Source organism: Crassostrea angulata, chromosome 6 (genome assembly GCF_025612915.1).
Source record: "Crassostrea angulata isolate pt1a10 chromosome 6, ASM2561291v2, whole genome shotgun sequence".
Taxonomy (NCBI): Eukaryota; Metazoa; Mollusca; class Bivalvia; order Ostreida; family Ostreidae; genus Magallana; species Magallana angulata.
Window position 1 is genome coordinate 3,376,928 of NC_069116.1, and position 72,089 is coordinate 3,449,016.

The 72,089-nt window shown below is 31.2% G+C and overlaps 4 protein-coding genes and 3 pseudogenes across 4 annotated transcripts; all 7 read right to left on the reverse strand.

Moving 5' to 3' along the window:
- Window positions 1-1,242: 1,242 nt before the first annotated feature.
- LOC128187715 (N-acetylglucosamine-1-phosphodiester alpha-N-acetylglucosaminidase-like) lies at window positions 1,243-4,251 on the reverse strand. Its single transcript, XM_052858202.1, has 6 exons — window positions 4,141-4,251; window positions 3,931-3,983; window positions 1,974-2,135; window positions 1,742-1,795; window positions 1,401-1,464; window positions 1,243-1,303 (listed from the first exon to the last, which is right to left on the reverse strand). The coding sequence occupies exons 1-6, from the start codon at window positions 4,239-4,241 to the stop codon at window positions 1,243-1,245; spliced, it is 495 nt and encodes a 164-aa protein (XP_052714162.1). The 5' UTR covers window positions 4,242-4,251.
- A 5,246-nt stretch (window positions 4,252-9,497) lies between these two features.
- On the reverse strand, window positions 9,498-15,148 carry LOC128190602 (uncharacterized). The gene is made up of 7 exons (XM_052862720.1): window positions 15,016-15,148; window positions 14,671-14,723; window positions 12,042-12,203; window positions 11,872-11,928; window positions 10,822-10,909; window positions 10,675-10,709; window positions 9,498-10,536 (listed from the first exon to the last, which is right to left on the reverse strand). The coding sequence occupies exons 1-7, from the start codon at window positions 15,114-15,116 to the stop codon at window positions 9,710-9,712; spliced, it is 1,323 nt and encodes a 440-aa protein (XP_052718680.1). The 5' UTR covers window positions 15,117-15,148; the 3' UTR covers window positions 9,498-9,709.
- A 2,930-nt stretch (window positions 15,149-18,078) lies between these two features.
- On the reverse strand, window positions 18,079-23,773 carry LOC128190604 (cell death abnormality protein 1-like). Its single transcript, XM_052862721.1, has 7 exons — window positions 23,673-23,773; window positions 23,355-23,407; window positions 19,996-20,157; window positions 19,838-19,894; window positions 19,059-19,146; window positions 18,909-18,943; window positions 18,079-18,770 (listed from the first exon to the last, which is right to left on the reverse strand). The coding sequence occupies exons 1-7, from the start codon at window positions 23,771-23,773 to the stop codon at window positions 18,145-18,147; spliced, it is 1,122 nt and encodes a 373-aa protein (XP_052718681.1). The 3' UTR covers window positions 18,079-18,144.
- A 4,921-nt stretch (window positions 23,774-28,694) lies between these two features.
- LOC128190606 (uncharacterized) lies at window positions 28,695-32,871 on the reverse strand (annotated as a pseudogene).
- Window positions 32,872-39,944: 7,073 nt separating this feature from the next.
- Window positions 39,945-44,751, reverse strand: LOC128190752 (multiple epidermal growth factor-like domains protein 10). The gene is made up of 5 exons (XM_052862930.1): window positions 44,651-44,751; window positions 44,058-44,110; window positions 40,883-41,042; window positions 40,541-40,599; window positions 39,945-39,988 (listed from the first exon to the last, which is right to left on the reverse strand). The coding sequence occupies exons 1-5, from the start codon at window positions 44,749-44,751 to the stop codon at window positions 39,945-39,947; spliced, it is 417 nt and encodes a 138-aa protein (XP_052718890.1).
- Window positions 44,752-53,379: 8,628 nt separating this feature from the next.
- Window positions 53,380-66,236, reverse strand: LOC128190758 (uncharacterized; annotated as a pseudogene).
- A 3,170-nt stretch (window positions 66,237-69,406) lies between these two features.
- Window positions 69,407-72,089, reverse strand: part of LOC128190603 (uncharacterized) — a 6,264-nt pseudogene continuing 3,581 nt past the window's right edge.

Here is a 72,089-nt window from a genome sequence, read left to right on the forward strand (position 1 = left end):
AAATATGCGATCTCCAAAGTTTGAGGTTATGCTTCATAGCTTTTGTACGAATTTGACATAATCGTCATTATGTAACGAACAATTACATCATCAAATACAATTATATTCGTCTACACCTTTGCTTTCATACAAATCTAAAATAGTATACAGAAATAGAACGTGTGTTCTGAGTATAAACTATATGAAATATTCATCAATCTTTAAAAATATCTTCGAAATTTTTTATCAAACTAGATGTAGACATGTTATTGATGTTTTCTTGAGCATCCAATTTTATATCGAAAAGAATGTCTACGAAAAGTCTTCATTACAAACTATGAACAATTTATAAAGTTTACACATTTTGATGCTGTAAAATATAACAACCACATCAAATATCAGCCTAATTGTTTCAACATAGCCACCTTTAAATCAAAGTTATAAAGTGATTCCAGGTTACAAGGTGAGTGTACCACAGTTAATGTAATCTGACATATCAGGACCAATTTTGGAGGAACCAGATAAAGAACGGACATAGGAGGATCCTGGCAACTGTCCGTCGTGACTGACGTCAAAGTATTCGTCAGATCCGTCTCCGTCCAAATGGCTGTCTGGTCTTAAATTGTTCCGAGTAGATGGCAAATCATTATCGTTCACATAGCTCTTCATTCTGTGTCCGGTTTTTGGATGGTGATGATAATGATGATGGTGATTTGGGTTTCAAAACGACTGTTTCAAGTGATGGTTGTGGTTGTTTTAGTTTAATGGTTTTGTCGCCTTTTCTCTGTTCTGACTTGCCATGTGAATGTTCTTTTGTATCATATGGTCTTGATGATGAATAGAGATCTATCGTTTGTTTATTAATTGATCCCATGTTCGCCCCGTTAACAGGATTTTTATCAAACTTTTTGACGTTTCTCTGACGATTTATTCTCAATGAGTGCCAGTTGAAATGGATACGTTCTTGATCGTTCTGTGAAGAGTGTTTTGATGAGAGTCCGGGACAAGGAGACGGCTCTACACCAGTAGCTATGCTATCTGTGTAATAATGAGATAAGTTTTGATAATTAACCCTGAGGTTTAAGTGGTTGTAAACATCAGATGATGTCACTACGCTCAGGTCATGTACTGATGGCGGACGCTGGGCTCCGACGTTAGATTCTGTCGCAATGCCTGTGGAGTATATTTTTAACAGAGAAAACTTTATTGAACTTATTTGGTAATGAGAAATTAGAGTGATTTATACTTCTTTAGAACTAAAATTCAAACCTGATTAACAATTATATGTTTACCTTTACATCTCAAAACTGTTGCACATCGTAACCTTAAAGCATACATCAAAGTACAATGAAATTAGAGTTATGGATATCAATTTTTTGATTCAACATTTCACAATGGCTTAAATTTTAAAGTTACGATACCTGACAGAAAGCATGGTCATGAACAGAAGGGTGATGACTGATATCGAGAAAAGAAGGACCATATCTAAAAGAAATTTAGTGTTTGTAGTAACTTCTACCGATACATTGTATGGAGTCTAATATTCAAATTTAAACTTTATATTTAAACTCTCAGATGAAAATTACAAAAACAAACTGTAAACAGTCAATCTTATAACAAAAATCAACAAGGAAAGCAAATGTTTTAAATAATAAAATGCATGATCTTATTGTTTGTTGCGTTTGATTGTGTAATTCACGTAATCATCTTCAGTAGATCTTGACAAAAAGTATTTATTAAAACCTAGACTAGTTTTGCTCACAGTAATTGGACTGATGAACTGTTGCCTTGGTCACTGTTTCAGTCACTGTCGGTTCTGTCAATGCAAAAATTACTATAAGTTGAATACTTGATGAAACATTCACTGCGTATGTTGATAGACGTTTCTACCAATGATTCATACAAAAAATAAATAAAACCCAAAAAGAAAAAAAAATCAATAACCAAACAAGACAAAACTATAATTGTTCATTGTTTGTGTTGGAAAACTTTACCTGGATCTGTACATTTAATACTTGTTGAGTTACACAGACACCCTTTCGTTGGGTCACAGAACTTGCCCGGTGGGCAGTGACATCGTCTATTACACTGGCGTCCAAAATATCCAGGTGCACAGGGTATGGAGCAGTTCACACCTGTGGTGCCTGGTTCACACTCTACATTCATAGTTATAACACTCCATTAGTTTCAAATGTAGAGTATTATAAAACATAAAAAAAACATGTAAAGGCGCTTTAAAGGGAAATGGACACGATTTGACTTAAAATTTTCAAATTTTATTTTTCCATTGTCTACGGCGGCGTGGAAGGGCCAGATGAAAAAAAAATTAATCTTATTCGTTCGGACGAATTAGCTATTTGTTCGGACAAATAAGTTATTTGTTCCGACGAATTAGGATTTGTTCGGACGAATTAGGATTCGTTTGGACAAATAAATTATTTGTTCGGACAAATAAGTTATTTGTTCAGACAAATAAGTTATTTGTTCAGACAAATAAGTTATTTGTTCGAACGTGTTAAGATTTGTTCGGACAAACTAGGATTTGTTCGGACGTATTAAGATTTGTTTGGATGAACTAGTATTTGTTCGGACGAATTAGGATTTGTTCGGACGAATTAGGATTTGTTCGGACGAATTAGGATTTTGTTCGGACGCATTAGGATTTGTTTGGACAAATAAGTTATTTGTTCGGACTATTCAGGATTTGATCGGACGAATTAGGATTTGTTCGGACGAATTAGATATTTTTCGGACAAATTACTTATTCCGAACAAATCCTTATTCGTCCGAACAAATCCTAATTCGTCCGAACGAATCCTAATTCGTCCGAACAAATCCTAATTCGTCCGAACAAATCCTAAATCGTCCGAACAAATCCTAATTTGTCCGAACAATTAACTTATTCGTCCGAACAAATAAGTAATTCGTCCGAACAAATTCTAATTTGTCCGAACAAATAATTTATTTTTTCGAACAAATATCTTATTCGTCCGAACAAATCCTAATTCGTCCGAACAAATACTAAATCGTCCAAACAAATAACTTATTTGTCCGAACAAATCCTAATTCGTCTGAACAAATCCTAACTCGTCCGAACAAATATCTAATTCGTCCGAACAAATCGTAATTCGTCCGAACAAATAACTTATTCGTCCGAACAAATCGTAATTCGTCCGAACAAATAACTTATCTATCCGAACAAATATGTAATTCGTCCGAACAAATCCTAATTCGTCCAAACAAATAACTTATTATTCCGAACAAATCCTAATTCGTCCGAACAAATCGTAATTAGTCCGAACAAATAACTTATTCCGCCGTAATTTTCAATGTTTATATTGATAAATAAAGAAGTTTATAACGCTATGTCAAAATTTGAAAGTCAAATATCAAGATACAGAGTTCATAATTCTTTGTTTTGTAAACATTTAAATCATTTAAAATGACATGTAAACCATTTTATACATAAATTTAAAAAAAAAAATTATGACCTAAAATTGTGTCCAAGTCTAATGCATAAATATCTCTTTATACTAAAATAAAAATAAACTACACTACTAGGCAGCTTTAAAGAGAGCTATCAGAAAAAAACCTTGCAAACCTATAATCAAATTATTACTTGATTTGAATCACCACAGTGACAATTTACATCAAAACATACGGGCTCATTGGGTTTCTGATCATTACCAAGGTATTACTTAAATGAAACAAACTATAAAAAACGCTCCAATGGACAATGCAGACTTATGAATTTAGTATTGTAATTCATTTTAAAATACTAGACCAATGATCTATTTCATGTTAATTAATTAACTTAAAACATACGTAAATGATCTTGTATCGAAATACCATCAATAAAGAATGGGCAATATGGGTAATCTGATTATTTTGTTTTTATTCTATAAAAGTTTGACCACTGGTCCGATTGTATTAATGGCTGATCATACTTACCTATACATTTATCCTGACTCAGATAAAACCCAGTGCAACATTTGACATAAGGGCTAAAACAAAACATTACAAGATAACGTTTAAACGCTTGTATGAATGACAAGATTATTGACATTACCATGTGTGTTCAAATAATATTTCAAAACAATTCGAAATAAATTTAAAATCAGTGTTGCATTAAAATTCTATTTAGTCAGGAAAATTGCTTACCTGTTAGGAACCATGCAGACATTCGACCCACCAATATTTTGACAGACAACCATGGAAATGTTCAAATAATGTATTAAAAAAATCCGTAATAGTTTTACCATGATACTAGTAAATGTTGATTATGATAGGAACGTACTAATAAGATGACAGGAAAATACCGATTTGTTGCTACATTTTTATTTTCATGGATCTACATTTTGTGAATTTCATTTTCCTCGAGTTGTTCCTGTGTAATAATATATCTTCATTTTTAAACTGTGAATTTTGTTATCTAATTATAATCAAACACGATGTTTTCCAAACGTTATGCATCAAGTTAACAACTGTTCAAACACATGATTAGGTACTTCCTATGTTACATTGCGTTTTGAGAAATTTGGTTTATTTAAAATTAAACGAAAGTACTTGCATATTTAGACTTTAATCATTGCATGCATTATCAAAATGCGTCAATATCGTCCAAGAGTTTTAATATACCAATTCAGAAGTTATCCTTTAGAAGTTTATTTATGATAATTATTAAAACATGATTATTATGTTTTTCTGGTACGTCACCACTGGATCTGTCTTATAGACGTTTTACAGAAGTTAAGGGGTTATGTCATCCTCATAAGTTCTTATAAAGTGTATCTTTTGGCTATAAACGTTTGTAAAAAAGAGTTTACGCATTAACTCAAATTTGATAAAAATTTTGCTATATATATATATATATATATATATATATATATATATATATATATATATATATATATATATATATATATATATATATAAAGCACTAAAAATGGCTAACGACACGAACAATAGAAATTGTCAAATTTTCGGGACAACCAGTCCCTTCTTCAGGACCAAAAAATAAATTTATTTTTTGGTCCTGAAGAAGGGACTGGTTGTCCCGAAAATTTGACAATTTCTATTGTTCGTGTCGTTAGCCATTTTTAGTGCTTTTTATATTCAGTTTACTGGCTTAGTATCTATATATTAGATCCGACACTTTAAAGATGCCTAGTGTTGTTGATTCTATTCAGTGCTTTTTATATATATATATATATATATATATATATATATATATATATATATATATATATATATATATATATATATGCTATATATAAAAAAAACCTTTTATCTTTTTTCATCTCTGTAGTATTTTCTTAAATTTTACAGAAGGAATGTATATCAACATTATGCAAGTGCTTTAAAGGACACAATGTATTATTTTGGATAGAAATATGATAGAAATATGAAGGATATTGAAGGAAATCTTAAAGATCTCATCAATTTGAACGACGTAATGGTGAATTGAATATAATTTTGTGTGTCCCTTTCACGTTTAAGGTAGTACAAAACAGATAAGCTAAATTCTTCCTATAATTTAATTTTTCTGAAATTTTTGTATTTTTTTCTTTGCAATAAAATCTTTTAATACATAAAATTTGAAAAAAATCCGACCTCACAATTTTTGCCCACATTGCCTCAAACCTATCATTGGAACCTCCTTTCAGTGGAGTGTAAAACTAAATAGTAATTGTTATAATTTCCTATGCCATAAAATTATGTTTCAAGATAGTACAAATATTTGTGCTGCTATTTTAACAGGAGACCTTTTTCTTAGTTAAAGATACTGAAATAAATTCTAACTGGTAACTTAAGATAATTTTTCATGCGATATAATGTAAAACTAGTGCTTGTGAATACTCTTTTAAGACGAAAATTTGCAGCACTTAACGGTATCTAAAAAGAAAATCTATAATTCAAATTTGAATAAAATTTAATAGTATGATTGTGTTGACCCTGTAATTAAAATATATCAAAATAAAGAAAATTTAACCATTAGTTTTAGATTAATTAAGGTTTAAGTATGTTTATATTGATAAAAATCCTAGATGACATCATCATATTTGACCTTTGACCTGTTGATATGACCTTGAAATTTGTTTGAAATAAAGCCTAAACACTGGCCAAATTTCAGGTCTTTACTATGAACAGAACACAAGGTACGCATTTTAACTGATATAAGGCTAAATTGCATAAAAATCATATGAACACCATCCAAATGTATGTTTCAAAATATTCGAAATACGTTGTATCCTAAAGGACCATGTGCGGTATGGTCAAATATCTGCCCCCGATTTCAACCAATTTTTAAATAGTATCGTATGAAAATGAAATCTTCACAAATCATTGTAAAGAGGATGCCTATAATTTTAATCTTGATTTTATTCATCATTGCTCACTCGCTGTTTATCTATGACGTCACTTAAATGACCTTATTCCCGCAAATTTGCAAACAAATGAAAATATTCTCATTTTTGCTCTATATTTTGCATTCGGAAGTATAGAGCGCAGGTCTGCTCAAGTGCGATTTTAACATATGTTTTTCTTCAGATAGTTATACATATTATACTAAAAAATGGTACTTGAGCAAGCCTGCGCTCGATGTTTCCCAGTCGAAAAACCATCGGAAAACACCCATATTTTGCTACAAAACATCAATTTATCAAAATAATGCAATATTCATGACGTCATTTCTACATTATGACGTCACTGTGGTGATAACCTTTTACACCTTTATTTCCAATATGATTTTAACTATCTTTTACCTTATTTTAAAGCTCTTTCTAAAACTTTGGTTTTGGGGGGCAAAAATTGCATAAAACCGCACTTAGTCCAAATTTATTTGGCCTTGAGTAATTGATGGGTAGGATTTACATTTTATTCTTAAGATAATGGACTGAAATTAATTTTTACATAATATTAAGTCATTATTTTGTGTATTTGAGAAAATATTTCAAATAATTAATTTCAGGGGTAAATACCTTTCATCTAAACATTTAATCCATATAATGTAAAAATTCAACACTTTTTCAACAACGCATACACGTATTTTCTTTGCTACAAAGACAATACACGAAACGTATTCTATCGTAAAACCGGGTCCGTAGGACATAAATATATATTTTTATCATTTTAACGATAAAACATTCTATATTTTACATCTTCACTCTCTTAAGAAATATATTGTGAATTTTATGCATGAAATCAAATATTTTATTTGCCATCACGAAGACAAAAGTAAGTACTAAGTAGATATGTATATTTGTTATTTTATAATTTCTCTCATTAAAAAATCATAAATATATATGAACAGAATATATAGCAATTAAATTTCCAATGAAAATTTACACGTAATTGTATTATCGTTTCTGAGTTTATTAATGCAAATATGATATTGTGGAAACATAACTAAAGATCCCGTTAGCGTGAATGTTATGCGCATGCGCTAGATTGTAAAATCCAAAAAATTCAGATGATATCTGGGACTTTTTGAGGAATTTTCACTGATTATTAATTAGAGAAGCTTAATTTAGAAAAAAATAAAAAAACCAAATTGGTAATCTTCAAGTACCAATGATGTTTAAAATACATGTATATGAAACAAAAGGCAGTACTCTTCCGATTTATCGGTATTAAAGCCCAAAAATTCGAGTCTATTATTTTAATTTAGCAGTATAGATAAAAAAACCCGTAAATTTAAGCTGATAATTCATATAGTACCAATTCATTAACTGAAAAAATTTGAATAGACGAAAAAGATTTCGATTTTCCAACAATTTTCAACCACTCTTTCAAAGGTTCAAAGTTTTTCTTCAAAAATCTTCAGCGGACTGATGGTCCTGGCCATTTTTAGACTGTATTGATCTTTTTTCTATGAAGAAGTCTGTATCAGAATGAAGGAAAATACCCAAATTTAAAAGGTTAATTATTTGGTTTTTTTTCTTACACATCATAATATTTAGCATAACAGTTCAAATATTAAGGTCAGAGGACACGTTCTTCTAGCATCTTTTTGGTATCTCCTCGTAATAAAGAGTTCAAATAAGAATTATTATTTTTATAATGATTTTTCATAATGATATAAATTTACTTGTGCATGGTTATATGCCTAGATGGTCGAGTGGTTAGAGCCGTGGCCGCTCTCTGCCATGAGCGTAGGCTCTAGAGGTTGTGAGTTCAAAGCCCGGCCCAATATAGTTAATTTCCCTGTGCTGTATTATTTATTTAATTTTGAATCAGCAATTCATGTGTATTTTCAAGAAGATTATATAGGAAATTGCATTCTCTAATATTTTGCAGAAATTTCTGGTAAGTTATACTAATTTTTTGCAAGAAAGCTTGTCGGAGTAGTAGTAAACCATTAACAAATTCCATGTAAATGTTATATAAAATTGAGGAACGTGTCGCCTGACCATAAAGTTCCGGAAGATTTGATGGTTAATTTCTTGACCATCAACCTTTTAAGAAAAACAGACCTCTCTAGGTTTCTCTTTGTCCATTGTCCAATTTTGATCCCTCATATATTTACTAAATTGTACCATAAGCATGTACATCGACATAATGCAAGTGATGTTAAAAAGACAAAGGGTATAAATTAGAATAGACATAATGAGGGAACTGGACAGGCAAACTTCTATAAGCATTCAATTTGAATGAACTACCGTTAAATAGAATGCATCTTTGCTTATACCCTTCTCGTTCTAAACGACAGTAGAGTAATTATAATCAATATGAATGAAGAATTAAAACACTAGAACATATTATAAACAAGATTAAGTTTTTAACAGTGTTTAGACAGGAACAGGCGACTTAAGGGACAGTGCTTGCTAGACACAATCATCAAAAGACAACGTTTCTTATTATATCATCTGTTTATATTATCCTAAACACATAATATAATGCTGAATTATGTTGATTATTATAAGGTGCGGTTAGTTTTCCAAATATTTCATAGCTTTGCAGTTTAACTGTTTCGGCTCTAATACCGAGAAGCAATTTGGGAGAGGATATCGTTACAAGTGCCACTTACTAGTATGTGTTTAATCTACAGATATGAAATTTTACTCGACTTCATCATTCATTTTATTTGTCATTTATAGAGTGCTTTGGTTTAAACTCACTGTTTCACTTAACATTATGAATTCTTTTCTCATCTGTACAAGTCAACATATATTGTAAATGTTGCATATTTTCGATTATTTTCGCACAGCATCATGCAAATATGCAAATAAGTATCATATCTTACAGAAATAAAATAGAACAAAATAAAAATAAAATCTCGTTAATGTGTTTTGACTTTTATTAAACAAATCTGAAATAAAAAAATGCATTTTATTTAGTAAAACTTATCTAATATATAAATTAAAACATATCTAATCAGCTGCAATTCTTCCCAGTTTTAAGAGTATTGATATACAGAAAAACCTTATTGCAGCACAGTTGTTCTAACCTTTTAGGGACCAGGTTTTGACAAACAAGCATACCCTTGTCATTTTTGTGTAATCACACCGGCAGCTGTCCTTCATAACTGACATCAAAGTATTCTTCAGACTCGTCGCTTTCCATTGGACTATTTAGTCTTATAGAATTGTTAGTAAAAGCAAAATCGTCACCGTTTGTATATATTTCTTCATATTGTGTCCACTTTTAAGGGGAACTGAGTTTTGTTCGTGATTCGGGCTCGTGAACAATTGTATCAATAATCGGGTTTGCGTATACAAATGTCACAGTTTCATTGCTTTTTCTTTGTCATGCGTTTGCATGGCGTGGAATAAATATCTGTCTGTCGTTCTGTTGTCTTGTTGTCAACAGTTTTTACGTCAGGTTCGTCCACAATACTTTCACCAAACTGTCTTGTTCGTGATTCTGGCTCGTGAACAATTGTATCAATAATCGAGTTTGGGTATTCGAATGTCACAGTTTCATTGCTTTTTCCTTGTTGTCTTTGTTCTGAATAGCGATAAATTGGTTTCTTTGTCATGCGTTTGCATGGTGTGGAATATATATCTGTCTGTCGATCTGTTGTCTTGTTGTCAACAGTTTCTACTTCAGGTTCGTCCACAGTACTTTCACCAAACTGTCTTGTTCGTGATTCTGTATCGTGAACAATTGTATCAATAATCGAGTTTGGGTATTCGAATGTCAAAGTTTCATTGCTTTTTTCTTGTTGTCTTTGTTCTGAACAGCGATGTATTGGTTTCTTTGTCATGAATTTGCATGGTGCTGAATATATATCTGCTTCTCTATCCGTTGTCTTGTTGCCAACAGTTTCTACGTCAGGTTCGTCCACAATACTTTCACCAAACTGCTCGTCGTGTAGACGCCATTTGTTCTGAATTCCTTTTACACTTTGGTACTGCTGTAAAAGGACAGCACTAGTCAATCCGAGACTCGAGTCCCCTGCATCTACCGTATCGTCTGTGTTATAGATAGAGTGGCTGGATTGCTTCACTCTTAGGTTTACATGGTTGTAAATATCGTCGTTTGGATTTTGCTCTTCCGTTTCTGAACGATGGTTTCTGACCGTAAAGTCGGCCACATTTTGGATGGAAAATAGATCTACATTTGAAAAGAAGATAGTTTGACAAGAAATGACATATTTTGCAATTATTTGCATCTTTGTATATTAAAAAGTCATGTTATTTAATTTACCATTCATAAAGTATATGCCATTAATATCATTGTGTTCATTGTTACCTTTATTTCTCTTCATCATTTGAGAATACCATATTCTTAAAAGACACAAAATGTACCGTTTATAAACAAAATTCATTTACCGATGATTACAATTCAAATCTTCTAAGTATTATGTTTTCAAAAAGGTCTATTATATTGTTAATTTACCCGATACAGACTGTGGCGAAAACCAGACAGGCGATGACAGGTATCAATAAAGTGACGACCAGACGAGATTTTATACTGTCAGCAGCAGCTAGTGTTTGAATATTTAAAATAAAAGTTGTCAAGAAAGAAATACGCCACCCAGGCGAAGCCTGAGTAAAATGTGTTTTTAATTAGTTTAGACTATAGAATGTAACACCATCTTTTTGCAATATTCATGATTGCAATTAAATAGATCCAATTAAATGATAAAACTAAACAATCAGGTTAAATAAAGTCTCTGTTTAAGATTAAGAAAAAAAAATAAACACAATTGTCATGTACATGATAATTTCACATTTCAAAGAGGATTTGCCATTAACAAATAAGTTATATTTAATATGAGGACTTACTATTTTTGACCATTTTAGACATTCAGACGAAGAGTTCTTTATAAAGATAGAATTGTCGATATTTATAACTGATTTCTTCGGACTTTTTTTTTACTTAATGATGAGTTTATGACGCAGAAATGAACAAGACATGTACATGAATCGTACTAAGAGCAACGGTTTGAAATTATTTTAAATTATCTGATGTTACACTTATATTATGTTCATTGGTATTAGTAATGCCAAATAGGTATTTTAACTTGTTTAAATTCATGACGAATTTTCAACCGAAGTATTATAAAGATACAGAGTTGATATATATAAGGAATTACACTATGACGAAATTAAATGCCAGCAAAAGTGTGTATGGTTTAAAAAGAACGAAACTTGAACCCAACGAAAATATGTGCTACTACAGTAGTTATATTAATTGTAGTTTTGTTACCTTTGTGTAACATGTTGAACCTTTTTTCACTCACTTGTCATGGAAAAATGAAACAGCTGATATTAATATTGACAACTTTTGGTTGGCGTCTCATGTGGGCTAATGCGGGTTATACTGTAGAATCACATATTTTGTTGGGTTAAAATTTCGTTGTTTTTAATTTTTTTCTGTAATGGTCACTACGTTCATACCCTCTAAAAATAAGTCGATGTATGCTGTTGTGTGAATGATACTCACGTTTAACAGATTGCATAGATGTTGAATATATTGTCATTTCCTGTGTTAATTTATGCTCTGTCAACAATAATCAAAAGTAAAGATGCATGAAGTAATCGTTTAAACGCACATGGTTTGTCATTCATATTATAGTGTTTCTTTATCATCCGTATTGTAAGTAGGAATCCTACCTGGATCTGTACAGTTAACACTGTTTGTGTTACACACACACCCTCTAGTTGGTTCACAATACATGTCCGTGGAGCAGTCACACTGTTCTCTGCACTGACGACCATAGTGTCCAGGAGGACAGGTCATTGAGCAGTTCTCACCAATGTAGCCTGGTTCACACTCTACAATCAAATATTTTGTACTGTACTACATACCCTGATAAGATTTAAAAGGGACCAGATTTCTTTGAAATTATAATAATAATGCAAATGGATAAAGGATTTAACAGATTTTAAATGTTTCTTAGAACTTATCAATTGATGTATTTTATTTGATCTATTGTGTATACCCGATGATTTTTTTAATCAAATAGTTTCAATTGATTCATTTGAAATGACACACAAAATGACCTATATGGCAGTGTCAATGTATTAAAACTCTGATCATATTCATTTTCTTTTTAACTCTCCTGATGAAAAAAATTTTTTAGTTTGAATTTCAAAATAATTGAAATTTAAAGCACGATTAATCAAATAATTTAAAGGACTCCAATGTAAGTATTGCTTTTCTATCACTGGATTGAAGATAAATAAAGATGTTTGTTTTTGTGTTGTTGATGTTTTGTAACCTTTAATGTTATCAGGGAATATAATTATTTGGCCTTGATATTATTAGCAATTGCTGTGTCATTTCCAAATAAAATAATTGTATATATCTTGTGTTTATCGCATGCTATGTATGTTACTTCAAGTACTGTACAAGAAACACATTTACACAGTTGCAGAAGAACTGCCGCGAACCATTTGTGTTTCTGAATTACAAAACTTATATACACTATTAATTTGATTCTTTACTCAATATGTAATCAAATAATCATATTTTTAAAGATTCTTTAAGTTTGTTGAATACGTTTTTAAAATGTGCACGAAACACCAATTTTACCATATTGTCACAAATGTATAACATTTTCTTAATATTTCTTGTTGAGGCAGTCTCTCTCTTACTTATATTTATATTATTTCCAATTTGTAAACTTTAAAACCATTATTTTTTTATGTTACACATGCCATGTATAGATACGCGGCGCAGACAACACAGTTTTTCGGTAATGGTATAAGACACGCCCATTTTGTGTCACTCATGTTTTTTAAAGTTAATGGTTTTGAGGGTTCAAAATAAATTCCTAATGTTATCACAGACAAAGACAGGTGAAAATGTAAATATTCTGTAACTAGAGATCATCGGTTACTTGTAATCGTACTTTTATCGACGACAGCTAAAGTTTTCAGTGTAATTATACTTATTTTTTTATTACTTTCTATTACTGTTCACATTAATATATTGTAATGCACATTTGGTATGAAAAAATACGCTTGTGTTGTTTATATTATAATTCATCGATTTAAAGTTTTTATATTCATTCACTTTGATTTTTCACTTAATAAATATAAATATTGTTGAAAATGAGTAAATATTCAGTTGGTCACACTGTTTCATACTACCATGCAGATTTTTTGATTAATTGAATATAATGTGTTCCTGATGATATTCCATTGGAGAGAGAGAGAGAGATAGAGAGAGAGGGAGGAAAGAGAGAGAGAGACAGAGAGAGAGACAGAGAGAGAGAGAGAGAGGATTTATATTTTTTGTTTTGCCATAGGAATAGACAATAGGATGTGTTAGTGTCACTTATTGTGTTTGTCCTGTTAAGTTAAGAAATCCACAATGCAGTTTATGGGGTATGACCATCCTTATGTTTAGATAACAATTTAAATACACCCAATTAGAATCTATTATAATAGAAAAATTAAATGCTTTAAAACAATTCATTCAAATAATTAAGAAAGATTCTCTCAAACGTCTTTGCAAATTGCCACGATTATCTTCATCAAATTCAAAGAAATCAAAAACAACAGAATTATTACGATAGCAAAAGGTACAAGGTCAATATTTGACCAAACTTATACTTAGTGGAATTCTGTCTATTATCTGTTATACTCATGTTCGTCCTGTAATCGATTACTTTGTTACATGTAATCGATTAATAATTGATTACTTCAATTTGTCATAAAAATGGGAATTATACCTCTTCTGAAAAAATAAAACTATTTGGACAGAATGTCACTAAATGTCTACGTAAATGTGCCCATGCCAACAAAAAGATGCATACACAAATTATTAAGCCTCTTGTTTCATAGTGGCGTTGGAAAACCACATAGTTTTTTTTAAAACGTCCATAGAATGTTTGCGTTTTAAAAGGCTAAGAAATTAAGCCATTGGGATATCAATTTTTAGGTAAAGAGTAAAAGCATAAGCTTTTGAAATACAATAAATATAATCACTCATTCGAATTCATTCGCTAGCACATTTGAAGTTTCATCCTAACTTAATAAGTCAGCAACATTGCTGACTAATCATATAATCGGTAACATGAGGGAAACTGACGCAGTGCTAACAATTCAACTGATACCTCGTTTAACCGGACGTTTCCTATTATAGAATGCCTCTTATTTCCTACTAATCCTTTGTGGAGTTCACAATGACATTGTATACTAACTTTTAAATCTTATTTTTGTAAAAGCAAATTTTGCAGCTTACGTCAAATGTATGCATGAAGAAATCAGTACATACTAAGTAGGCCATACATACCTTTACATTTATTTTCATTTTGAAAATAACCTGGGCAACATTTAACGGAAAAACTGAAAATTAAAGTTTAAGAAATTATTATTTAGATACAAGGATTTCTTTTTAAAAAATATATACATTTTGCTTAATGATAAATGGTGTTAACACACTCTTAAGTCAGATTTTAGAAACAAAATTGGTAATATATATTTAATTCTTTTATGTTTTCAAAATAGTTCATCATTTAAAACGAAGGGAAAAATTGCTACGGACCGACATATGCAAAAATAAGTAAACAATGTGTTGTAATTTTTATATCCTATCCCAATTTTACTGTCTTTAAGACTATTCTAAGGCACAGCTTACCTGTTTGGTAGCGAACAATTGCCAGGATCTCGATCGGTAAGACAAGCACCCGGGAATATGATTAAGCAACATTGAACGGCTATCCATTGCTGATTTATCATTCTAATTGTTTTGAAAATTATACTTTATTCACGACTGCTCAACTTAAAATAAAATTTCAGTTACAATGCTTCCTGTTTTGTTCCAGTTATCATATATCTAATTTTAATACATCGTATTTTTTTCTCTTTTTTTGCAATGTAATGATAAGCCTACTTTTACCATTTGATTATACAGAATTAACTTTCAGCGTTATGAATGAATGTATACTATAAAACAAACAAGTATCATAAACATGCATATAAAACATCCATTCAAAAAAATTGATATAATACAAACAAAAGTATCGTTCTTAAATTGTCGGATTTAGGAAAGGAATACAAAACCAGGAAATTAATCAATAATATAAACATCAACCGAGTATGATTCCCTCTATTTCTTGCGAGAATTATAGTTAATTCATAGTTCTATAGAAACAGCAAGACTGAAATCTACTAGCCTTGTTTATCAGTGGCTGAAACTGATAGGAAACTGACAGGACATGCCACGTTTATCGATTGGTAAAAAGTTACAGCGACCTAAGAAAAATCACGGACTGCACGAAATAATCATGATACTGTCAGACTAGAAATTAGATGGGCGACAATTTGACTGTTTCATTTAGCTAACGTACTGGTGTACATTAACAGTAATTTAGTGATTTTTGCTTATTTTTATAATAAATTTATCAATTAGTTAAAAGTAAAGATGTAAATATTAACAAGAAAATGCTTTGATTAATTATTCATGCGGGTTATGAAGGTAGCGATCATTTCAGAATTTTTTTTTATAACCCGATAGCGCGGGTTATGTAGTTTTTTTTTGCATGTCGCCACCTTCATTTTCGGCAGGAATCATCACCCCACCCCATTTTATTGTATGTTCATCATATACTTCTTATTTGTGATTTAAACAAAGTACGTTTTTAAGTTCATTTCTATGTTAGAATCAAAATTCGGTGGCCACGCATAGTCACGGATTTTCTTCATACTTGACAATTTGATAGACTTTGGTGAGTAAAAAATCCTAACACCATTTGTTTGTTGCTATGTGGCCATGGTAACCGAGGGTAAAGATGTAAAAATGGCATTTTAATGTTTATTTGAGAACATATTGGGAGTAATGTGCAGAACTTGGGGTTTCCAGGGTAGAATATATTATTTAAAATAGTTGTCATTTTTCAAAAGAAAGAAAAAAATTCATGGAGAAACGCATATTTTTAGAGCGTTTCCATCGTTACTAAAAAGAAATTCAAAAGTCTGTTTTCTTCATCTAATTTGAATAAAAAGTGCAAATCTTGGATTTTTTGGTCAACACTATTATGATTGTGCAATTAAAAATTTGAATATGAAAATTGAGAACCGTTGCTATGGTAACAAGCTAAAAAAAAGGCAAATTATAATACTTTTAGGCATATTTAAATGGATATTATTCACTTATAATGAATAAATATTTAAAATCCAATGGTGAGAAATATAAAGTTTGTCCTTTACTTTAATGACACTTGAAAAAAATCTGAAATTTTCTAAAAATAACTGCCGTTGCTATGGACCTTTCAAAAAGTAAGAATTTCTGTGTGATTTTTTACGCAACTTAATTTTCCATAGCTACAACACTTCTCTGTTGCATAACAAAGGTTTTTGTGGTGTATAATGTAAATTTAGATATATATTTGCAAGTTCCAACTAAAACAATTGCAAAGAAATTTTAAAATCAGGAATGAAAGCATATCAAAATAATCTTCAATTTCTCAGTTTTTCTTAATTGTTGGCTTTGTTGCCATAGCAACGGACATCATTATTCATGTTAAGATATATATTGGATGGACATTGATATGGATGTAAAAATTTAACAGTTTCCCATTTGGGCTTATTAAAAAACCGCAGAAAACTGATTAAATATTTGGAACGATTTTTCATGGTAACATTTTAAAAGTGTTTGTTTCTCCATCAATTTTCTTATATAATTAAATAATTGAAAATAGGACAAAGGCTGTCTTATGTCTTTGATAGTTTACATTAGTGGGCAAAACCATCTAATATGGCTTCAAAGTAGGTAAGTTTTGCTATTTTCCCATCTCAAGCCTCGATTACCAAGGCAACGGTTACCCCCAGCAACCAACTTTTAATGGTTTTTGCGTTTTACACAGGTGTGTCTATGTATGAAATATAAGGAAAATTGGTGACTATGCGTGGCCAGACCTTTTTATATATCATTGATTCTTACATAGAATTGATCTTAAAGCAATTCGCTGGTTTGAATAAAATATTAATATTTCGTTGATGGGAAATACAGTAAAGTTCTACTGTTTTTTTTTCTCCCCAAAATTTGAAATTGGTCCTAAAATTTATTTTATCTATTTAGAATACAACGACGGTATACTCATACATCCACAGAGGGGTGCAGCACGGGGACTCATCCATGGGCTTGCCACAAGATACAATGCATACTGTAGCAAATCGTGTAACAATACAATTTCTATTTAATATTTCTTTATATCAGTGTAATTTTTATTTTATATTATACGGATTTGGAAAATGAAAAAGTTACTTTGCAACTAAGTTTTAAAATTTGAAAATTCATTTGGTTATTTAAGGCGATTCTATGTATATGTTAGGCATTTGATTCCAATATATGGCCCATTTCTAGATTTCACAAGGTCACTGTATTTTCTTTGCATACAATCTTGCATAAAACTGCAATAAATCTACCCTAAATCTACCCTAATATTATCGTTAAGATTTTTAATATATATATAAAATTAATTTCTTGTCATTAAAGTATGTTGGACCTTAAAACACTTTATCTGAATTCCTATTTTTGATTGATTTTTATTTTTGATTTAATAAATTAAACAAATCTGAAATCATGAAATGCAGTTTAATAAGTAAAACTTATCTAATATATAAATTAAAACATATCTAATCAGCTGCAATTCTTCACAGTTTTAAGATTATTGATATACAGAAACACTTTATTGCAGCACAGTTGATCTAACCTTTAAGGGACCAGGTTTTGACAAACAAGGTCAAGCTTGTCATTTTTGTGTAATTACGCCGTTTGCTGTCCTTCATAACTGACATCAAAGTATTCTTCAGACTCGTCGCTTTCCATTGGACTATTTAGTCTTAAAGATTTGTAAGTATGAGCTAAAATGTCACCGTTTGTATCTATTTCTTCATATTGTGTCCACTTTAGAGGGGAAATGAGATTTGTTTGTGATTCTGTGTCGTGAACAATTGCATCAATAATCGAGTTTGGATATTCAAATGTCACAGTTTCATTGCTGATTCTTTGTTGTCGTTGTTCTAAATAGCGATATATTGGTTTCTCTATCATGAGTTTGCATGGTGTGGAATATATATCTGCTTCTCTATTCGTTGTCTGGTTGTCAACAGTTTCTACATCAGGTTCGTCCACAGTACTTTCACAAAACTGCTCGTCATGTAGACGCATACGTGTTACACTTTGGTACTGCTGTAAAAGGACAGCACTAGTCAATCCGAGACTCGAGTCCCCTGCATCTACCGAACTGACTGTGTTATAATTAGAATGGTTGGAATACTGCACTCTAAGGTTTACATGATCGTAAATATCGTCATGCGGATTTTCCTCTTCTGTTTCTAAAGGATTGTTTCTGACCGTAAAGTCGGCCACATTTTGCATGGAAAATAGATCTACATATTAAAACAATACAGTTTGATAAGAAATGACATATTTTTCAATTATTTGGAATTTGTTTTTATCAAAACAGTTATGTTATCAAATGTACTATTCATTCTTATATTTCATTATAACATTGTGTTCATAGTTACCTTTCTTTCTCTTCATCATTTCTGAATACCGTATTCTTAAAAGATGCAACATGTACCGTTTATTAACAAAATTAAATTAATTTGGCAATGATTATAATCAAATATACTTGTGATGTTTTTAAAATGGTCTATTATATTAAGTAAATTTACCTGATGCAGATTGTGCCGAGAAATAGACAGGTGATGGCGGTTATCAGTAAAGGGACGACTATTAGAGTTGCTATACTATCAGCAGCAGCTAGTGTTGAATATATAAATAACAGTTGTCAAGAAAATGGGTCACCCAGGCTAAGCTAAAATAAAATGTTCTTTAATGTGTTGACGATATACAACTTTACACCATGTGTTTGCAATATTAATGATTGCAATTTTGAAAAATAAAACTTTTACAATCGTGTTGAATAAAGTTTCTATTCTAAGTTAAGTAGATAAAAACATCATAATCTTGTAATTCAAAGAAACCTTTTGGACTAATCCATTACATTAACTCCTCATATTACCTTGATTTGATAAAATATAACACAACTGAATAGCAATAAATAGATTAAAATATACAAAATAATTTCTCGTGCAAAACATTGAAAATGTGCTTTGCTAAGCACCAAATCTCATGGCAGTCGGAAAAATTTTACCAACATATACTTTGTTTAACGTTGACATAGTAACCATAGAAACCTCAATGAGAGCACGAACTCCACGAACGCCGTGAACGTGCATTGGCTGACCTCAGACTTACAAGTAGTTGTAATAACTAATAAAATAAGTTCTGCGTAACATCCAGATTTACAAGAACGATAATTTACGAATTTGTTAAAGAAAAATGAAGCAAATGATATCAATATAATGGGAGTATTTTTTTTTCCTGTAATGCTCAATACGTTCATACCCTCAATAACAACGTTCTAGAGGGATGTTATTGTGTAAATAACGTTTAACAGACTGCATAGCGGTTGCATTTATTCTCATTTCTTGTGTCGATTCATACTCTGTCAACAATAAAAAGTGAAAACTAAGTTATATAAACGTTTTGTATGTTAATCATATACTTGTGTTTCTTTATCATCCGTATTGTAAGTAGGAATCCTACCTGGATCTGTGCAGTTAACACTGGTTGTGTTACATACGCACCCTCTTCTTGGATCACAGTAATTATCCTGGGAGCAGTTACAAAGTTCTTTGCATTGTAGTCCAAAGTATCCTACTGAACAGGTCAAGGAGCAGCTCTTACCAATGAAGCCTGGCTCACACTCTACAAGGATATTTCTTTTATCTAACTATAAACCGTAATAGGATTCAAAAAGGAGTGAAATTCTTTTAAAATTGTATAACAACATTTCAAATTGATTATTTGTTTTTCAAATTTTTAATGCTGAAAACATTGATTGGGTGTATTACTGTTAATTCCTTTTTTACACGAGTTCTTAATCCTGCAATTCCGCTGTTTTGTATCAAATCGCGAGAATATAAAAATGCGACCATCATTTTTAAAAATAATTTTAAAATCAGCGAAGGTTGCTTCTCGCGATTTAACGTGAAAATTATTTCCTCGAGTTAAATTAGGAATCTACAGTATGTAATCAATTAAGGGAAATGATACATGTAAGTATTGGAGCATTTAAGATGACACCAAAATATTGACCTTTATGGTAATATCAGTACAAAATTAATGCAGTCATATTCATTGAATTATTTGGACTTTTCCGATTTTCTCTCTCTCTCTCTCTTTCTTTCTTCTTTAAAGAAATTCATCAAAAGTATTTAATAAGTATTTAATAATTCAAAAACAAAACATTTTATTCTCAATATGTACATATTTAATATTTACAACAGCAAATGTACAACAGCTTATATCATACCATCTACTACTCTATTATAAAATAATAACGAGTCATTTAAAATCTTTTTTTCAAATTTTTTCTCACACACTTTTATGAGTAATAATGTATTTCTGAAAAAAAAATTCTGAATACACAACCTGATGCCCAGCCTGCTGATTTGAGAATGACATGAATTGGTACATTACACTGTTTTGCAGCATTGACTGCTGCACTTCATGTACTTTGAGGTGAGAATTGATCACATCAATCCCTGATTTACATAGCACAGTTTTTATCCAATTTGCCACTGTCTGTTTACATATCCCGTGGAATGGAATAATTGTACTGATAAACAATTGAGTTTCATTCTTTCTTAATCTTTTTGTTCCTTCAATATTTACATGGAGAGTCAACACACAAGCTTTCATTTGTAAAATACTTGAACTCAAGAGGTGTCAAATGATATTCAGGGCGGGTTTGTTTCAAAATATCACCAATATAAAGTTTTACACTTAAAATATTAAATTGTACATTTCTAACATCTATCTATCAATTGAAGTGTTTGACTATGTTGAACTGACAACAAATCTAACAAAACAAAAACTTTAGGACACAATAATCTTAGTTCACAGCAGAATAAATCCCAATTATATATTGTAACTCACTTACATGTTGGTCCACTTCTTATGTAATTAGTTTTGGTTCCTGAATATTTTTGGCTATTGTCGCCTCTCTAAAAAAGTCGACTTCGTATTTCGTTGACCAATTGCTTGTGTCCAGATCTTAATAAAGATGTATTTTGTCTATCCAAGTACATATATTTCCGATTGATTTTCTCTGCTCTATTGGAGTGAATTATTTTTCTGCTTATTTGACGCGCATCTGTGATTTCATTGATATGTTTGTCAAGATCATCACAAAAGAGTTTGCTGGTAACGGAATTGTCCACAGCACACAATGTTTTAAATTCTTTGGTCAGGTCTGACTTGAGAAAATGGCAACGGCGTTGTGATAAATCAGCGAATGCTAATTGCATCATTGTGAGGGTGTCATTAGCTAAGGCTGAGGGATTTTTTTTTACAGCTGTTGTTTTCATATCGTTTTTATTTGTGGTTGTATTCATGAGTTAATCCATTAAATCTAACAATGGATATAAAACTTTGCAAACAGGTGTCTGTGAATTTTGCAGTTTGAGATCATTGTCTTGTTATCTTCGTCCCAATGAGGTCCAGATGCCTTTGATCACCCTTGTAACTTGTAAATTTCTCAATTTTCAGGCTTGTAATGTTTAGTCAACAGATCTTCCTTCTCATCATCATTTATACGAATACATCTTCCATCGTTGACTATTTTAGCCAATCTTTTCTTGAACATTTCTCGTTTTGTTTGTAAAAATGTTCAATTTGTTTAATGAGGTCTTGTGTAAGAACGTTTGTTGTTGGTTCAAAACTGTCCCTAGCGAAGCTTTGCATATGGCTGCCGCCATCGTTACCGTTACGGAATTCTCGGAATATCTGGATCCAGAATTAATTGACTGCACAATAGCATTGTCAAAATGTTAAATCCAGAATTGGATGTATTCAGAATGTCAGACCCAGAATGAGGTACATTATCATTCAACCCAGAATTGGGTAAAGTCACGTTTACATTATCATGATTATTGCATGTCCCAGAATTGGGTGTAGGTCCAGCCTCGTCACCCTGAATTGGGTTAGGCAATGTATCAGGTTTCAGGAAAACGTTTCCTAACTTTTACTGCGATTAATTACACCTGCAAAATGTTTCCGTTTTTCATGCACAATAATCTGCACTGGATATAAAAAGTTCTGATATAGGTAATAAAATCCTTAAATAATCAAAACTGCTTAAACATCAAACATCAACGTCTTTATATCTTGAGAAACCTCTAAACACTGACCATCACGTGACTTCTAAGCAATCACATTGGTTCGTCAGTACAGTTGATTTAATAAAATAAGTACTTTTTTAAACGATACGTTTCACCTTCCAGAATGCCCTTCATTCTTCGTATGAACAGTTTCTAAGGCGAGGCAAGCTACTGACAAACAAGCTGATAAAACAGGACTATCAACAGTTTCGTTTGAAGTAATCTTTTGGTAAGTTCTCTGGTCGATACAACGATCTTGTCAGCAAATACAATTTTCCACTGGGTTGCATACTGACTGACGTTTTTCAAATTTTTATACTAATTGTTTGACCATAATGTATCACCTAATTGTCTACGGACTTTATCTGTTTTCCCCGATTACTATAAAAAGCACCTGGCGGGTGTGACCAGAGGATGCTCACTTCTCCGTGGCACCTGATCCTTCCTCTATATTTTTAAGATGTCTGTGTTCGCTCTGCTCCTGTTTTGTAATTTTTCTTTGGACTTTTGAACACTGTCGTTATCACCATATATCTTTTCGAATGAACTTTTGTTGAATTCTCATTTACATAGCTTACAATACAATGTTAACGTTCAATATCTCATTTACACCCCCACCCTCCTAAAAAAAAACACACCCCCAAACTTCCACCCCCCCAAAAAAAAACCCAACTAAGCAACAAATATTGTCTGGTCACCTAAAATACAAGTATAAACATAAATGTAACAGGTGATACATACCTTTGCATTTATTTTCGCTTAGGTAAAACCCTGTGCAACAAACATTTGAAGAACTGAAAAAGTAAGTTTGAAGAATATTAGTTTAAAAAGAATGTTAATCTCATAAATTATGATGTAAAATATTAATGTTGAAAGATCTAAATACTCATAAATCGTATTTCAAAACTATGACACTACATTAATTTGTTTTGGGTTCTGAAGAGAAGGAGAAGAAGCCGTTTTCAAAAAGGTGTGTCAATATTTGAACATTATATGTTAATATATATTCCCTGTTAAGGTTCTTCTCCGTCTTTAAGACTATTTGATGGGACCCCTTACCTGTTTGGTAGGTTACAATAACCTTTATCAGAAACGGTTTGGCAAGCACTCGGACAAATGTTTAAATAGCATAGAACGATAATCCATGGCTGATGAATCATTGTTAAACTTCATTAAAAGGAATTAAATTCCATGCAATATACACGTAATACATAAAGGCTAAATTTTGAAGTAAATATTTTAGTTTAAATGCTTTCCTGGTTTGTTCCAATTACCATAAATCTATATAGTGATTATAAAGCGATGTGAGATCAAGAATACTTTGGCCATTTCCGCCATACCAATTTGATTTAATTAGTCCAGATGTACTTCAGTGTTGAGTTTATATCAGTACTTCTAATCAAAGAAGTAGTACATATATTTTCTTTCTATCTAACTTTCAATCTTTCTAAGAAAATATACATATAAAAATTAGCAAAAGTACAAAACTTTGCCCGTTTAGAAAGTTTGTCGTTTCTATGATCCAATGGGCCAAAAACTTGAAATATTGTAAAGTTTGTTTCATTACATTGCAATTATAATTGCCAAAGAATATATTTCCACGGAATATATTCGTAAGTGTTTCTATATAAATATTGGTTGGTTAAGACTGGTTGTTCTTCCAGTGTCACCTTCTTTTTCTGACTATAAAAAGAAGTTTAAAGACTCCCAAGCAATCTAACGTTCACAAATATTAGCATTTAAAAAATAGTTTTTTCCGATGTAAATTTTTATAAAACTGGAAAGTTTCCTAATTTCGGAAATATTACCTCCTTTTGACCCCAAAGACTATAATAAGTCTTAACTTGAACACTCTCAAAAAAAATCATCGCTGTATTTTAATATACCAAATCAAAATATTTCATTTTTGTAGAACTGTTTTGATAGTTAATGAGTCTATTTGCTGATCAGCCAGAGGCTTAACATCTTACGGCGATAATTAGTAGTGATGAGTAGATGTAAATTATTGACTCCCTAAATGATAGTGTGATTGACAATGTAGTCTTAGAGGAAAACACACACCGTTAGATGACCACATCGGGGCTTGAACTATATACATTTTCGTTACTGGGCAAATGTTTTTATCTAGGTGGATAGCATAGTAAAAAAATTTATTAAAAAATGTTTTAAAATAATTTCCAAATTATTTGAAACTGTTTTATGTAAAATCACAATTCTACAATAAAATTCATTATAAGGGGTATGTTAAACTATACTATAGATACGCTTTATCTCTTTTATATTCCCAGCATTATTCACTACATTTTTATACCTAACTCTTTTGCATTTGAAACTGTAATTAAACTAATATCAATCGCATAAAGTAGCCATCGACAAGAAGCGCGTTCTTTAAAATAGCAACTGTGTCCATAGGAGACATCCGGCAAATTTTACTATTTGCGCACGCATTGCACCTTACACTACTTTATTTACTATGTAGTGACATCCTCGTGTATGTAAATGACCAAAACCGTTATTCTAATGCGTTTGATCTGAGAGTATAAAACATTTATACAGTTACATAAATAGCGATTCAAGTTACGTTTATCTTCACATCTGCTTATGAATATTAAAGGGGCATGGTCAGGATTTTGGTTAAATTCTATTTATCTGTTTATTTATTTACAATGCTTTAGGAATGCTTTTCTAGTGATCAAATGGAATTTGAGAGTCAGCCGTAAAGTTATAAGCAAGATACAGGACTCCCAATTACTTGTCATGTAAAAAAAGGCTCGTGCCCTGTTTTTATGTACATAGGTTTAATATACCAGTAAACAGAATTTTTCAAGCTGATTTTTCGATCTCCTTTTTTATTTTTAGTCATTAATAAACAGTTCAGAACGTTTAACACATTCATTTTAGGTCTAAAAACTGTGGCATATGTACTTCAACAATCAAAATGTAAAAAACAGCTTTTTTACATGGCAAAGAATTATAAGCTCTGTTATTCCTTATAACTCAACGAATAACTCTCAAAATTTGGTTGCTTATTAAAAATGCCTTAGTTAATCATTGTAAACATTAAAATCTGAAAAACAATTGATCAAAATCGTGACCATGTCCCTTCAATAGGAAGTACAATTCACCTACTTAAGGGGGATGTGCGGTCATCTTGTACATTTGAGGATAAAAATGTAAACATTTCTTGAACTGGCTTGTTTCTGCCTTCTTCTGAAGTCAAACATGTCACTTTGTTTGGACTTTTTAAAAGAATGCATACAAGAACGGGACAATGTATTTTTAATCACCCAGAACAGCTGTCGAACTGCGCAGCTACAGACTTATTTTGAAGATTTAAAAATCAGGCAGAAACAAGCCAGTTCAAGAAATGTTAACATTCTTATCCTCAAATGTACAAGATGGCCGCGCATCCCCATTAAAGCAAAACTTATTCATGCCTTGCTATTTCGCAAAATCAACAAATTGGTGCGATATATCTTATTAGCTATGTTTATTGCATGTAACATAACGCTTCGCATTACATCAACAGAGCTGTGACAAATGATATTACATCATTCCTTTAAAAAAAAATACTTGTTTCAATGTTATATTAGAGCGGTAAGGCATGTTATTTTATAAAGACATCGGTAAAAACTGTACAAAAAATGTCCGTGCTAATGGGGAATAGTTACCGGCACTATTTACAGGCAGCATTCGTTAAATTCTTTGACTCCTCTGGTGTTATTGTATACGCTATGTTTAACAACGTGTTTACCAAAAACAGACTCGTCCACAATAAAGTGCGTTTCTTTGGTATTTCAGTTATCTAATTGAGGTGACGTTTGATACACAGCTGTTCAGTCAGGATCATGAAGAGAAATTGGAGTTTGTGTAATAATGTCACCTGTTGATATTATCAAAATCATAATATGTGACAGATTCATGTTTGTTATCTCATTAAGCTTCCTGCTGTAATTTGCTCGCATAATGCCAAACATTTCCATGGGTTATTGGTATGTGTCATAATTGCCCCCACAATGATTCGCTTTGAGTAAATACCCTATGTTTTAAAGATTTTATAATTAAATATTGGTATAGAACTTTGATTGTTCTTTGCATTGGTGGACAGGTAAAGGAGCAGTTCTCACCTGTGGCGCCTGGTTTACACTTATGTTTTGTAAAATCATAGCTTTAACTCTATTTTGGTGTCAAATGGAAATGTTGAGTGTTATAAAACATTGAAATCATTACTTAATTTTTACATCCACATTGACAATTTATGTCGCAAAGTTCACATTCATCGGGTTTCTGACTATTAACAAGGATCACATATACCTAGTTGGTACAATTTGATTAAAATAACCCAATAGAAATGCAAATCTATGAATTTAGTTCTGATATTCGCTTTTAAATAACCAGGGTAACATTTATATAAACAATATCATTGGCAAGATGATTGAAACTATAATGATTTACAATTATAGCCGCATCAGAATTTCATTTAGTTAAGGAAAAGCTTACTTCTTAGGTACCGTGCAGACATTCGAGCAACCAAAAAATTTTGACAGACAACCACTTTTTGCATTTCAAAAATTTATAATAGATTTACCATAGTGAATGTTGACTCTGATTTCAACTTAAAAGATGAGATGAAAAGACCTATTTATTGCTTTAATTCTTTTTGGGGATCTACATCTTTTAAATTTCATATTCCTTAAGTTGTTCCAGTGTAATAATATATCTATATTTAACCTGTGAACTTTGTAATCTAGTTAAAATCAAACGTGATATAAACCTAAGTGTTGCGCATTAAGTTAACAACTGTTCAAACATCTGATTGAGTACATCGTGTGTAACATGTAAATGCTCTTTGAGAAATTTGATTTCGTGATAATAAAACCAAAGTCCGTACAATTTTGGACTTTGATCATCGCATGCAATCTCAAAGTGCGTCGATATCTTCTAGTTGTAGGCATTTTGAAAATATGAATTCAAACGTTATTCATTAAACTTTAATATATGATTCTATTACATCCTTAAAAATAAATACATGTTTTTTTTGCATATGTGATACAGATGACACCCCAAAACTCATATCGGCCTCCGGGGTTGATACAAGTTATAAGCCCTTGGGCTGATACGGATCCGTATTACATTCCGCTGCGGTACTGTACTTCTCTGCCTTTTTACTGTTTCAGCACTTGTGCATGTTTACAGATGCAAAATTAAACATTTCTTACAGTCGACATTTTTAAATGCAGTTGAAAACTTCAGTTTTGAAGAAGTTAATTTTAAAATACGAGGAAATTCCGGTTCTGTAGCTACATGTTTGGTAAAACAATGAAATCTCATGATTTATTTAATACATGTACAGACTACTTTCAATTAATATTTAATATCAATTTGTTCAAACTGATGCCTTTTAATTATTTTATTACTAAGTATGTAATAAATATAATAATATATATATTTTTTCCTTACCACCGCCCTCGACCAATATCAGCCCTTAGGCTGATATTGGAGTCTCGAGCTGATACTGGAAAAGGGTATGCCTTATTCTCTATATAATTTAAACGCAGTAAATAAGTTTTTGTAGTGAAGTCATTTCTGGATCTATTCTATTAAGGTGCAGATGTTTAGGACCCACTTATTCCCGATAGGTACCATTAAAACGCATTAATATTGAAATGAACTTCTGTGGAATGGAAGTGATGAAAAGCTTAAATTCATTTTTACCCAATGTAATCTTAAATATAAACGAAAACCTGTCATGTGGGTAAACTTCTCCAAGATAGATTTTGCATTTCTTGTATGAATTTGTAATATAAAAACCAAACGGTATCTTTTATTATTCGTCTATGTCATATTTACTCAGTTTCACTAAAAGCAAGTTTATCAAACGTATTCTAGGGGTGGTAAAATGGAAATTTAGAATAAAGATATGATAAATCTTGTCAGATGTTCTTTTGGAATAAGCAAGTAATTATAATACATGTAACTATTCCAAAGAAAAAAATTGATTTATTTCTTTAAAGACTTTGAAATACAACAATATTTATTTTGTGAAAAATAGTTCAACGAGATACTGTATACAGGGTTACTTTTGCCTAGTGTAATTTGCCCGTCTACACTTGCAAACAGTTTTGCTCCGTTTTGAATTAACCCAGGCGCAGTCGTCTTTAAAAAAAGATAATATAAAACATTGGAACTCTCTCAGTCTTAAATTCACCAGGTGACAATGAGGGCAAGAGGGGCGAATATTTCCCGGTATTTATTATCTGAGCAATAGCCAATATATGTTATATCTTGGCCCACTTCAGTGTTAAAATACATTAATATTAGACTATCATATTGCAGCACAGTTGATTAAATTTAAGATTTCGAGATCAGGTTCTGTTAAACAAGTCAAGTGGACACAATTAATTTTTATATAAAAACGTCGTCAACTGTTCATTAAAACTGACGCATATACTCGTCGCTCTCCAATGGACTTTCTGCCCTAATACTATTTTAATACTAAATCACTCCGTCATTTGCATGTTTATTAATCTTGTGTCCACTTTGGAAGGAACAGATTTGTTTGTAGTTTTGGCTCGAGCACGACAGGATCAATAGTCGAGTTTGGATATTCGAAATTCATAGTTTCATCACAACTATTTTGTTGCCCTTGTTGAGAACAACAAGATAGCGGTTTCTTTGTTATACGTTTGCATGGTGTTGAATATATATTTGCTTGTTGTTCTGTTGTTTTATCGTTAACAGTTTCCCTGTGGGGTTCGTCCACTAAATTTTCACTAATTCCCTCTTCACTTCTCTGAAAGTCCCTTTCGTGTAGATGCCATGTGTTTTGGATACTTTCCTCACTTTGCGCCTGCTGTAAGGGGACATTTCTACCAGACGCTGTATTCCCGGTCACCGCCATACTGCCCGTGTGATAGATAGAATGGTTGGAATGGTACACTCTAAGGTTTAAATGGTCGTAAATGTCGTCGTTTGGATTGAACTCATCTTTTCGGAACGATGGTTTCTGACTGTAGAATCTGTTACAAGTTTCATGGTAAATGTATTTATATGTTAAAAGAAACCCGTTAGGCATGGATTATAAAACACTTTATTATTTGCTTCATCATTGAAAATAAATTACCATTTATACTTTTTTATCATTGATATGATAAGGATAATACTAACCTGTTTTTCTTTTCAAGATTTGTGAATATCGTATCCTTAAAAAGACACAACACAAACCAATTCTAAAAATTTGATTTGCCACTGATACTATTTTAGACTTTTAGGTATGATTTGAAAATGGTATATTATATAAAGTAAGTTTACCTGATGCAGACTGTGCCTAAAACCAGACAGACTATGACAGGAATCAATAAAGGTACGGCTACTACAGCTTCTATTTTTTCTTCACCTTCATCAGTCACTAGTAATAAATAACAAAGTACCATCAAGAAAAGAGCATTAACGACCGATGCCTTGCCAAAGGAAAACTATCTTTAGATGATTTCCTCTCTCTGACCCGATTCTTTAAGCCCGCTCCATCTGTGGTCTTAACTAAACATAATGTTTGTTAAAAAAAATCTTCATAGAAGTTCCATGATTCATAACCTTTTAATGGTCTCTGTGTTCTGATGACTTTCATGACATACAATTTACCACAGCACACTGTAAAGACTTTTTAACTGTCAACTTACCCTATAAGTGACCGCTAAGACTTCTTCAACAAAAATGAAATATGTTTTTCAATTTTCCGCTTACCACGGAGGTTCTAAGTAAACGAGAACTATAATTAACAAAGCTTTCCTGGTAAAATATTATTCAAGATTCAATACAAGTTTTTTGGCATACTTTTCACTTATTAAATTTCTTTATCGATACTCATTATATCAGAACTTTCCGATATGTGATTAGATACAATATATACGCCGAATTTTTATGTCTTTCTTTCGCTTTCGCTGCAGAACTCGTTCCATGAAATTTATGAATATTTTTAACAATGTAATTTCAAATATATTTCTCGGTGTAAAACGTTCAATATGTTTAAAGAATATTCTAAACAATGTAAATCAAAATGTATTTTGCAGTGTGAACCATTCAAAATGTGTGATAAACATATTTTAATTTTTGTAAAAAAATGAATATGATGTGGTGTCTTATTTTGAATAGTATCGGTTTTATCAAATAGGGAGCACAACGAACTAAAATGATAATGATCGTTTTGGATAGTAATTGATACGTAACGTTTTCTTATCACCGTCATTGTTTGTTTTAGAAAATGAAATATTTTAAGCATCCAGGTGAGTATTAGACACATGCCAATTACACTTCCATCAGGCATGGGCACGATTACTTAAAAATGTATTCGAGTAATAATCAATTACATAGAGGAATTTTGTGTAATCGATTATAAATCGATTACACTCATTTCTGTCTTGTAATAGATTGTAATCGATTACTTTTTAGCTTGTAATCGATTAATCATCGATTACTTAGTACTTTTGATATTATTCAATAAAATATGAGCGATACCTCTTCGAAACAAATTGTGCGTAAACTCTTCAAGCGGATTTGGTTTTAGAGTTAAACGGGTGTTTTAATTGTAAATGATATTAAAATTTGAGACTTTATATTTCAATCCTAATAGTATTCTACCATTTCTACTGCTTATACATTCAAATTCAGATGTGAAATTATAAGCAATATTGAGAGCTCTATCTTTTAATTTATAGTAATAATTAATAATTGCAAGTTTTTATATAGCGCTTTTAAAATTGGCGAACCATTTCTCAAAACGCTTTACAATTTATGTTTAAAGATTTTTTATGGAGGTTTACGTGTTCGGATAAAATCTTGACCTTGCACCTTTAAGGATCATGATTATTCAGTTGTTGATTTTTTTGAAAATTGGAATTTGATTAAATTTAATAATTGAAATATTATCTGCAATATGAAAAGAGCTTTGAGGGAACCTTCTTTCATGATTTGAATGAATAGTGTTTAGAGCTTGAAATTGTTCTACTTTAAAAAATCCTTGTTGGGACTGGTTTAATTGTTATCAAAGCATTAGGGTGGTCACACCACATTAAGTCATGAACCGCATTGTGGCTTCCTAAACTGACAAGGACAAACACACTAAGTGACAATTACACACAATTACGATTACAAGTAATCGAAAATATCTTCGAATACAGATTACTAGCGATTACTTGAAAAAGAGTAATCATTACAATCGATTACGATTACACGATTAAGATTACCTTAGGCCTGACTTCCATATGAAAACATATTAGATTGCTCTATTAGATTGTGTCTATCAGAGCCTTAACTGTCTGGTGTCTGGTGTTTTATTGCGTTTATGATGCATATATCGTATTTGCAGCAACGTTTTTAATTTGAGCAATCTATTGATTTATCCGTGGAAGTCCAATTCCAAAAGTTATCAATACTGAAAAGTGTAGAGTTAAACGTATATTTAAGACACTGATATAAGCTTGCCATATGTATTAAGACTTAAAATCCAATACTTTAAACCAAATTTATTCGCGACGACTTTATTTCGCCATACACTTCTGATTGACTGGTTCGCGACGACTAAAGTTCGCGATCAAGCCTAATCCAGACCCGTCCTGTTGTAACAACCGATATAAACTACGGCTGGTTCGTGGCCAGAAATATTCGCGACGACAAGTCTCTCGCGAATCTCGCAAAAAATCTCACACGCGGATAAAAATTGGTTTACAGTATATAAAACTTTACAACAATGTTTTAAGTAATAATAAGTGTATGATGGATGCAACTTGGAAACGGTGTGTTTTATCGTTTTCATTCGAATACCTACAAACCGAGGATCGATATATAAACATTCTTTAATTCCTGGTGTAGATCTGCATTACTTTTCTTTTTTTGGCATGTATGTTAATATCGCTAATATGACCTTACATGTAATGCAAATATATAATAACATAATAACTCATAATAATTATAATTATCTAGTTTTCTTTGCTTTAGACAAACCAGTCCGGTATTGATAGCAAATTATGATTTTTTAACAGTTAGCCTAGTTGTCGACTAACAACTGTTGTCAATGCCTTTGTAGATTCCTTCTCTGTCAAAAATGATTAGAGGCCAATATCATTTCAACGTAACAGCGCCCATGTGTTTGAATGCATATTCATACGTTTTTATAAAAGCCGCACTAAAGAATTATACCTTGATCTGTACAGTTACCAATTGATGTGTTACACAAACATCCTCTTGCAGCCTCACAATACATGTCTCGGGAGCAGTTACACAGCCCGAGGCACCGACGTCCGAAGTACCCGTGTGGACAGGTTCTGGAACAGTTTGTACTCACGTATCCTGGTTCACACTCTACAAAGGATTTCTTATGTCAAACTGTAATACCTGATAAGTCTTAAAAGGGATTGCTAACCAAAGGAAATTATATGAACAACCTAAACCGTCTTAACATGTGTTTACTGAAGAACTTACTGATAGACATAACATGTATCATATGATGTAATATGGGTAAAAGCTGGGCTTTTGCAAATTTTAAAAAGCTCTTGTTAAACCTGCTTCATTTATGATGACACTAAAATATTGACAGATAGTTCAATATATGTATATAGGACATTCAATCACGTTCAATAATGCATTTGTATTACTCTTCCAGTGTTGATAAATACATGTAGTACTAGTTTTACAATTAATGATAAAACTTAAAGATAAAAATATAATTGACAATAGAGCACGATTATACGCATATTTTTGGGTTGGATGGTCTCTAAATCATTCCTTTATTGAAGATTTTTTTTTCTTCTGAAATATACTGTTTTTTTTTTAATATGTAGGATATTTTCTTCTTTTCAACTGATCATAACCACAATTTAAAACACAATATTTCGAAGTAAAATCTTAATTTCCCTACAAAAAGCGTCATATTTTTTATCAATACATAGATTTCATGCGCTCTCCGTCGAAACTTTTCTTAGCTATCTTCCACCTTATTTTTAAAGCTATTTATTAAACTTTAATGTTGTGGGGAGAAATGCATACTGCTGCATATAGTCCTTTGTTGGCATTCTTTAGAAATATTCTTCCCAAAAACCACCAGGCCAAAAATGTTTATATTTGTGTGAGAGCATCCTCCGGATATATTCAAGTTATCTGAAATTGCAATTCCCTGGGATAGGGTTAAGGCATAATGAGAAGTTGATTTTGTTTACATCGACAAAATATATTAAATAGAGAAAACTCGTCTCAAAATTAATTTGACAAGAGAATCTGAAACATGTCTAATAGCATTTTTGAGTACTGTAGATCTACTTTTGTTCAAATTATGGGAGTATGCTCGGGTTTTAAGATACGATGCGTGAATAAAAAAAAACTTCTAAAAAACTGAAACAACAAAAGAAGTTTGATGTCTATTTATAATTTTAGAAAATTATTATATTGTAGTAACAGTATATATTATACCAACATGTCAAAATATTCTGTATTTGATACCTAAATCTGATTTGATTAGATTTAAAGCTTTTTTTTTTTTATCTCAGATGAGCAATGTGTCCAATGGGCCTATGGTGCGACTACGTATCGCAGTTCATTCAGTATAAGCTGCCCCAAGGTTTGCTTTACTGTATAACGTAGAATTCATTCATTAGGTAGAAAATACTCTGTATAAATTTCTCAAGAACCAATGTAAAGTTCAACAAAGTTCTACAGTGTGCTGAAATTTCATTTTTTCATAAGAAATTATTTTCTCTAAAGTTACATTATTTACTTATGAAGATTAAAAAGGATAACTGATACTTACCATTACATTTATTTTCGTTTAGAAAATAGCCTGTGCAACATTTAATGGATGAGCTTGAAATTAAAGTAAAAAATAAACCTCATTTGTTGTATCTAAACCGTCAAAAATACTCTTAACTCAAAATATAAAAAAGACGCCAAACTTTGAGTTTGATCTGAAGATATGCGCCTGGCAATGAACAACAAACGTTATATCTTGAATACTGTTATCAGTTCATTAGAGGGCTGTTGATATACATTAGGAAAACCCAAATGTAGTGATCTATTCAGATTACTTTTAATGAAAACATGTACTAGTAGATGACATTGTGTAGTATATGATTACACCGCTGAAAATTAAGATAATAAGAGATATATTTGTACGATATAAAATGGAGAACACTATTTGGTACACCTATGCAAAGTTACTTAGCGCGCCCTGAAGTAAATAAGAGAAAACAATACTTGAAACTGACAGATAACATTAAAAGCCTTCATTAATGGTATAAAGTCCTTATATTAGTACTATTTGAAATGTAATATATTCAAAGAACTGTTACCTGTTTGGTCTTGAACAAATACCTCGATTTGGATTAGATTGGCAAGCTCCCATAGAAATGCTTAAATAATGTAAAACAAACATCCATGGCTGATAAAACATTGTAACTAAATTAGTTGAATAAATATATATATTATGCAGTACTGCCAGACATGGAATTTGATACTGATACTAATTGTTTCCCGTTCTAAAAATCACATATTATATTTAGATGGTGAGTTTTGCAATGCGGTATTTATCCTGTTATTAATTTATGCAATGCTGTTTTGCCCCTAAATTAGAGATAATTAATAACAACCAGAAATGATGTTAAGGGTATATAAGCCACAAATACAATCAATTACATCTTGTGTAATGTTGTTCTGACACCGCTGCAATGCAGATTACATGTATTTAATGTGAAGAAAAACTGATCGACTCAATGTTTTACAAAGTTGTACCTCTGTGGTCGTAATAGATAATCATCTCAATCTTAATAACAAACTACACTCAAGATTAAACAAACCACTTTTCTATTACGACCAATGACGCAAAAAACCCCCTAGATATATATGATATATCTAAAGCTATTTCTAATTGCTACAGGAAAGTACATTTTCATATCACACACACATAAACATCAAAACAGCATTTTAGATAGAGGTTGTCTTTGTTAGATTTTTATATATTCTGAAAGAAATTCCGAAGAGCGTTATCTGAAGCACTTATGCGGTGTCACTCAAGTGTTTGGTATCTGTTACATTTCTCAAGTACTACTTGACAAAATGTGTATTGTTTTGTTTTATCTTTTTAACAGTGTCACAAAGAGTTTTAATATTTCCAGTTATTTAATAAATCTACGAAATTAATGTACCAATGTTAGATCCAGGATGGTGATCTTGGAATAGAATATCAAAAGAATTTTATTATTTAGGATTGGAATTAAACACCCATTCATTTTTCTTCATTAAATCTGAGTCAAGTACTATAACAAAGAACAGGTGTTTACATTGTTACTTTAACGATTTGTCTGTGATTTTAACAATATGACAGGAAAGGAAAAGTTGGGTATGCATTTCTAAATTAGTTGAATACATTTTGATATGCAGCAAGAAAGCGGTGTCGCTAATATCAATAAATATGTTTATTTCAATGTTTGAATATACAGTTTCATTCTAATAACGTTTTCAAAATTTTTAAATGGGAATCTAAATTAAAAGTTTCATCTGATATACAAAGTATGTGATGATTAAATATCCAAATGATGAAATCTAAACGTTAGGGTACATTATTGGGACACATCAACGGGATCATCTTCGCTAGCAAAGCGTGATAATCCATGCTATCTCTCTATTTACCCTTGGAAGATTTAGTTTGACTCAAGATACAAGGCAAAGCAACTCATACATCGATACAATAACGTTTTAGTTCACAATGTTTTACATTAAAAAAAATCTCAGAATAAGATACAGATTTTAAGTTTTTAAAATGGCATGCTTAATTAGTCGCTTGTCATTTCAGGTGAAAGTTGTATGCATAATACGATAATCCTATGATTTTTTATAGCACTCACAAGACTAACAATGTGTATTGTTTATCATTTTTTCCCGATTAATGACCGTGTAAAATTGATAATCCTATGATTTTTTCTAGCACTCACAAGACTAACAATGTGTATTGTTTATCATTTTTTCCCGATTAATTACCGTGTAAAATTGGAAAGTATCCAAAGTCGGTAATATCACCTCTTTTTGACCCGTATGATTATTATAAGCCTAGACTTGAACATACTTAACCTGGCTAAAAATTTCAAATCACGCACTCAGTCCTCATTACAAATCCTTATATGAGAAGTGCATAAATTTGAATTCAAATCTCAAAATTGAAGCTGAGTATTGACTTGAGGAAAGTTGGTGACGTCGGGGCCAGGTCATTGGTTCAACTGAGGCTAATATTTGAATACAATATTATACATTAGATCGCTTTTACAAAGATGTGACTATTTCTAGTAGTAATTTCGGTCCTATAAACTGAACTTTATTTATTTTACAACGATTGACAAGCAAGTTCTACAACTTATATTAATATCTCTCGTTGGCACGGACGTAAGCGCGAGGGGATTATTGGGTTTGGAAGAAGCCGGAGTACCCGGAGAGAACCCACGTGTCCAAGCGGGCGACCGCCATACCCTATCACATACAGCCACTGTCGATCACGAGGATCGAACTCGGGTCGCAGCGGTGACAAGCGAGTGCATTGTCCACTACGCTACTTGGACATCTATCTTCATATTCGTTCCTATGACACACCAAGTGGTGCAGGCAAATTGAAAACCGCGCGTTAGCCCATTATGATAGTTTGTCTGCACTGCTTGGTTTGTCATAGGAACGACGACATCCAAAAATAAGCATTTAATGCTTATATTTATATTTTCATACTGATGTCTAATTTGATGAGATATTGTGAATCGCCGCTTTAAAGCCATGATTTGTGCTTTAATTTAAAGATATGAAACATACATGTAGATGGAACATCCATATTAACATGTTATTTAGTTAGCTTCCGCGCCAAAAATATAGAGCCAGAAAGTTTTTGGAGAAATTTTTTTTTTGATGAAGGAGAAGATATATATTAATAATCGTTTTTCGAAAGTACATATTGACTTGGTTATGAAAGATTTAAAGTTTCATTTAATCCTACAAAAATAAATATACTAAAGAACGTGAAAACGTTTGTATCTGTGCACATGGCACATGAATTAGCAAAGTGTATTCATTTAAACAATAAAATGCTTTCCTTTTCTGCAGAGAAAATACATAACCACCGTTTTTTCTGCACTAATCGCTTTCTTCATAACCCGAATGAATCATCAAATTAAGCAATTTATTGTTTATATTAACATCTTTCTTTTAGCTAATCAATTAATTGATTTTGAAAAGTTAGTAAAATTCACTAAATCACTGTTAGTGTACATAAGTACGTTAGCTTAAAGAAACAGTGAAATCGTGTCTTGTGAGACTTGGAATCTGACATCATCATGATTATATTATGCAGTCCGTGATCTTTCTTAGGTCGTTGTAGATTTTGACCAATCGATGAACAGGGCGTGTAGATTGCAGTCTGGCTGTTTCTATAGAGCAATGAATTAACTATAAGATTCCGTAAGAAATAGAGGAAACAATACTTGGTAGATGAAAACATAGAAAATTGAACGTTGCAGATTTCCAATGCAAATTTAAGGGGAAATATACACTGAATATAAATATGTAAGGTTAAAAACTTATTTTCTGGCCGCTTCCTGGCCCAAGGGGTTATGGTAATGGTATGAACATGTGTAAAATACAAAGGGAAGTTTGTGTACATGTACGGTGTAATTGCTTTTAGAGTGTAAGTCTAGCATGACTTTACAGTTAAGAACTAAGAACTACGACCTTGTCACAACCTAACATTTATAAAGTGATAAAAATAAAATGTGGTTGAAATACATTAAATACACGTATACCGTATGTTACTTCAATTAGTTTTCGTTTTTAGAATTAAAAGTATCTATTATAACAAGAAATAAATAGTTGAAAATACTATTTTATGAAATCTGTACATTTTAATGCAATGCTTGAATAACCTGTTTAAAAAGTAAATATATTCCAATTGAAAATTAATAAATATATTTGTCAATATCTTATGATTGTATATAACCAAATTTGAAGGTAAATGATCCACATGAACTTTATAATGTTTTGATAAAAATGTGTTTCTACACGTCGTTGATAAATGAGATCACATTAAATGTTAATGAGATTAAATGCCAAATGGGATTGAAGCAAGGGTTAAGGATTAACTTTGTAAATAGAATGTCACATTGTTAAAAACGTATTTCTCGTATTTGATGTTCACAAATATGGTTGATTTTGCTGTATATATTGCCATGATTGCCACTTTTGAAAACACTCATACCTGGTTCCTCCTTATTTGTTCCAAGTTTCAGTTAAAATTGACAGCTGTAATACGTAGAAAACTTCCTTGGTTTACATTTGTCATAGGGTTATTTCCCTCAGTGCATGTAAAACCGGAAATACTTTTATGTCAGGTTGGACAAATTTAAGAAAAATCAATGCAGTACAATTTTGACAACACTGTCATTTTATTTAAAATAAAAGCAGTAAAAGTTTCATTCTCTCGCTGCAGTCAAATGATGTAGTCGTTGATCTGTGGAATATCAATGCTTGGTTACTGGAGCAAATGTTGTGCAATCTGACAATGTTACAATTTGAATTAAACAAAGCAAAACATAACATTGCTTATGCTTTTGTTTCAGCTGAATTAAATCTAATTATTTCTTTTCTTCAAAACATGCCTTCAAATGTAAGAATTACTTGACATAATTTAGCGTTATTTAGAATACACAGAAGCTTAAGTTTAAATATAAATATCTCCACATAGTAATTTACGTTTGTAGTTTTTCATTTTACTTCTTTCCTCGCATTTTTAGCAGGGCTCTGCTGAAACAGAGTCCTGGCTGAAGGCAGGCAAATCGCCAATGTTACTATAAATTGCACAACTTCAAAAGTAAACAAAAAACAGCGTCAAAGTAAAAGCTTCCGCTATACCAAATAGTTACACAAAGAGCCACGTTTTGTAAAAAGTGTTGGCATTTTGTTTCTTTTTTTAATTTCGAGAGAATTCTCTATCTTTTTTAGTTCTTTATTAATAACGTGTTTTAAAAACAAGACTATGCATTTTTAACACATACAAATCGCATGAATTTTCATGAACTACTTTGCTGCGCTTTGAAGAAATGGGGGTTTAATATATAACGGTTGTTGCAAAATTCAAGACAGCAACTGTTGAACTTTTTTCTACTAGACAGACGTATTTTTGTTTATAGCCGCTTACAAAATTTGGTCGCTCTCTGACGCTTTGCCAACATTAAAAGCATGAGAGAGAGAGAGAGAGAGAGAGAGAGAGAGAGAGATTTTCAGTCTTTACAAAGAGCCCAGCTTTCAGTACGTTGATTATGATTATACCAACGAGGGGAGGATGTTTTCGTCAATGAATTGTGATTCTGTTTTTAAAAAAAGTGACAACCTAATTAAGGAAACTATACTGTATGAAATACCACGTAAATCTATCTATCTATCTATCTATCTATCTATCTATCTATCTATCTATCTATCTATCTATCTATCTATCTATCTATCTATCTATCCATCTATCTATCTATCTATCTATCTATCATTACAGTACACTATCATTACAGTACATTCAACAAAGATATTTAAAACGAACTCTCTTCATAAGTGTTAAACGTTCTTGATTGTGTTCTACGTTGTCATTTTCAAAGAGTGATGAACTGACTTTGGAAAACCACAGTGACGAAATCAGAACAAAATCATTCTGTAAAATAAACAGTGGTCGGTTTGTTATTAGTACAGGGACTAGGACCACAAAATCACAGGATCTTGAACCAGATTGTAACCAGATTCATTAACAACGCCACGGAGGATATCCGAGTTTGTCAATATTTAGAAGAATAAAAAAAATTGTAATAATCTAAATAGTTCTTTCTAATTTGCTCTTCTGTAGCAAAATCTTATGGTATTTTGTATGCATTTACTATGATTTGACTTATAAACTGTTGAATTCTCGGCATATTCTGTTGTCAATTTCTGATCTGTAAATACACATTGATCTATTCGTAATGAGTTTAACTGTTATATCACTTTTCTTTGAGCATACCTTATTTTATTGGTTTTCTTCAATGTTGCAAATGTATTATCAGAGATTTTCACAAACTTTTACGTTATTAATTTTGTGCATCAGATATCTTTAAAGCGTATGCATATAATTTTTTTTTTGTTTTGGCATGTTGTGTCAAAAAATCACGTAGAAAAACTTATTAGGATTTGTTAAGTATTGCATTTTGTTTTTTTAAAATTAAAAAGATATACCTTGCAATTGATCTGTACAGTTAACACTGTTTGGGTTACAAATGCAACCCCTTATAGGATCACAGATCATTTCAGAGGAACAACGGCATGTTTTACTGCAAAAAAGTCCATAATATCCAGGCGGACAGGTAATGGAACAGTTTTCTCCACTGGTGCCTGGTTCACACTCTGCAACGATTTATTGTCATTACGAATGATTTATAAACCCAAATGGTGAGTCTTTACTAATGTAACTTCATTATTTCAAATTATTTTACACACATGGCAATGTGCTATAGAAATTATTTAAGTGAAACAGAACTATTGAATAAAGCAATATACTTTGAAATATTATACTCAAATTGCAGCGGAAATGTTTGTAATCATTTACTTGTCTTCAATATTGTTGAAAACTTTAAAAAGTTGTAATAATCAACGTATTATAATGAACGCTAAAAAGTACATACAACAAATTAAAAAAAGAGTCTTGCTTGGTTATCTAATAACAAAAAACAAACTATCTTAAAACACACAAATCATTTTGCTGAGATATTATCGAAAAAATATCAAATAATAACATTAGATACAATTGAATAAACGACATTTTTTATTCGAGCTGAAGCTGAAAAGATGAAATAAGTGTTACTGAAGTTGCAGTACGAAACAGTTGATCTAAAATGATTTAAAATGCTAATTAGTATAAGCAGGAAATTGAATATGTCAAGATGTTTCAAGCGTTGTTCATCTTAAAAGAAAACCCTGAATTTCCCCTAATAAGAATCTCTTCCTTTACAGTTCATAGATAAAGTGGCAAATGGAAATCGTATTTTTTACGATAATTAGAAAATACATTGCAAAAATGGTTTGCTGAACTAAAGTGTTGAGGGCGGCAAACGAAATGAACTTCTTAAAATTTTGTGAATAAATGTCGTTACACATTGTAATGACACTGATCAGAAACAGGCAGTTAAGGAAGGAGTCTTTCCGGTTTTCGACTTATCAAATCCTGATGACAATTAATTGTTCATTAAAAAAAAAATGAAAGGAAATTAAAATATCATATTATTTTATTATCACACCACTTTTGATAGAAATAGTAATCAAGGTTCAGAATCTAACAAGGACAATATTTTTGGCGGAACGTTGGCGTGGGTATCATTTATTTCAATTCAGAATTGCTGTAGATTCATGAGTCTATTAAGAATTCTAAAAACAAAAACATAAATGTTGGATTTTTTTCAATTAATGTGAACTAATGATAAGATAGTTGGGTTTAAAAATATGTTATTAAATTTGATTAAACTATCAGATAACATTTTATTAGCTTTTAAGCACTCATTTTATAAATAGATCTTTGTGAAAACTGAAATCGGATTTTCTCTTTTATAAAATGTTCAATATGTTATAATCTTTTTTGTAAATTTACATCTTCAAATTGAGTCTTTATAATATGTAAAAATCAGAAACATTTTTATAATTAAAGCATGAAAAAATAATCAGAATATCTTTAAAATTTTCGAAAATCAGCGGAAAAGCGTGTTAAACAATATCAATTAAAGTTTAAATATTTATTCCAATTTAGTATTATACTAGATTTTGACCCATGCGTGCACGAGTTGGCATTGCATATGATATCGGATATTTACATGCATGATGATCATGAAATAGATTCATCGACACACCGTATTGTTGACATCGTAGTACCAAGCTTTAAGCTTACGATAATGCTACTAATTTCACTATACTCTGCTTAGTTAGAATAATCTGTGTCTCAGATTTTGGAGAAATTAATAAAATTGCCTTGATATTAAAAGCCAAATTATTTTATTTTTACAAACAATTTTGAGGCTGTAGATACATTTCATCTTAAAATTCAATTCAAACTATTGAAGAATTCAATACTTTTTCACCAACATTTATTACTCGCTTCAATTTTACACACCGTGTTGACATTCGGTGATTATTCAAACTAAATGATATTTGTTAGTGTTATCTCCTGTATTTTCTTTGATTAACAGAATATATTAATAGCATATTTTCAAAAAAAATTTACACGTATTTGTATTATCGTTTCTTAGTTTATCCAAGCAAAATGTTATATTGCGGAATCATAAATTAAAAAGCCTCCTGTGATTTAGCGTGAATGCAATGTGCATGCGCAAGATTGTAAAATCAAGATAATTTTCAGAATTTTTTGACCAATTATCGTTGATTATTAATTAGCGAAGAATGATTTAAAAAATTAAAAACAAATTGGTTATCTTCAAGGACTAATAATTTTTAAAATGTATAGAACAAAAGTCAGTACTCTTCTGATTTATCGGTATTAAAGGCCAACAATTCGAGTCTATTATTGTAATAAAGAAGTGTAGAAGCTTAAAGACATTGTTTTTTTCTATTATGACACTGAAGAATAGCAACTTCATATCTTAAACATATGTTAATTTTATCATCCTTTTGTTGAGAGAAGTGACCTTAGTAGTGACCTTGACCTGACCTTTTTGCGAAAATTCGATTAAACTGATAGAATCATAAGGTAATATGATCTGTTTGACAATGTAAACATGTAAACATGTCATGATTTTCTGAAGATAAGAAATATGTCTTATACCGAGAAGACTCCTTCAATAAGATATCAACAACGATGATTAATGTTTCAAGATATAATGCATTCTTTCACAAATACATCACCGTAGTAGGATCAAACCACCGTTGAGATGGTATTTGCATAATCGACAATAGTCTTTACTATCTCTTACACTGTGTTTATTAAATTTTCATTATCGGATTTTTAAATTTGATATAGATCTTTAAATGAAACTTTCCTGGATTGATGAAATAAAATTGTCTAAGCGCCCTGAAATCAACAGACTAGATATTGTGGAAATCATATCCTTTTAAAGAAGTATTACATCCATTATCAAATACAGGCGCCGGATAATAAAATTCGGGAATCATTAACACCAAGTGCCCTGAAATATACTTCTCGTTGTTATTACTTTAAAGCAATTTCAGTTCGTTTGTTTTTTGTAGAACGTCGACAAGGAATGAGCAGACAAAACATTTATTTAAAAAAAAACCAATAATAGTATCAAATGAAGATAAAACTTATACTAATTAAACATTGTATAATGAATTTAACACATCTCAAAACATATGTTTATTAAAGCTACATTTTTTCAATCGATAGAAAATTTTACTCACCTAAACAAATGTTTTCTTTTAGAAAATATCCAAAACAACACATGATGATTGAGCTGAAACATATAATTTATCTTAAATTTGACATTAGAATTAACGGTTAGCACCAAAAAAGAAATAGTCAAGCATAAAAAATAGGCCTGTCATTAACCCTAAACCTTTTCATTAAATGGTATAAAACCCCATTGCAAATGATTTTAAGGTTAATGAACAACAGAACAATTTCAGTCATGTGGTTTATGTATTGTTTAATCAGTTTTTCTTTTGTTTGTATAACTTAGGATTCGACACATGTTTAAAGCCTTTTTAAAAGACTACAAAGTAACTATCATTTTTAATTGACTAAACGTCTCTTTAACCTTATTTTTGTTATACTAGTAGTGAGTCAAACGATGTCAATCAAGTAACAATGGTTATTGCAATGGTAATTGCTTGTCATTATTGTAATGACATGTAATTTACGTTAGCAATCTACTATACGCAGATTTCATTTCACACACTGTTGCTCTGTCGTTCATGTTTGCAAATGTTCAATGTTTGATTTTAAGAGAAACGTTTGTGGATAATAATTCAATTCAGTTAAAGCATAAACCAACCTGTTCGGTGGCATACATACTCCTGGTCCAGTGATATTTTTGCAGACAGTCAAAGAAAAGCTTACACAATACATCAAACAAAACAATGACCGGTTTTCCATTACTAATTTTGGTTGCTGTTCAAATGAAACATACCAAGAAAAGGGGGATTTACGCTTGTACAATGCTACACAAAGAACGGTCAAACGTTGTCGGAGGCATTTCCTAGTCGTTGCTTATAAGCTCATAATAAACGATACGCGTACTTTGACTGCTCACATCATTATATTACAAGCACATACGTGTTTATTTCCTTATTATTAATTTTGTGTACTTACTTTGGGCAAAAAATCAAAAAATATTTCATGTAGAAGTGCAGTACCTTATGATGTCCTAATTATAAATTCGTCCTTGATAATGGTTATTTTAAGCGTCGTATCATTAGGAGAATGAATGGCAAATGTTCAAGTAGACAGTTCGAATTTTTTTTACACGTTTCTGCACTTATCAATATACTATCATAGAAGTAAGCATATCTGGCTTTGTTGTATCAATATTTTTTTTTATCAGAATACAAAGAAGTCTAAATCTATTCAATCGTAATTTTTAACAGTTTCAAAAGTTTAGATTTCATTGTATCATGTAAAGATTTGATGTTCAATCAGATGCTGTGACAAGGGGAATAACTCTTCGACATCATAGCATTTGTCAATTATGTAAATCTTATGCCTGTAAAATAAATTATCTTGTATGAATTATGTAACGAAATGATATTGATGTATATTTCCAGGATGAATTTTAAATTACAACTATAGTGAATAAATCATATATCAACGAACACGAAGGTGTCACCATAAATCACAAGGACCCCTTTGACAAAGTGACCTTACGTTTACAGATTATTTCACATATAAGATTCTAAAGAAGAGCAAAAACGTTAAAATATTTAAGACCTTACAATGATTACCGTACGTGCTTTTCGTTTTTTGCATTATTGTAAACATTATATCAAGGTAAGGATAATTGTTCTGAACGATTAACCTTTACAAACGTAAATTCCTTTCGGGCTTATCAGAATTTGATTACGTGACCAACTAAGTTCATATCGTTTGAACTTTTTAACGTGCTGTTTATATCTTAGTTATCCGAGCAAGATGCACTAATCATTGCAGTTGTTAGACGTTATTTTTGCAATCAATTTTGATAGAAAAATAATCAGAGAATTAAAAGCATATTGCTGTTAAACTCAGAATATTACAACCTAATTTTAAACCTGTGATAACGACAAAATAACTTTGTTGCATTTGATTGCAAACAATAGAGAACAAAATAGTTAAATATTGTTAAATATTGTGACTAATGATTTTGCAAATCATATTTTCATCATGCGTAGCGAATGTTAGGGATATAATAAATGCAAATAAATCATTCTTAATTAAACATAACAATTATGGACGATATTTTGAACGTATCATGATTACTAAAATATAAATACTATTAGTGATTTTCTACAGGAATATTGCACACTACTCCAAACTCATTATAAGGGAACATTTGCTATGTTGACAAAAAAGCCACAATGGAGCATAAGAAAGTTTGGTTAATTCTCTTTGAATCTATCATAGAAACGCCTAGATCATAAACAAAGCATAACTAGTTATGCAAATTAGTCTTTAGTACTAATCTTTTAGTAGATTAGAAGTTGTTGTATTTCATGTCATAATTATGAAATCGGAGTTTGTAGAATAAAGTCACCTATTTATTTATGTATAGCACTAAATCTGTAGCGTAAACTCTCTTTTTGTTATCACATCAACCTTCCTTCCTATGCTGAAAAATAAAAACAGCTGGGTAAATCCAATTCTATGGGAAAATAAGTACTGTTACATGCATTTCCGTTTACGAATAAATAATAAATTACAGTACCTCTATTCTAGTCATGCTTGTTACCTTATGAATTACTTTAAAAATATTGATACCTGATCTAGGAAATTAAACAATTGTTAATTTCTTAACTTCTGTCATTGTTTTGATTTAAGGTTTAGTTTTTTGTCAATCCTGGAAACTTTCTGTATCCGTGATTTGACTCAGAACACATTTCACAACACAACAAATTTCACACCGAGAAAATCTAAATTTGTTTGTTCACATGAATGTATAGATACACAATATCATTATCATCAAATTTCATTCAACGAAACTAATGAAGCTTCTCGTGCATCATGAATGGAAATTAATGAGGACATGTTCAATAGCGTTACAATCAATATTTCTTTATGTAGACTATCGCCATAGTTTTGGCATTTATTAGACGTCGGGATGAATATATCTAAATAACAACTGTCATATACTCCTCATTTAAACCAGAAATGGCAATAATTGTATACCATATCAATACCATATCAATATCAGTTTTAAAATTCACAATAAATATGCGATCTCCAAAATTTGAGCGTATACTTCATAGTTATTGTACGAATTTGATATAATCGTCATTATGTAACAAACAATTACATCATCAAATACAATCATATTCGTCTACATATTTGCTTTCAATACTATATTTCAATAGTATACAAAAACAGAACGTTTGTTCTGAGCATAAACTATATGAAATATTCATCTTAAACAATATTTAAAAATATCTTTGAAATTATATTTCAAACTCGATGCAGACATATTATTGATGTTTTCCTGAGCATCCAATTTTATTTCGAAAAGAATGTCTACAAAAAGTCTTCATTACAAACCAAGAACAGTTTATAAAGTTTACACATTTTGATGCTGTTTAATATGAAAACATCCACATCAAATATCAGCCTCATTGTTTCAACAAAGCCTTCAAATAAAAGTTATAAAATGATTCCATGGTTACAAGGTTAGTGTACCACAGTTAAAGTAATCTGACATATCAGGACCAGTTTTGGAGGAACCAGACAAAGAACGGACAGAGGAAGATCCTGTCAATTGTCAGTCGTAACTGACGTCAAAGTATTCGTCAGATTCGTCTCCGTCCAAATGACTGTCTGGTCTTAAATTGTTCCGAGTAGATGGCAAATCATTATCGTTTACATATAGCTCTTCATTCTGTGTCCGGTATTTGGATGGTGATGATATTGATAATGGTGATTTGGGTTTCAAAACGACTGTTTCAAGTGCTGGTTGTGGTTGTTTTAGTTTAATGGTCTTGTCGCTTTTTCTCTGTTCTGACTTTCCATGTGAAAGTTCTTTTGTATCATCTGGTCTTGATGATGAATATAGATCTATCGTTTGTTTGTAAACTGATCCCATGTTCGCCCCGTTAACAGGATTTCTATCAAACTCTTTGACGTTTTTCTGACGATTGATCCCCAATGAGTGCCAATTGAAATGGATACTTTCTTGATCGTTCTGTGAAGAGTCATTTGATGCGAGTCCGGGACAAGGAGACGGTTCTACGCCAGTAGCTATGCTATCTGTGTAATAATGAGATAAGTTTTGATAATTAACTCTGAGGTTTAAGTGGTTGTAAACATCAGATGATGTCACTATGCTCAGGTCATGTTCTGATGGTGGACGCTTGGCTCCGACGTTAGATTCAGTCTCAATGCCTGTGGAATATAAAAAAGTGTGATGACATGTATATTTTTTCTGATAATTTATGAAATTTAAGTTGAAATCAGTTCTGTTTTTCAACTTTCATCAGAGAATTTTACGATTATGGAGTTACCTTAAATCCACAGTATCGCATTAGAATTCTATTTAGTCAGAAAAATTGCTAACCTGTAAGAACAATGCAGACATTCGACCCACCGATATTTTGACAGACAACCATGGAAATATTTAACAAATGTATTAAAAAATCCATAATAGTTTTACCATGATAAATATTGGCTTTGATAACAATGGACTAATAAGATGACAGGAAAAAACCGATTTATTGCTACATTTTCATAGATCTACATTTTGTGAATTTTATTTTCCTTGAGTTGTTCCTGTGTAATAATGTATCTTTATTTCTAAACTGTGAATTCTGTTATCTTGTTATAATCAAACATGATGTTTTCCAAACGTTATGCACCAAGTCAACAACTGTTCAAACACATGATTAGGTACTTCCTATGTTTTATTGCGTTTTGAGAAATTAGGTTGAGTACAAATTAAACCAAAGTACTTGCAAATTTAGACTTTGATCATTGAATGCATTATCAAAATGCGTAAATATAGTACAGATTTAAGAATGTTTATATAACAATTTGGACGTTATTCTTTGAAAAATTATTTATGATAATTATCAAAACATGATAATTATGTTTTTTCTGGTACGTCACCACTGGATCTGTCTTAATGACGTTTTACAGGTGTTATGTCATCCTCATAAGTTCTTTATAAGTGCATTTTTGGGTACAAACTCAAATGTAATGAAATTTATGCTACTTTTTTTCATCTCCGTAGTATTTTCTTTTATTTTATAGAAAGAATGTATATCAACAATATGCAAATGCTGTAAAGGATACAATGTATTTTTTGGATAGAAATATGATAGATATATGAAGGATATGGATATGGATATTGTCTGCATGATTTTAAAATTCTGAGCTCTGTACCTTCATAAAGATCTAGTCCGGAAGTTCAAATACCTGTACCTTGTAAGGTTTTTCCTTTACATAAATATGATAATTGCATCTTGTAATTAAACATTTTTTATCATTTCTAAATCGAATACAAATATAAGAGTCAGTATCAAACATTTTTTTAAAGAACTATTTTGAAATATAATTATAGTTGACAATGAAACCGTGAATCTTATTAAATTTACTTTCAAAGGACGTTACTGATAAAGGTACGAGAAAAGGGGCTGTAATGTTGTTTACAGTGTTTATACATGGTTTGCTTGCTAGAACAAGATAATCATAATAAAATTCTGAATTCCGACTGCATTAAAAATTCCTGATGGAGAATTCCACTGTAAACATCGATAAAGAAGAACTAAATTCGCATTCATATATATTTACAAACATCTTCACGATGAATATATCATGTTTTAATATCTTGCATTTGTATATTGACATACTGATAAAACAAACAGTCTAGACGAATAAAAAAATAAAATGAAAAATTCTTTTATGACATTAATCTTTTAAAGAAAACAAAAAATCAATACAAATATTTTCAGATGTTGGAAAATCATGCAGCTACGAAAAAAATGACCGTGGAATAATTATACTCGATAAGAAATAATTTCATGTACACTCAAATTCATTGAAACATTTATTGCTTTTGTATCTTTTGTAACAGTTTTGGTAAGATTTTGGCAGAAAAAGGACAGTTCAAAAATGTTTACAATTAGCCTTTGTGTTCAAAATGACTATACTAGTTTGGGACCAATTTTCCTCTAGTACCATTTATCAGTTAGGGCCAGTTATCCGCTATATCCCAAGTGTAATATGTCACCACGAAAGTGATGACGTCATCTTTCTCAGAGCTGTACCAATGATACTAGTATTGAATATTGAGGATGATAATGACTACATTTCCCAATACTTGGGAAGAACGAGAGCAGGAACGTATACACTTGGGACAGGTATATATCACGAGTTTGGGTATCTCGAAAATGTTTATCCGAGATACGGTATCTTCGAGTAAAGAAAAGTATTTACTGCATAGCATAAAGGTAAAAGTAGAAACGAATATCTAATATACATACTTTCACTTTCAGCGCTGGGGGAATGACGTAAATTGATAAATATATGAGATGACTCTCTTAGCTTGTAACCCGGTAAAAATGTTTCTGCTTGCCTTCAATTTTGCATAATACCAACAACCCCACCCCACCCCCTAAAAAAATGAAGGAAATTAACCATAGCCCACAGGATGGAAACTGTGATGCAGTTAAAACACGTAGTGTCCACCACTACATGTGGGAAATATGAATCACTTTGTACCCGAGTAAAGTTCAATACAGTAAGAACAGTAAACATAAACACAGTCCTATATATCATGCAGTTTGTTTTATAATTATGAAATCAATATGAGTGAATTGATAGATTTATTACATGTACAATCACGTTTTTTTAAAAAAGTTTTTATATTGTTGTCAAAACTGGTCCAATGATTCGTTTAAAGCCAGCGAAGATCAGATGTTCTAAAGATTATTTGAAATAGGTGTACACTGTTTTATAATTAAAAATAAACTTAACAGTAAAAAGGAGTCAATTATTTACACTATCAATATCTATGCTGATATATACAGATATATAATTTACAATGAAAAAAAAACCGTCAATGTAAGCTGATAACTAGTATAATACCAATGCATCCCTTTAAAATTTTAGATTAGACGAATTTTTTTTTCGATTTTCCAGCAATTTTTCACCATTCTTTTAAAGGTTTAAATGTTCTCTTCAGAAATCTTCAGCGGGCTGATGGTCGTGGCCATATTTTAGACTGTATTGATCTATTTTGAAAGAAAAGTTCCATAAGAATGAAGGAAAATACCCAAATTTAAAAGGTAAATTGTATGTTTTTTTTCATATACAATTTTCTTTCATAATTTTTAGCATAACAATTAATATCTAAAAGTTCCTGATGATAAGATGGTTAATTTCTAAACCATCCAACCTCATTAGGAAAACAGACCTCGCTAGGTTTCTCTTTGTCCAATGTTCATTTTTTATCTATCTTATATTTACTAAATTGTACCGAAAGAATGTATATCGACACAATGAAATGATGTCAAAAAGACAAAGGGTATAAATTGAAATAGACATTATGGGGATCTGGACAAGATACTTTCTATTAGCATTCAATTTGAATGAAATACCGTTGAAGGGGCATGGTCACGATTTTGATCAAATTCTATTTTTATGTTTTTACTATTTACAATGCTTTAGAAATGCATTTCTAATTATCAAATAAATTTGAGAGTCATTCGTAGAGTTATAAGCAAGATACAGGGATCACAATTAATTGTCATGTAAACAAGGCTCGTGTCCTGTTTTTGTTTACATAGGTTCAATACACCAGTAAAAAATCTTCTTCCAGCTTATTTGTCTATCTTTTTATCTATTGTAAGCATAGATTAACAGTTCTTAACGTTTAACACATTCGCTTTAGGTTTAAAACTGAAATTTTTACGTCAACGTTCAAAATGTAACAAACGCTTGTTTACATAACAAAGAATTTCAAGCTCTGTAACTCGCTTATAACTCAACAAATGACACTCAAACTTCGGTTGCCTTTTAAAAATGCCTTTTTGAAGCATTGTAAAAATTAAAAACCGGAAAAACAATTTTCGACCAAAATCGTGACATTGCCCCTTTAAATATATGCATCTTTGTTTATCCTCTTCTCGTTCTAAATGACAGTAGAATAATCAATCAATATGAACGAAGAATTAAAACACTACAATATACTATAAACAAGGAAACGATTTTAACAGTGTTTAAACAGGAACAGGCGACTAAGGGACAGGTGCTTGCTAGACAGAATCATCAAAAGACAACGTTTCTCATTATATCAGCTGTTTATATTATCCTTAACTCAACGTTTCCAATTATACCGCTTGTTGATATTAACTTATACAAATAATATAATGCTGAATTATGCTGATTATTATAAGGTGCGGTTAATTTTTCCAAATATTTCATAGCTTTTCAGTTTAACTGTTTTGGCTCTAATACTAAGAAGCGATTCGGGAGAGGTTATAGTTACCAGTGCCACTAATGTGTTTAATCTACAAATAACAAATTTTACTCGACTTTATTATTTATTTATTTATTTTGTCATTTATAGAGTTCTTTGGTTTAAACTCACTGTTTCACTTAACATTATGAATTCTTCTCTTATCTGTACAAGTCAACACATATTGATGAATGTCCGATATTTTCGCTTATTTCCGCACAGCATCGTGCAAATATGCAAATAAGTATCATATCTTACAGAAATAAAATAAAACAAAATAAAAATAAAATCTCGTTCATGGGATTTAACTTTAATTAAACAAAACTGAAATAAAGAAAGGACTATGTGCGGTTTGGTCAAATATCTGCCCCCGATTTCAACCAATTTTTAAATAGTATCGTATAAAAATGAAATCTTCACAAATCATTGTAAAGAGGATGCCTATAACTTTAATGTTGATTTTAGTCATCATTGCTCACTCGCTTTTTATCTATGACGTCACCTAAATGACCTAATTCCCGCAAATTTGCAAACAAATGAAGATATTCTCATTTTTGCTCTATATTTTGCATTCGGAAGTATAGAGCGCAGGTCTGCTCAAGTGCAATTTTAACATATGTTTTTCTTCAGATAGTTATACATATTATACTAAAAAATGGTACTTGACCAAGCCTGCGCTCGATGTTTCCCAGTCAAAAAACCATCGGAAAACACCCATATTTTGCTACAGAACATCAATTTATCAAAACAATGCAATATTCATGACGTCATTTCTACGTTATGACGTCACTTTGGGGATAACCTTTTACACCTTTATTTCCAATATGATTTTAACTATCTTTCATCTTATTTTAAAGCTCTTTCTAAAACTTTGATTTTGGGGGGCAAAAATTGTATAAAACCGCACTTAGTCCTTTATCTTTATTAGTTAAACTTATCTAATATATAAAACATATTTAATCAGCTGCATTTCTTCCCAGTTTTAATAGTATTGATACACAGAAAAACTTTATTGCAACACAGTTGTTCTAACCTTTTAGGGACCAGGTTCTGACAAACAAGGTTAAGTTTGTCACTGTTTTGCGTAATTACACCGGCAGCTGTCCTTCATAACTGACATCAAAGTATTCTTCAGACTCGTCGCTTTCCAATGGATTATTTCGTCTTAAAGATTTGTGAGTATAAGCTAAAATTCACCGTTGTTATATATTTCATCATCTTGTGCCCACACAGGAGAATTGAGTTTTGCTCGTGATTCTGGCTCGTGAACAATTGTATCAATAATCGAGTTTGGGTATTCAAATTTCTCAGTTTTATTGTTGTTTCTTCGTTGTCTTTGTTCTGAAAAGCGATAGATTGGTTTCTTTGTCATGCGTTTGCATATTGTGGAATATATATCTGTCTGTCGATCTGTTGTCTAAATGTCAACAATTTCTACGTCAGGTTGGTTCACAATACTTTCACCAAACTGCTCGTCGTCTAGACACCATTTGTTTTGAATACCTTTTACACTTTGGTACTGCTGTAAAAGGACAGCACTAGTCAATCCGAGACTCGAGTCGCTTGCGTCTGCCGTACTGCCTGTGTTATAGATAGAGTGGCTGGAATGCTGTACTCTAAGGTTTACATGGTCGTAAATATCGTCGTTTGTATTTTGCTCTTCTGTTTCTGAACGATGGTTTCTGACCGTAAAGTCGGCCACATTTTGGATGGAAAATAGATCTACATATTAAAAGAAGACAGTTTCATAAGAAATAACATATTTTGCAATTATTTGCATCTTTGTATATTAAAAAAGTCATGTTATCAAATTTACCACTCATACATTATATGCCATTAGTATCATTGTATTCATAGTTACCTTTTTTTCTCTTCATCATTTCTGAATTACGTATTCTTAAAAGTACAAAATGTACCGTTTATAAACAATATTCATTTACCTAAGATTACAATTCAAATATACATGTACCAAGTGTGAAGTTTTCAAAATGGTCTTACATATTGAGTTAGTTTACTTGATACAGACTGTGCCGAATACCAGACAGGCGATGACAGGTATCATTAAAGGGACAACCAGTCGAGATTTCATACTATCATCAGCAGCTAGTGTTTGGATATTTAAAATAAAATTGTCAAGAAAATATAGGCCACCTAGGCTAAGCCTCAGTAAAATGTGTTTTAATGAGTTGGCATTATACAATGTAACATCATCTTTTCGCAATGTTCATGATTGCAATTAAAATAGACCCAATTAAATAATAAAACTAAATAATAGGGTTAAGTTATGTCTGTGTCTGTGTTTAAGATTAGTAAAAAGAGTACATGATAATTTCACATTTCAAATAGGATTTACCAGTAACAAATATTAGTAAGTTATTTTTGTAATAAGGACTTACCATTCTTGGCTATTTTTAGATTTAATTAATTTTCATCAGATGAAGAGCCATTTATAGATATAGAATTGTCGAAATTTATAACTAATTTCTTCGGACTTTTTTCACTATAGGATGAGTTAATGACCCAGAAATGAACAAGACATGTACATGAATCGTACTTAGAGGAACTCCCTAATGTTTCCTTGTTATTGTTAAAACACCTGATAAAGTTTGATCCATATAAAGATATCCATTTTAAGATAATCTGATGTTACGCTCATATGGAGTTCTTTGATATTAGAAATGCTAAAGAGGTATTTGAACTTGTTTTAAACGTTTGACTTTGACAATTTGATCAATAGAAAATTAAGCACCAATGAGAACACAAAATTTAGTGTTTGTAGTAATTTCTACGGATACATTGCATGGGCTCTAATATTTACATTTACTCTCAGATAAAAAATGACAATAACAAACTGTCATCTGTCAATTTTATAATAAAAATATTCTGCAGTAATTTCTACGGATACATTGTATGGAGTCTAATGTTTACACTTACTCTCAGATGAAAAATGACAATAACAAACTGTCAAATGTCAATCTTATAATAAAAATCAACAAGCGTATTTTTTTAAAAATTAAAATGCATGATCTTGTTGTTTGATGCGTTTGATCGTTTTAATTTCATGCAATCATCTTCAGTAGATCTTGACAAAAAGTGTTAATTTAAACGATGTGTTTTTCTTTCTATATGTGTATATAATTCAAAGTTTATGAAAATATAAAATAAGTTTCTATACCAGTATTGCTTACAGTGATTCTACTGACAAACTGTTGCCTTGGTCTTTGTTTCAGTCACTGTCGGTTCTGTCAATGCAAAAATTACGATAAGTTGAATACTTGATCAATAACATTCACAGTGTACGTTTATAGACGTTTCTACCATTGATTCATACAAAAAATGAATAAAACCAAAATTAACCCACCCCCCCCCCAAAAAAAAAACAAAACAAACAAACAATGCAAAACCAAAATTTAATTTAAATTGCTCGTTGTTTGTGTTGGATAACCCCACCTTCATCTGTACAGTAAACCCTTGTTGAGTTACACAGACACCATTTTCGTTGGGTCACAGTACTTGTCCGGTAGGCAGTGACATCGTTCATTACACTGACATCCGAAATAACCAGGTGCACTAGGTACGGAGCAGTTCTCACCTGTGGTGCCTGGTTCACACTCTACATTCATGTTTTGTATGAGCATAGTTAAAACACTCTATTAGTTTCAAAAGAAGAGTATTTTGAACCATAGAAAAACATGTTAAACCGACTAAACAAGTGGATGAATAGCTTTGTTTTACATGAAGATAAAGTGAAACTGCACTAGTAGGCAGCTTTAATTAGAGCTTTTAGAAAAAAAATACAAATATTATGGATGATTGAAAGCCTATAATCAAATCATTACCACATTGACAATTTACATCGAAATATACGCGTTCATCGGGTTTCTGACCATTATCAAGAATTACGTTTACTCACATGAAACATATCTTATAAAAGACTCTAATGGACTATGCAGTCATATGAATTTTTTTACTGTAACCGATTTCAAATAACTAGGCCAATGCTGGTTTCTTATGTTATTTTTTCTAACTTAATACAAAATATACGAAGATACTTCTTACATCGAAAGTATAATCAATGAAGAATGGGCAAGATGGTTAATCGGACGGTTTTTTTTCTCTCTATTTTTTGAGCCTATAAAAATTTGACCACTTGTCTAATTGTATTAATGGCTGATCATACTTACCTATATATCTATCCTTACTATGATAATACCCAGTGCAACATTTAACAGAGGTGCCAACACAAAACATAACAAGATAACTTTCAAGCACATTTATGACTGGCAAGATAATTGACATTACCATGTGTTTTCAAATTAACAATATGACAACACAAAATTAATTCCAAAGTTAGTGTCGCATTGAAATGTTTTTGTTCGGTAAACAAAGTTACCTGTTTAATACCATGTGTAAGCCTTAAAACTATGTTTACTCGTGGAGATGATACTCAAACTACGAAGTCCAGTACTTCTTTGGCCAATAGTTTATTAACAATCGTGATCGTATAGTTAAAACTACAACAATTAAAAGCACTCCAAAGCAAAAAGTCTGCTCAACCTCATTTCACATGGGTATATATAAGATTTTACTTATGATGGACAGTTCTGACTAGTTCGGCCCATTTACGACGATCATGAGTGAACATTTAGTGTTCAAAATTAAGATTAATATTTTATTTCTAAATAAAGTAACAAAACTGTCAAAACTGCCAATCAAAGATTACGGATGCAGGATTTGAGTCTCGGAGTCCCCCATCTAGGTATGAGGCATCACTCATAAAACGTTCATTCATACATGGCATAAAAGGTTACAAAGGTTAATATATAGAATACACAATATATGACTCAGTATAGAGTACCAGAGCTATCGTTGCAGACACAGAATCGCCAAATATGACACTTGTTTATAAACTCTCAATTTGGATATTATTATGCCCGTATTATACACCTGGTTTCATAACATCATTTAGGACTACTACGCAGTGCTACAAGATTCACAGAGTTCATTCTGTTAATTATCATTAACACCATTCAGTGCGCAGTACCTAGGTACACATAAATATCATAGTGACCATTATGTAATACTAGCAATTCAAGGTCATAGCATGGCTATCTGTTTACACATGCATACATTCGACCCGCCAATAATTTGACAGACAACCTTAGGAATGTCCAAACTAAGTATTTCATAAATCCATAATAGTTTAACCATGGTGAATGTCGTCTATCAAGACGAAAAGAAAACCGATTTATTGCTACATTATTCTTTTCAAAGATCTACATTTTGTTACCTGCGTAATAATATATCTATATTTAAACTGTGAATCTCGTAATCTAATAAAAATCAAACAGGATGCTTTCAAAGCGTTATGCATTAAGTTAACAACTGTTCAAAGGAAATATAAGGTACTTCCTGTGTTACATTGCCCTTATAGAAATTAGATTTAGTGAAAATTAAACTAAAGCACTTACAAGTTTAGACTTTGATCATTGCATGCAATATCAATATGTGTCAATATCTTCCAGATTAAAGAATTTTGAAAATATCAATTCAGATGTTATGTTTTAAGATGTTATTTATGAAAATTATTTAAACATTGTAAATAATCTCTTTTCTGGTATGTCACCTCTGGATCTGTGTTATGGACGTTATACAGATGTTTAGGGATTATCTTTTCCTAGGTCTTATAAAAATTATTAATAGGAGACTGAACCTTAAAAGATAAAGTTTATGTAATAACTAAAATTTAATGCTATTTATGCTAAATATAAAGCAAACCTATCTTCTATTTTTCATATCTGTTATATTTCCTTAGATTTTACAGAAAGAATGTACATGTATGTCGATATTATGTAAGTGCTGCAAAGGGCAGAATGTATCTTTGAGATAGAAATATGATAGAAATGTGAATGATATGAAAGGAAAACTTATGAATCACATCAATTTGAACAACGTAATGGTTAATTTAATATAATTCTGTGCGCTCCCTTCACGTTTTAATTAACTAATTTCAAGAACTAATCGTACCAATGGACAAATACTTTCTCTTGATATAAAAATGATTAAGATACATTTTGTTCAATTGTTGTTTACGGTGTTTATACATGGGACTTTTGGTTTATTTGCTTGCTAGAACAGGATTATCAGAATACAATAAACGGTAATCTCATTGTATCACAGGTTTTCGTCATGTAAAGGAAGTTATTGAACGTTTCGCGCGAAAATCCTGACTGCTTTAAAATTCCTCATGGAGAATTTCACTAAAATGTAATTTAAAAATCAGCGATATAGAAGAACTTAACTCGCAGTCATATACCGGTATTTTACAAACATCTTCACGATGAATATGCCATGTTTCAGTATCCTGCATTTATATATTGACAGACAAATCAACAAACTTTCTACACGAATGAAAAAAATTAAAATTAAAAGTTCTTTAATTACTTTATTTTTTTATAGAAAGTATTAAAACCATCCAAGTATTTTCAGATGATGGAAAACCATGCAGTTATGAAATAAACCGTGGAATAACTATACCTCGATAGGAAAAAATCTCGTGTACACTCAAATGTATTAAAACATGAAAGTGTATTTATTGCTTTTCTATCTTTTGTAAGAGTTTTGGTTAGATTTTTTTGCAGTAACAAGACATTTAAAAATGTTTACATTTTAGTCCTCGTGTACAAAAAGACTATACCGGTTTTGGACTAATTATCGGCTGGGACCATTTATCGGCTATATCAAGAGTTCGGGTGTCTCGAACATGTTAATCCGAGATATGGTTCCGTCTGCTTCGAGTAAAGATAAATATTTACTGCATGGCATAAGAATATGCGATTAAGATAAAAGTAGAAACGATTCTCCTTATATGTTACTACCTTAAATAAATCTAAATAAAAAGCGATGACTGTTGTAGATTTTATGGCACTGAAAATGAAACTATACTGCATATGGTTGTTATGTGTGAAAAATATTACCTCTGTGGAGAAATTTAGCTTGCATTTATACACAACCTCTAATATAGTCTGTTTCAATGTTACCAATGTGTTTTTTTTTAGGTGAGACACCATTAAATGTAAACAAGGTAATACATTTTATTATATTTTGTTGCAAAGAGAATATTTTCCAAATGTGTGTGGCCTTCTATGTAATTTAAGAATGAAATATTAAATTAAAAGGTGTCTTAAAATACACAATTCAAAATTGTCAAATTTTGATAACCAGTGGTCGCTCTGGAAAAATATTTTTGAACAAAACTAGTAATGTAATATTTTATATTTTAATAGTATTAAGAGCAGTAATCGATTAATATTTTTTGTATCTTCCATTTACCTGTGTAAATCTAAAAGAATATCACTTCATTGATGTGACCGTATGAACATGTATGAATGGGCGGTGAAAGGAAAAAATCATTGTTAAACATTTATCTTAAAAATTGTTAATGAAAATAAAGAAATGTTAAAAAAAAAGTAGAAGCGATCATCTTATTTACATACTTTCACTTTCAGTGTTGGGGGGGGGGGGGGGGGGTGACGTAAAGTGATAAATATATATAAATAAGATGACTACTTAAAAAAAAGTTTCTGTTTTGCATTCAATTTTGCATAATACCAGCAGAAAAAAAACTACCATATCCTGCAGGATGGGATCTATGATGCACTTGATACATGTGTCATGGTGAAAAGTTCAATCTTTCGGATTTTTTTTATTATTGTGTAAATTAACTGTTCATTGTCTGTGTTTGAAACCCTACCTTTATGAATGGTAAGATATTTGACATTACCGTGTGTTTTCAAATAATATTTCAAAATAATTCGAATTAAATATACAATCAGTGTTGCATTAAAATGCTATTTAGTCAGGAAATTGCTTACCTGTCAGGAACCATGCAGACATTCGACCAACCAATTTTTTGATAGACAACCATGAAAATGTTCAAATAATGTATTAAAAAAATACATAATAGTTTTACCATGATAAATTTTTACTATGATAACAACGTAATAATACGATGACAGGAAAATACCGATTTATTGCTACATTTTTATTTTCATGGATCTACATTTTGTGAAATTCATTTTCCTTGAGTTGTTCTTGTTTAATAATATATCTTTATTTCTAAACTGTGAATTTTGTTATCTAATCATAATCAAACACGATGTTTTCCAAATGTTATGCATCAAGTTAACAACTGTTCATTTAAACCCGTGATTAGGTACTTTCAATGATACATTGCGTTTTGAGAAATTAGGTTTAGTGAAAATTGAACCAAAGTTCTTGCAAATTCAGACTTTGATTATTACATGCATTATCGAAATGCGTCAATATCCTCCAGATTTAAGACTTTCAATATACCAGTTCAGACGTTATTTTTATAAAGGCACATGACCACGATTTTTGTCAAATTCTATTTTTCTGTTTTTATTATTTACAATACTTTAGCATTGCATTTCTCATGATCGAACGAAATTTGAGACACCCTTTCGTTGGTTCAAAGAACTTGTCCGGTGGGCAGTGACATCGTCTATTACACTGACGTCCAAAATATCCAGGTGCACAGGGTATGGAACAGTTCTCACCTGTGGTGCCTGGTTCTCATTCTACATTCATGATTTGTATAATCATAGTTATAACAGTCCATTAGATTCAAATATAGAGTATTTTGAAACATAAAAAACATGTAAAGGCACCTAAACAAGTGCATGAATATCTTTTTATACTAAATTAAAAAAAACTACACTACTAGATAGCTTAAACGAGAGCTATCAGAAAAAATATGTCAATTATTATGGATGATTGCAAGCTTATAATCAAATTATGACTTAATTTGTATCGCCATAGTGCCAATTTACATAGAAACATACGCACTCATCGGGTGTCAGATCATTATCAAGGATTTACTTAAATGAAACAAACTTGATAAAAAAAAGCTCTAATGGACAATGGAGAAATATGACTAAAGTATTGTAATCCATTTTCAAATCCTAGGCCAATGATCTTTTTCATGTTAATTATTTAACCTAAAACATACGTAAATGATCTTATATCTAAAGTACCATCAATGAAGAATGGGCGATATGGGTAATCTGATCTTTTGGTTTTTGCGCTCTATTTTTAAGCTTATAATTTTTTTTAACACTGTTTAGACAGGAACAGGCGACTTATGGGACAGGTGCTTGACGGGATCATCAAAAGACAACGTTTCTTATTATATCAGCTGTTTATATTATCATAAACACAACGTTTCAAATTATACCGCTTGTGAATATTATCTTATACACATGATATAATGCTGAATTATGTTGATTCCAAAATATTTTATAGCTTTTCAGTTTAACTGTTTTGGCTCTAATACCGAGAAGCAATTTGGGGAGAGGTTATCGTTATCAGTGCCACTAATGTGTTTATTAAATCAAGAAATGCATTTTAATTAGTAAAACTTATCTAATATATAAATGAAAACATATCTAATCAGCTACAATTCTTCCCAGTTTTAAGAGTATTGATATACAGAAAAACTTTATTGCGGCACAGTTGTTCTAACCTTTAAGGGACCAGGTTTTGACAATCAAGCTTACCCTTGTCATTGTTTTCTGTAATTACACCGGCAGCTGTCCTTCATAACCGACATCAAAGTATTCTTCAGACTCGTCGCTTTCCATTGGATTATTTAGTCTTATAGAATTGTTAGTATACGCAAAACCGTCACAGTTTGTTTATATTTCTTCATCTTGTGTCCACTTTAAAGGGGAATCGAGGTTTGTTTGTGATTCTGGCTCGTGAACAATGGTATCAATAATTGGGTTTGGGTATTCAAATGTCACAGTTTCATTGCTGTTTCTTTGTTGTATTTGTTCTGAATAGCGATATATTGGTTTCTTTGTCATGCGTTTACATGGTGTGGAATATATATTTGTATGTCGATCTGTTGTCTTGTTGTCAACAGTTTCTACGTCAGGTTCGTCCGGAGTACTTTCACCAAACTGCCCGTCGTGTAGACGCCATTAAGTTCGTTGGTAGTAGTAATGCCAAATAGGTATTTAAACTTGTTTAAATTCATGACGAATTTTTAACCGAAGTATTATAAAAATACAGAGCTGATACATTTTAGGAATGACAATATGACGAAATTAAATGCCAGCATAATTGTGTTTGGTTTATAAAGAACGAAAGTTGAACCCAACGAAAATATGTTCTACTTCAGTAGTTATATCAACTGTAGTTTTGTGTTACATGTTGAACTTTTTTTCACTCCCTTGTCATGGAAAAAGGAAACACCTGATATAAATATTGACAACTTTTCTTTGGTGTCTCATGTTGACTAATGCGGGTTATTCTGTAGAATCACATATTTTGTTGGGTTAAAATTTCGTTGTTTTTTAATTTGTCTGTAATGCTCACTACGTTCATACCCTCAAAAACTAGGTCGATGTATGTTGTGTGAATGATACTCACGTTTAACTCTCATTTCCTGTGTTAATTCATGCTCTGTCAACAATAATCAAAAGTAAAGATGCATCAAGTAATCGTTTAAACGCACATGATTTGCCATTTATATTATTGTGTTTCTTTATCATCCGTTTTGAAAGATGGAATTTTACCTGGATCTGTACAGTTAACACTGGTTGTGTTACACAAGCATCCTCTAGTCGGGTCACAATACATGTCCGTGGAGCAGTCACACTGTTCTCTGCACTGACGACCATAGTGTCCAGGAGGACAGGTCAATGAGCAGTTCTCACCAATGTAGCCTGGTTCACACTCTACGATCAAATATTTTGTACTGTACTACATACCCTGATAAGATTAAAAAGGGACCAGATTTCTTTGAAATTATAATAACAACGCCAATGGATAAAGACTTTAACACATTTTAAATGTTTCTTAGAACTTATCAATTGATGTATTTTATTTGATCTAATGTGTATACCCGATGATTTTTCTAATCAAGTAGCTTCAAATTGATTCATTTGAAATGACACACAAAAAATGAACTATATGGCAGTGTCAATGTATTAAAACTCCGATCATATTCATTTTTTTTTAACTCTCCTGATCAAAAAAACAATCTTTAGTTTGAATTTCAAAATAATTGAAATTAAAGCACGATTAATCAAATAATTTAAAAGGACCCGAATGTAAGTATTGCTTTTCTATCACTTGATTGAAGACAAATAAAGATTTTTGTTTTTGTGTTGTTGATGTTTTGTAACCTCTAGTGTTATCAGGAAATATAATTGTTTTGCCTTGATATTATTAGCAATTGCTGTGTCATTTCCAAATAAAATAATCGTATATATCTTGTGTTTATCGCATGCTATGTATGTTACTTTAATTATTGTACAAGAAACACATTAACACATTTGCAGAAGAACTTCCACGAACCATTTGTGTTTCTGAATTACAAAAATTATTGTAAACTTATATACACTACTAATTCATTCTTTACTCAATATGTAATAAAACAATCATATTTTTAAAGATTCTTTAAGTTTGTTAAAAAAGTTTTTAAAATGCTTACGAAACACCAATTTTACCATATTGTCATTTTTATAAATTTATAACATTTTCTTAATATTTCTTGTTAAGCCAGTCTCTCTCTCTCTCTCTCTCTCTCTCTCTCTCTCTCTCTCTCTCTCTCTCTCTCCGCAAAGCTTCAAGGGGGTAGACATGGGGTAATTGTGATGATTGCTCATTTTGAAGCAATCGACAGTAATTAAGGAATAAGGAATCATTCTTTGAATATTCCGAGGTGATAATGTCGGTCGGAACTTGGTCAAATCTATCATAAAGCTCATCATAATATGCAAAGAATGATCCCTTATTACTTATATTTATATTATTTCCAATTTGTAAACTTTAAAACCATTATTTTTTTTATGTTACACATGCTATGTATATATACGCGGCGCAGACAACACAGTTTTTCGGTAATTGTATAAGACACGCGCATTTTGTGTCACTCATGATTTATAAAGTTAATGGGTTTGAGGGTTCAAAATTAATGTTAATGTTATCACAGACAAAGACAGTTGAAAATGTAAATATTCTGTAATTAGAGATCATCGGTTATCAACGACATCTAAACCTTTCAGTGTAATTATACTTATTTTTTTTATTACTTCCTATTACTTTTCACATTAATATATTGTAATGCACATTTGGTATGAAAAATACGCCAGTGATGTTTATATTATAATTCATGGATTTTAAGTATTTATATTCATTCATTTTGATTTTTCACTTAATAAATATAAATATTGTGGAAAATAAGTAAATATTCAGCGGGTCACACTATTTCATACTTCCTTGCAGATTTTTAAATTAATTTAACCTAATGTGTTCCTGATGATATACCATTGGAGAGAGAGAGAGAGAGAGAGAGAGAGAGAGAGAGAGAGAGAGAGAAAGAGAGAGAGAGAGAGAGAGAATGAGAATGAGAGAGAGAGAATATTTATATTTTTTGTTTTGCCATAGGAATAGACAATAGGTTGTGTTAGTGTCACTAAGTGTGTTTGTCCTGTTAAGTTAAGAAATCATCAATGCAGTTTATGAGGTATGACCATCCTTATGTTTAGATCACAATTTAAATACACCCAATAAGAATCTACTAGTATTATAATAAAAAAATTAAAAGCTTAAAAATAATTCATTCAAATAATTAAGAAAGATTCTCTCAAACGTCTTTGCAAATTGCCAAGAATATCTTCATCAAATTCAAATTCATAGAAATAAAAAACAACAGAATTATTACGATAGCGAAAGGTACAAGGTCAATATTTTACCAAACTTAAACTTAGTGGAATTCTGTCTAGAATCTGTTATACTCATGTTCGTCCTGTAATCGATTACTTTGGTTACATGTAATCGATTAATAATTGATTACTTTAATTTTTCATAAAAATGGGAATTATACCTCTTCTGAAAACATAAAACTATTTGGACAGAATATCACTTAAAAATCAATTGTTAATCGATAACATGTTTTCGTAATTGTGCCCATGCCAACAAAAAGTAGCATACACAAATGATTAAGCCTCTTGTTTCATAGTAGCGTTGCAAAACCACATAGTTTTTTAAAACGTCCATACATTATTAGCGTTTTAAAAGATAAGAAAGTAAGCCATTGGTATATCAATTTTTAGGTAAAGAGTAAAAACATAACCTTTTGAAATATAATAAATATAATCACTCATTCAAATTCATTCGCTAGCGCATTTGAAGTTTCATATTAACTTAATAGTCAGCAACATTGCTGACTAATCATATAATCGGTAACATGAGGGAAACTGACGCCGTGCTAACAATTCAACTGGTACCTCGTTTAACCGGACATTTCCTATTAAAGAATGCCTCTTATTTCCTACTAATCTTTTGTGGAGTTTACAATGACATTGCATACTAACTTTTAAATCTTATTTTTGTAAAAGCAAATTTTGCAGCTTACGTCAAATGTATGCATGAAGAAATCAGTACATACTAAGTAGGCCATACATACCTTTACATTTATTTTCATTTTGAAAATAACCTGGGCAACATTTAACGGAAAAACTGAAAATTAAAGTTTTAGAAAGTATTATTTTGATACAAGTATTTCTTTTTAAAAAATTATATAAATTTTGTTTAATGATAAATGGTGTTAACACACTCTTAAGTCAGATTTCAAAAACAAAAATTGGTAATATATATTTAATTTTTTTATGTTTTCAAAATAGTTCACCATTTAAAACGAAGGGAAAAATTGCTACGGACCGACAGATTCAAAAATAAGTAAAAATCATGTGTTGTAATTTTTTTATTCTATCCTAATTTTACTGTCTTTAAGACTATTCTAAGGCACAGCTTACCTGTTTGGTAGCGTACAATTGCCAGGATCTCGAACGAGACAAGTAGCCGGGAATATGATTAAGCAACATTGAACGGCTATCCATTGCTGATGTATCATTCTAATTGTACTTTAATCACAAGTGCCCAACTTCAAATAAAAATTGCAGTTACAATGCTTCCTGTTAAAAATAAGTGACGTTAAAATTATATATATATATATATATATATATATATATATATATATATATATATATATATATATATATATATAAACACAAAAATAAGTCCAATGCTCAAACAACTTTTATCTATAGCGCTTTCGCCCTACCGGGCTCTTCAGTAGAAATCTACTGAAGAGCCCGGTAGGGGGAAAGCGCTATAGATAAAAGTTGTTTGAGCATTGGACTTATTTTTGTGTTTATTCATCCCCGGTACCAAGAAAAATTGATTTATTGAATATATATATATATATATATATATATATATATATATATATATATATATATATATATATATATATATATATATATATATATATATATATATAATTTTAACGTCACTTATTTTTAAATGTATTGTGAAACGTCTGAGGAAAAAATGAAAGTGCTTACGTTTTGTGATTAGCGTTGTTATTTTTTAATTTAATATATATTACCGGACACTGTGACTTTTTATTTTATTTGGATATATATATAATGTAATTCATAGCTCTATAGAAACAGCCAGACTGAAATCAACTAGCCTCGTTTATCGATGGGTCGAAATCTACAAAGGCTGATAATATCAGGAATCTGATAGGAATGACATGTACATGCCAAGCTACAGCGACTTAAGAAAAATCACGGACTGCACAAAATAATCATGATGATGTCAGACTAGAAATTAGATAGGAGACAATTTGTCTGTTTCACTTAGCTAACGTACTGAAGTACATTAACCGTAATTTAGTGACTTACTGTTAATAATAATTTATTTTATTCGTAATAGAGGTAAATATAAAAAAGATAATGCTTTTTAATGATTCATGCGGGTTATGAAGGTAGCGATCATTGTAAACAAAAGTTACTTAATCCGCTAGCGTTTTTTCGCAATGTCGACACCTTCGTATTTGGCATGAATCACCAAAAAAAAACCCCATCATTTAATTGTATTTTTATCATGTACTAATTATTTGTGATTTAAAAAAAGAAAGGATGAGTTGAACATATATTTAAATGAGTTGATTATTTAAATTACGTGTTTTAACTTAGAACCTTAATTTTTTGAAGCAATTTTACGGTGTCCCTGGTTTGAATGGAATATTAATATTTCTTTGACGGGAAATACAGTTAGGTTCTATTGTTTTTTTCCCTCAAAAATTTGTAATTGGTCCTAAAAATTATTACATTTATTTAGAATACAATGACGGCATACTCGTACATCCACAGAGGGGTGCAGCATGGGGACTCATCCATGGGCTCGCCACAAAATACTGTAGCAAATCGTGTAACAATACAATGACTTAAGAAATGAAGATAATAATTTTTCTATTGATCGACGTATCAAAGAAAAAATTAACCGGAAAACTTCATCAATGCGCGTAGCGCATTGATGAAAAAGTTTTCCGGTCAATTTTTTCTTTGATACGTCGATCAATAGAAAAATTATTATCTTCATTTCTTATCATTTAATAAAACATTTTCAAATAAAAAAATGTGAAGTGTCATTGATCAAAAATGTAAATAATGTAAATGAAGCGGCGCGTATGAATACAAAACAACAACAGCAACAATATTCAAAATGGATGCGCCTTCAGCTGATGCAGAGCTATTGAGCTGAATTAAAGGATTAAACACAAATAGTGAGTTAAAATCTGAACCGGCTGAATTCAAAACGAAAGGAAAATACATGCGATAGCTTGTGATATTATTCACTGTGCAGAAAAACTCGTAATAAAACTAGTTTTCATGTGAGATCGCTGGAATATGCAACTGGACATAACCATCCAAGGAAAGGCGATCGTGGATGAAAATAGCTGATATGTCGACAGAGAATAGTATGTATAAGCGACTTTTGTAAACGTTGTGGTAACTAGATAGCCAGTGATGTACTTAAATGGTATTTCTGCCGCTTGCAATGCGCCGAAGGAGTTGATGCATTACTCATAGCTTTTCTTTAAGACGCTTATTCTGATGACAGATGATGTACGTATGTAAATTCAAAAATCATCGTTACCAAATTTGAACAGCAGTGTTACCGTGAAAGTTTATAGGCCTATATGTTCGTTATAATATTCCTGGAAAAGGAACAGCCAGCCTCGCTGTAAATGTTGATTGATCTCAAGCAGACGAAATCGTGAGAAGACGCTTAGGCCTAATTCTCTATTTCGTGAATCAAATAATGTGTTTTGTTTATTTTTGAGGGTTAAACTTTCATTTTTTTATATTCACAAGGTTGCATTTTGTTTGCTGACAATAAAACAGACACAACTTTACATTTTGTTGACAGTGTTTATCTTGGAAATTCCCGTTCTATAAATAGTGTTAGATCAGAACAGTTGAGAAAAGTAGATCCGGAAAAATTTTTATTGATGCAGGTATCAAAGAAATTTTTCGACCAATCAGAAGCGCCGATATCTCATCAAATGAATAAATATTAAATGATTATTTGATATTCAATTTCTATATATCAATGTAGATTTTGTTTTATATCAACGGATTTGGAAAATGATATAGTTACTTTGCAAATAAGTTAAAAAATGTGTAAATCCATTTGGTTATTTTAGGTGTTTCAATGTACATGTATATATTTGGCATTTGGATTCAATATATGGCTCATTTCTAGCTTTCACAAGGTCACTGAATATAAGGTAATTTTCTTTTCATACAATTTTGCATAAAACTGCAATAAATCTACCCTCATATTGCCGTAAAGATTTTCAAGAAATATATATTTCTGTGTAAACATTTGACGACTTCCTGAATCTCGTTAGTCAAAAATTCCATCAAAGTAATATATATATAAGATTAATTCCTTGTCATAAAAGTATTAATACTTGAAACACTTTATCTGAATTCTTATTTTTAATTGTGATTTAACTTCTTTTACACAAATGTGACATTAACAAATGTATTTTAATAAGTAAAACTTAATTAATATGAAAATTAAAACATATCTAATCCACTACAATTCTTCGCAATTTTATGTGTATTGATATACGAAAAAAAATTCTTGCAGGACAGTTGATCTAACCTAACGTTTTGGGACCAGGTTTAGACAAACAAGGTCAAGCTTTTCATTTTTGCGTAATTACGCCGTTTGCTGTCCTTCATAACTGACATCAAAGTATTCTTCAGACTCATCGCTTTCCATTGGGCTATTTAGTTTTAAAGAGTTGTTAGTATGAGCTAAAATGTCATTGTTTGTATATATTTCTTCATATTGTGTCCACTTTAGAGGGAAAATTGGTTTTGTTTGTGATTCTGGCTCGTGAACGATTTGTATCAATAATCGAGTTTGCGTATACAAATGTCACAGTTTCATTGTTATTTCTTTATTGTCTTTGTTCTGAATAGCGATGTATTGGTTTCTTTGTCATGCGTTTGCATGGTGTGGAATATATATCTGTCTGTCGATCTGTTGTCTTGTTGTCAACAGATTCTACGTCAGGTTCGTCCACAAGACTTTTACCAAACTGCTCGTCCTGTAGACGCCATTTGTTCTGAATACCTGTTACACTTTGGTACTGCTGCAAAAGGACAGCACTAGTCAATCCGAGACTCGAGTCCCCTGAACCTGCCGTATCGCCTGTGTTATAGATAGAGAGGTTGGAATACTGCACTCTAAGGTTTACATGGTCGTAAATATCGTCGTGTGGATTTTCCTCTTCTGTTTCTGAAAGAGGGTTCCTGACCGTAAAGTCGGTCACATTTTGCATGGAAAATAGATCTAAATATAAAAAGAAGAGAGTTTGATAAGAAATGACATATTTTGCAATTATTTGCATTTTTTAAAAAAATCAAAAGAGTTATGTTATCAAATGTACTATTCATACTTATATTTCATTAGTATCATTGTGTTCATAGTTACCTTTCTTTCTCTTCATCATTTCTGAATACCGTATTCTTAAAAGATGCAACATGTACCGTTTATTAACAAAATTAAATTAATTTGTCAATGATTATAATCAAAATATACTTGTGATGTTTTTAAAATGGTCTATTATATTAAGTAAATTTACCTGATGCAGATTGTGCCGAGAAATAGACAGGTGATGGCGGTTATCAGTAAAGGGACGACTATTAGAGTTGCTATACTATCAGCAGCAGCTAGTGTTGAATATATAAATAACAGTTGTCAAGAAAATAGGCCACCCAGGCTAAGCTATAATAAAATGTTCTTTAATGTGTTGACGATATACAACTTTACACCATGTGTTTGCAATATTAATGATTGCAATTTTGAAAAATAAAACTTTTACAATCGTGTTGAATAAAGTTTCTATTCTAAGTTAAGTAGATAAAAACATGATAATCTTGTTATTCAAAGAAACCTTTTGGACTAATCCATTACATTAACTCCTCATATTACCTTGATTTGATAAAATATAACACAACTGAATAGCAATAAATAGATTAAAATATACAAAATAATTTCTCGTGCAAAACATTGAAAATGTGCTTTGCTAAGCACCAAATCTCATGGTACTCGGAAAAAGTTTACCAACATATACTTTGTTTAACGTTGATAAAGTAAGCATAGAAACCTCAATGAGAGCACGAACTCCACGAACGCCGTGAACGTGCATTGGCTGACCTCAGACTTATAAGTAGTTGTAATAACTAATAAAATAAGTTTTGCGTAACAGAACGATAATTTACGAATTTGTTAAAGAAAAATGAAGCAAATGATATCAATATAACGGGGTATTTTTTTTCCTGTAATGCTCAATACGCTCATACCCTCAATAACAACGTTCTCGAGGGATGTTATTGTGTATTAACGTTTAACAGACTGCATAGCGGTTGAATTTATTCTCATTTCTTGTGTCGATTCATACTCTGTCAACAATAAAAAGTGAAAATCAAGAAATATAAACGTTTTGTATGTTAATCATATACTTGTTTCTTTATCATCCGTATTGTAAGAAGGAATCCTACCTGGATCTGTGCAGTTAACACTGGTTGTGTTACACACGCACCCTCTTCTTGGATCACAATAATTATCCGGGGAGCAGTTACAAAGTTCTTTGCATCGAAATCCAAAGTATCCTATTTGACAGGTTAAGGAGCAGTTCTTACCAATGAAGCCTGGCTTACATTCTACAAGGATATTTCTTTTATCTAACTATAAACCGTAATATGGTTAAAAAAGGAGTGACATTCTTTTAAAATTGAATAACAACATTTCAAATTGATTATTTGTTTTTCAAATTTTTAATGCTGAACCCATTGATTGGGTGTATTACTGTGAATTCCTTTTCTACTTGAGTTCTTAATTCTGCAATTCCGCTGTTTTGTATCAAATCGCGAGAATATAAAATTGCGACCCTCATTTTTAAAAATAATTTTCTTTAGTTAAAAACTGTCTAAAAAATAAAAGCGAGATTTTAAAATCAGCGAGGGTTGCTTCTCGCGATTTTACGTGAAAATTATTTCCTCAAGTTAAATTAGGAATCTACAGTATGTAATCAAATAAGGGAAATGATACATGTAAGTATTGGAGCATTTGAGATGACACCAAAATATTGACCTTTATGGTAATATCAGTACAGAAATAATGCAGTCATATTCATTGAATTATTTGGACTTTTCCGATTTTCTCTCTCTCTCTCTCTCTCTCTCTCTCTCTCTCTCTCTTTTCTCTCTCTCTCTCTCTCTCTCTCTCTCTCTCTCTCTCTCTCTCTCTCTCTCTCTCTCTCTCTCTGTCTCTCTCTCTCTCTCTCTCTCTCTCTCTCTCTCTCTCTTCTTAATACATTTGGAGAGGGTTACAA

Excerpts from the sequence above, each read along its gene's own strand:
- LOC128187715 (XM_052858202.1), bottom strand. The coding sequence starts at position 4,241 with ATGGTAAAACTATTACGGATTTTTTTAATACATTATTTGAACATTTCC. Across the intron at positions 3,984-4,140 it reads GTCTGCATGGTTCCTAACAG|CCCTTATGTCAAATGTTGCA; the intron begins GTAAGCAATTTT and ends GTTTTGTTTTAG. Across the intron at positions 1,465-1,741 it reads AGTTCATCAGTCCAATTACT|ATATGGTCCTTCTTTTCTCG; the intron begins GTGAGCAAAACT and ends AATTTCTTTTAG.
- LOC128190602 (XM_052862720.1), bottom strand. The coding sequence starts at position 15,116 with ATGATAAATCAGCAATGGATAGCCGTTCAATGTTGCTTAATCATATTC. Across the intron at positions 12,204-14,670 it reads AAATGAAAATAAATGTAAAG|AGTGTGAACCAGGCTACATT; the intron begins GTATGTATGGCC and ends ATTTGATTGTAG. Across the intron at positions 11,929-12,041 it reads TGTTAACTGTACAGATCCAG|AGCATAAATTAACACAGGAA; the intron begins GTAGGATTCCTA and ends TATTGTTGACAG.
- LOC128190604 (XM_052862721.1), bottom strand. The coding sequence starts at position 23,773 with ATGATTCATCAGCCATGGATTATCGTTCTATGCTATTTAAACATTTGT. Across the intron at positions 19,895-19,995 it reads TGTTAACTGCACAGATCCAG|AGTATGAATCGACACAAGAA; the intron begins GTAGGATTCCTA and ends TATTGTTGACAG. Across the intron at positions 19,147-19,837 it reads CGCTATGCAGTCTGTTAAAC|CTGCTGCTGATAGTATAGCA; the intron begins GTTATTTACACA and ends ATTCAACACTAG.
- LOC128190752 (XM_052862930.1), bottom strand. The coding sequence starts at position 44,751 with ATGGAAAACCGGTCATTGTTTTGTTTGATGTATTGTGTAAGCTTTTCT. Across the intron at positions 44,111-44,650 it reads GTATGTATGCCACCGAACAG|CTCAATCATCATGTGTTGTT; the intron begins GTTGGTTTATGC and ends TATATGTTTCAG. Across the intron at positions 40,600-40,882 it reads AGTGTTAACTGTACAGATCA|AGATCAGAAATTGACAACAG; the intron begins ATTGCAAGGTAT and ends ATGTGTATTTAC.